Source organism: Vulpes vulpes, chromosome 5, assembly GCF_048418805.1.
Source record: "Vulpes vulpes isolate BD-2025 chromosome 5, VulVul3, whole genome shotgun sequence".
Lineage (NCBI taxonomy): Eukaryota > Metazoa > Chordata > Mammalia > Carnivora > Canidae > Vulpes > Vulpes vulpes.
The window spans coordinates 77,012,912-77,085,000 of record NC_132784.1 but is presented as its reverse complement, the minus strand read 5'-3'; the positions used below and the strand labels follow the sequence as shown (position 1 = coordinate 77,085,000).

General features: G+C 35.1%; 7 protein-coding genes and 1 pseudogene across 7 annotated transcripts; 1 reads left to right on the top strand and 7 right to left on the bottom strand.

Annotated features, from left to right (window-relative positions):
• Positions 1–8,210: 8,210 nt before the first annotated feature.
• Positions 8,211–9,152, bottom strand: LOC112930425 (olfactory receptor 5AL1-like). Its single transcript, XM_026012743.2, has one exon. The coding sequence runs from the start codon at positions 9,150–9,152 to the stop codon at positions 8,211–8,213; it is 942 nt and encodes a 313-aa protein (XP_025868528.2).
• A 5,313-nt stretch (positions 9,153–14,465) lies between these two features.
• On the bottom strand, positions 14,466–15,439 carry LOC112930444 (olfactory receptor 5AL1-like; annotated as a pseudogene).
• A 4,786-nt stretch (positions 15,440–20,225) lies between these two features.
• LOC112930554 (olfactory receptor 8U9) lies at positions 20,226–21,185 on the bottom strand. The gene has a single exon (XM_072757375.1). It carries the CDS (start codon positions 21,183–21,185, stop codon positions 20,226–20,228), a length of 960 nt encoding a protein of 319 aa, XP_072613476.1.
• Positions 21,186–27,901: 6,716 nt separating this feature from the next.
• Positions 27,902–28,849, bottom strand: LOC112930555 (olfactory receptor 8U9). The gene has a single exon (XM_026012900.2). The coding sequence runs from the start codon at positions 28,847–28,849 to the stop codon at positions 27,902–27,904; it is 948 nt and encodes a 315-aa protein (XP_025868685.2).
• An 8,245-nt stretch (positions 28,850–37,094) lies between these two features.
• On the bottom strand, positions 37,095–38,024 carry LOC112930616 (olfactory receptor 8J3-like). Its single transcript, XM_026012958.2, has one exon. It carries the CDS (start codon positions 38,022–38,024, stop codon positions 37,095–37,097), a length of 930 nt encoding a protein of 309 aa, XP_025868743.1.
• A 14,229-nt stretch (positions 38,025–52,253) lies between these two features.
• OR8K1 (olfactory receptor family 8 subfamily K member 1) lies at positions 52,254–53,213 on the bottom strand. Its single transcript, XM_026012916.2, has one exon. The coding sequence runs from the start codon at positions 53,211–53,213 to the stop codon at positions 52,254–52,256; it is 960 nt and encodes a 319-aa protein (XP_025868701.1).
• Positions 53,214–59,505: 6,292 nt separating this feature from the next.
• On the bottom strand, positions 59,506–60,450 carry OR8K5 (olfactory receptor family 8 subfamily K member 5). Its single transcript, XM_026012917.2, has one exon. It carries the CDS (start codon positions 60,445–60,447, stop codon positions 59,506–59,508), a length of 942 nt encoding a protein of 313 aa, XP_025868702.1. The 5' UTR covers positions 60,448–60,450.
• A 10,232-nt stretch (positions 60,451–70,682) lies between these two features.
• LOC112930454 (olfactory receptor 5J3-like) lies at positions 70,683–71,629 on the top strand. Its single transcript, XM_026012777.2, is given in 2 exon segments — positions 70,683–71,429; positions 71,432–71,629. Coding segments are annotated over 2 exon segments (939 nt in total). The 5' UTR covers positions 70,683–70,688.
• Positions 71,630–72,089: the final 460 nt, after the last annotated feature.

The window sequence follows — 72,089 nt, the reverse complement described above, 5'->3', positions numbered from 1 at the left end:
CTCCATGCCCATTGTGGATCCCAGCACCGGACTCGATCTCAGAACCCTGAGATAATGACCTGAACCAAAATCAAGAGTCCCACACTTAACAATCTGAGCCACCTAGGTGCCCCAGGTGGTTATTTGAAGAGTTCTTCCATTGCCTCACAAGCTATGATCTCATATCTTTCTCTCCCAGCTCTTATTCTTTCTAGTATGGATAGTTCTCTGATGTATTGGAGTGTGGGTAGCTCTTACTCTGATATTACAAAACTCTCCCACATCTTCAATCATTTTATTTTCCTTTCCTTAAACCAAAATTTGGGTCCCCCTCGAAAACCTACTTCTTTCCAGGTCACTTCTTCACAGGCCACTCCATCTGAATGAAACTATCCACGTATTTCAAATCTGGCAGGTAAGATAAGGCATTGTTCATGTTTGGAGCAGTGTCCTTATTTATTATTATGTCTTGCACTTGTGTTAACTACCCTGATGCTTCAAGGCTTATACCCATATTTATTGTTATCATATGTATTCGGGTCCGTGTTCGGGTCCCTCCCTCTTACTCCTTGAAGACTCAGGTACTAATATCACTGTACCTCTGCCACAAAGTTGTTGTCTGTGCCAATATTTAAAAATATGGCTTCCCAGATTCTTGATCTTGATATCAGTGCTCTCACCACCATTCTACTTGAGCATCCTACTGTCATGGTTCCATTTTGAAAATTATTTTATCTCGAACTGGATTAATGCTAAACATCCAAAATCAAAACATTATCTTATGATCACAGCTTTCTACCCTTTTTTTTCACATCAGTTATTACACTACAACTTTTCCTTTATGGATACATGTCACCATTTCTTTAACTTTACTCATTATCCTGAATCTATTGGCAACTCCTTTATTTAACTCTTACTCTGTGATGGGTTACTACAATGACTCTTAACTGCATCCAAATTTTCTGTCCCTATTTCCTCCCAGATATACCAAAATTTGGGTATTTTGAAATATTCCTCTCTTTGTGATTGTTCCTGAACTACCAAGAACACCATTTAGGCAAAAGTGAATTATTAAAATGCATTTGTAATACATTTGTACATGTAATACGTGTAAAAAATGTATTACATTTAAAATCAAGTAGTCACTTACTTGACCTGCTCTTTTGCAAAACACTGTTTGTATCTCAGTCTGCCTGCAGTCATTTCACACACTTTGGATGCCTTCACACTCCTGTACCATCCCCTTACTATCAGTAGTTAACAGTTCTGACCTCACAGAGAGACTTATGGCCATAAAATAGAACATTTCTCAACTTCCTGTCACCAGTCATGCAAAACTGCCTTCTTTCACATTTAGCCTTTCCACTATTTGGGGAGTGGGGCTGTTATTCTCTTTCTAAATTTATATTTTTGTTCCCAAACTTTTGTGTCTTCCATTTCTTCTTCCTCTATCAATTCAGTCTTTCCCACCAATCTTAAAATATGCAAAAAGCCTCACCAGTGACTTCTGACTTCTTTTCCTTTATCTTCCATTAAGCTCTTTTCTTTATCCCTGCAGTACTAAACATCCTGGAAAAGTCATTACTTCATCCTTCACGTTGATATATCAGTCAACTGTTTTCTGAAATTTGTTCTTAGCATAATGGCAATGCAACAACTCATTCCAGGTTCAACAATGCTCTTCTTATTCCCAAAGACAGTGAGGACATCTTTTTATGGCATCTCGGTAACATCAGACATCTTTGACATCAGCTTTCTTCATGATAACCATTGGATTTGGTTTGGTTTGGTTTCCAAGTTACTAGAATCTTTGGGTTTTCCTGTCTTTCTGTGTACTTTTATTCCTTGATGGCTCTGCTTCCCTTGTTTATGCTTTAAATAGACTATTACTCTGCAGTTCTTTCCTCAGCCAACTCATGTCATTTTTTCACATTTCTCCTGAGAGTGCTCATCTAATGCTATAGGGAAAATTATCATTTATATGCTGGTGATACAAAAATTGAAGTTTCCAGGTCAGATTTCTTCTCTGAACTCCAAGTATATATATTTAATAGGTTCCCAGACAACTTCATTTAGGTATTCCCAATGCACCTAAATTTAGTATGTTCAAAAGAAAATTCAGCAATCCAAGGCTCACCCTATCCTGCTCATATGCATGTTTTTTCTAACTCAGTGAATGGTGTTGTTTCTTAACCAGTTATCCACATAAGAAACCAAGAAAAAATTATTCATATATCTAACTTCCATCAATAAGCAATGCATTATTGAACACTACTAATTATTTAACTTGTTTAAAAAATCTGTCTAGTTCTAACACCTTCTATATTCTTTTATTGGTTTAGGACTCTCAAAAATTTCCGGATTATTGCCCTCTAACACTTATTTTATCCAGAAGTCTTGCACTCTTTCTGTGCAGCAGTGCCTTGAGTGTAATTTCTGACATGTAATCTCTGTGTTCCAGCCATATAGCAGACTATTCGTTTCTCAGATGTGACTATGGATTTTGTACACAGTTGGGTCAAAGTACTCCTCTGTCCTCTAGTTGGCTATAATCTTTCTATTTATCCTTCAGATCTCAGGTGAAATTTCCCTTTTTTTCTAGATGTGTTTCATTACTTCTCAAGTGTTTAATCCAACAATTAATTCTTCTGTTAATTTGTTTGTAACCTGCTCTAAATGTCAAATTCCTAGAAAACAAAGATAGCTTTACATTTTCCCACTTTTTCCCTCTAATATCTTGTAGGACTCAGCAATTCATAGATGGTCCCAATATAATAGTAGAATAATGGAAAAAATAAACACAAAGTTTGTATTACTTCAGACCCTGTTTTGCTACCTCAATTACCTTGATATTTTTCCCCCACTACATACTTCCTTTTAGTGACCCACAGTATAAACAAAAAGAGTCCAACATACTTGAGGCAAATTCTGTGAATACTTAACATTACTAAAGTACAGGAAGTATATTTTGTATCATTTGTTGATCCCTCTACATTGTAAATACATTTTCTTTGTATTACATCAGTTTAAGCAATTTCTGGAAAAACAAAACAAGGTGATAATGTTTCACAAGCATGAGCAATTATGTTAAGGTTAATCTTTTGGCATACTATTTGCTTAAGAGTCAAGGAACAATCGTTTGAAATTTCATATTACTGTGCTGAGCCCAGTTATAATAAAGAACTAATAACTAACACAAAGATTATTTTAACACATGGGAAAAAAACTCACACAATATTTAAGTATATTTTATTTAGTTTTTTTTCTTTCAGTACGAATTTTACTAAATTTCAAATTTTAGTAATAGGTAACAATATGCATTCAATCAAAGTTCATTAGCTGGTTGTTGAACTTTGCAAGGCTATCAAATATTGATTTAAATTGCACCAAAGATCCAACCCTACATCTGAAAGTTAGTATCTGTTGAGCTGTAGGCAAATGGTAGTTAAACCATGAATTTCTTATCCACCTGGAGGTACATTTAACTTAATCTGATTAATTGTTTGAAAGTTCTGGTCATAGAGGAACATGACTTAAAATGAACTTCATTTTGTTTCCTGAAGCCTTTTGGAAAGCATTTAAGGCAAGCTATCCGCAGAGAAATGAACACTCCTCTTCAAACTCTTTAGCAGACTCTGTTTCTCTCTATTCCACATACACATATATGTATAGAGTGATTCATAGAAAGATACATAGAAAAATCATAGACAATTATATATTTTTATAAAAGAAAAAAATAACATTATTATTATTGCATGTAAATATTTTATCCTAAGAATACTGCTTTATTGAGTTTATATAGCCCATTATACCCAATAGAATTAAAACAGCAACGAAAATCTAAAACATAAATTCTACAGAAGCCACCATACTTTTGCATTTTAATATTCTGCATTTTATTTTTATTTTCTATTTTTTCCAGTTTTTAAAACTAATCTTTAGTAATTATACTCAAGTCTCTCTCTGAAGAAAGAGACTCTTTCTTCAAGTCTCTTTCTTCAGAGACTTGAGAAACATCTATCAGCATGTATACAGCTATGAGCCTCTGAGAATATGTTGATTTCTTGTTTTAGAAAGATATTTTCAACTTTTTCCTTCTGCCAAAATCATAAAATCTACTTTTAGGATTTATACTTAGAACAAATTTATTTTATTATTTTATTTTATTATTATTATTATTATTTTATTTATTTATTATTTATTTATTTTTTGGAGAGGGAGAGGTAGGGGAGGGGCAGATGGAGAAGGAGGGAGAGAATCTTAACAGTTTTCACAACCAATACCAAAGTGGAGCCTGATGCGGGGCTCCATCTCATGACTGTGAAATTGTGATTGAGTTGAAATCAAACAGTTGGCTGCTTAACTGACTGAACCATCCGGGCACCCCAGAACTAATTTAATCTTTAAAAATTTCAATTCTTCCTCTGATTATTATTGTTTCAACTATCTATTGCAATACAAGAAAACACCCCAAACCTTGATGGCCTAAAGAAACCATGATTTGTTATCTTGTGACTCTGTGGGCTAACTAGACAATCCTTCCCCTGTGGTAGCAGTTGGGCAGTAGGATGGATGTATGGCCCAAGATAATTTTGATCACAATTGACACTTGGTGAGGCTGCCAGCTGGAATATTTTCTTTTATGCAAGTGACATTTCCAGGTGTCTAGTTTGGGCTTCCAACAATATGGTGTTTGGGCTCTAAAATTTAGCATTCCCACAGAGAAAGAGCAAGCCTTAGAAACTGCAGTGTAGCATCACTTGTGAGCATTTTTTTTTTTATAAAGGAAGTCAAAGGACCAGAGTCCATAAGAAGGGTAACTATACAAGTGTGTGAATATAGACATAGGGATTTGTGTGGACTATGTGGTAATAATCTACCACAACTATGATTTTCCCAAATCTGCCTCAAAGCACTTAAATAAAATGAACTTACAAAAAATATGGCGCCTTGAATCATTATTAGTCAATGTCTGAGAGTATTAAAACCCATGAATTTTGAACTCAGAAGCATTTGACCCCAAATCCTAACTTTGCCACATACAAGCTATGTGTTCTTGAACAAGTCACTATTATTTTTAAAATTCAGTTGTTTATAAAATGGAGATCATGCACACCACACAAGCTTAATAATTATTTAACTTGAGAATAATGCATATGCTAATATGGATCAATGAAGAATTTCCTACCCTTAGTTTCTCTGCCAAAAAAGAGAAAAAAATAATTATTTACAGCAGACTTCTTCAAGGATATGTAAACTCTTTACTTTCAAAATTTGTTCATGTACCTGGAAGATGTTATGCTAAGTGAAATAAAAACATAAATTCATATTTCTTAAATATATATGACTTTTACTTGTCAATTATACTCAAAAAACATAAAAATGTCCATTTGGGCTTTTATCATATCGATATTTCACAAAGCATAATATAAGTTTATCATTGATAGAATCTTGCTAATCACACCTGGTGAACTGTGAGTGGCAAGATCCCTTGATGCTTTCATAACATATAGGAGTCAAAATTTTGGAGGAAAAACCTGAAAATATTCAGAGTACAGTAGTTTCCTAAGTACATTTTCTTTAAGTTAATATGGAGAAAATTTGGCTCAAAGGAATGATGCACTGATTCATAGACAGTGATAAATACTGTTGGACAGTTGGCAAAGAGACCGTGAGTAACAAATCTCCAAAAATATGGCATTCTAGGGGAAAGGATTTTAGGTGAATTTGTAGGAGTGGGTACAAAACAGGCTGATATAATTTTTTTACTACTAAAAGGTAACTATAGTAAAGGGTTTGCAACAAGGAGGAGGCCTAAAGAACCTATCATATAGAGAGAAGCCACCTACTCTTCCCTCTTGCAATCCCAAGACTATCTGTGACACCAAGCAGAGTAGCCACAATGTTAGGAATGAAGCCTATGAATGCATCCAATAACATGGGCTGCCTTCTACCACTACCAACATTGGGTGTCCAATCTGTTAGAAGCAAGAACCTCTGCTGAGTCCTAAATATGCCATCACTCTTTTGAGAGACAAGTCAGAAACACTGTGGTAAGTCAATTATATCAAACTACCTCAGTATTGAAGGGCACAGCAATTTGTTCATACTGAAATCAGTAGATTGAAGGAAGGAGTACTTCCTTCCCACAGCTTAAAGGATACCTAATTCACTGGAATGGTAAATAACAGAACATTGTTTCAGAAGAAGTGTATTTTACAACAGCAAAAGTTTGATATGACCATGGCATATAATGAATGATCTTAACATGTATCTTGTTACCAACAATCAGCTGGCTTGACAAGAAATCTGAATGGCATATTGACAGCTCAGCTAAGCAGAGCACAGTCCTCCATGATACACTGTAGGTTACAAACCAATGACAATATAGGTTATGGTGTCTTCAATAGCATACAATCATGGGTCTAGGAATGAAAAAGTGGTTTTAGGATTGGCCCTTCTTGCAATTACATTCTGTGACCCAATTTCTGAATTTTTATTTCCTCTTCCTACAATATTAGTCTATTCTGGGTTATAGTTTTGGGGTTTCAGAAGGCAAATATTTCCACCAGGGTCTCAACGACTCTTTTAACAAGCTGCAATCTGTGACAACTTTATGCCAATGGAGCAGCAGGCCAGGAATGAATTGGTGTGCTGGCTAAGGTAGTCAGTTCTAATTAACATAAGAAGATAGGGGTGCCAACACACAATTGGGCCAGGAAAACTATATCTGGAACAGAGGAATTCACAAAGCATCTTTAGAACTTCTATGCCCAGTGATAATGTCAGCGCCAATGGGCAACTGCAAAAAGTACACATTAAGAAGGACAGGGTAATTAGATTCTCAGTAACTAAGTGGCATAAGGCTTGTGTCACTCCATTCAGGAGTAACTAGTGCAGCCAAAGGCCTGGGTGAATGTGAGGGAAATATAGAAGGGGAAATGCTTGAAAAGTCATATTAAAATATTGAGCCAAGAGAATTTGGCATTGCTTACAAAACTAAACACACTATTGCCATATGATCCAGCAGTTGTGTTCATTGATATTAACCAAAGGAGTGCAGAACTTCTATCCACACAGAAATAAGCACACTGATGTTTATAGCAGCTTTATTCCTAATTACCAAAACTTGGAAGCAGTTGTCATTTGGTGGGGGAATGGGTAAATAAAGTATGGTACATTCAGACAGTAGAAGGTTTTCAGTAGTAAAAAAAAAAAAATATATGAACTATCAAGCCATGAAAAGCAAGGAGGAAACACCAATTATCACCAAGTGAAAAAAGGCCCATCTGAAAAGGCTGCATACTATATGATTCTAACTCTATGACATTCTAGAAAAGGCAAAACCGCAGAGACAATAAAAAAGATTAGCAGTTGTCAGGGGTGGGAGCAGTGGAGGACAGATGAATAAATAAAGCTCAGAGGACTTTTAAGGCAATGAAAATACTCTGTATAATAAATATCATAATGATGGATATAAGTCATTGTACATTTGTCCCAACACATACAATGTACAGCACCAAGAGTGAAACCTAAGGTGAACTATGGACTTTGGATGATTATAATATGTCAATATAGTTTCATCCATTGTGACAAATGTACCTTTCTGCTGAAAGATGTCGATAATGGGGGGGGGGGGGTATGTGCAGGTGTGGCACTAGGGATCTGTGAGAAGTTTCTGTATCTTTCTCTCAATTTTGTGGTAAACTTAGAAGTGCTATACAAAAATAAAGTCTTCTAAAAAATGTTTAACCATATCAATAGGGACATTTAAAGTAAAGAGAAAGGTCATTTTTCAGGCATTTTAAAACCAAAACCCTTCAAACAACCATCTTGTTATTTTTTACTCCAGTTCAACTATGGAAGAAAATCGTAGCTGGTATTTTCAATAACATCTGTATAGTTGATGTGTCACAAGACCACCTAAAATTCTAAACATTACAGTGAAATAAGATAAAGTTACAATTTGAAGGTGCTTTGTTCTTTGTCTCTATTGTGAAGGGTCTCATGGAAAAACAGAATGGTTGGTTTTATCTCTTTTTTAGAATTCAATCATTGAATGAGTAATGTGTAAGAAAACCAAGAAAACACCTATTTTTTCAAGGAACTAGAGATCAGAGAACTGAGCTTCAGAGAACAAACATTTCTACATTTACTGGCACTGTACCATGTACAAGCCTTCAATGAAACATTCCTAATATTCAGCATTTTTTAAGGAATAACACAACTCATTATCGATTACTAGAATATACCTTTTCAAATATTTTCTTGAAGGTATTTTTTACCTCCTGATTCCTCAAGCTGTAAATTAACGGGTTTAGCATGGGAATCACCACTGCATAGAATACTGAGGCATATTTGTCTTTATCCAATGAGTGGCTTGACTTGGGGCGCAGGTACATAAAACTGAGGGTCCCATAATACATAGTAATAGAAAACAGGTGAGAAGCACAGGTAGAAAAGGCTTTTTGTCTTCCTGCAGCAGAATGGATCTTTAAGATGGCAAAGACAATGAGCCCATAAGATATAAGAACAATGATAAGAGAGCAGAAGACATTGAATCCAGCAATGATGAGCAACATCAATTCTTTGACTTGAGTGTCAGAGCAGGCCAGAGCAATCAAGGGAACATCATCACAGTAGAACTGGTTGACCACATTGGAGTCACAGAAAGACATGTGAAATGTAACCATTGTTTGTATGAGCCCCACAGTGAATCCATAAATATAAGAACTAGTGACCAACTGGATGCAGAGTTTCCTGGGCATGAGAATGATGTAGAGTAGAGGGCTACAGATGGCCACATACCGGTCATAGGCCATGACAGAGAGCATTAGTAATTCCCAAACTGAAAATGTGATAAAGCAACATACTTGAGTGGCACATGCATAAAATGGCATACTTTTAATTTCACGTAGGGAGTTCACCAGTGTGTTTGGAGTGATGGCAAAGGTACCATAAAAATCAACAAAAGCCAGATGACAGAGGAAAAAATGCATGGGAGTGTGAAGTTGAGGACTAATTTGGATGAGCATAATCAAGCCAAGATTACCCAAGACAGTAACTAAGTATATCAATAGGAATACACAGAAAAGAACTGCCTGAAGCTCTGGATTATCTGTGAGGCCCAAGAGAATAAACTCAGTGACTGCTGAATGATTGCCTTTTGCCATGAAAGATGAGCAATAGACAATAAACAATAAATGACAAATCTACAATGAACTCTTTTAGAGGACACACCCTGAATAATCGTTACTCTGTAAGGAATAAATAATCAATTCAATGTGAGAAGATAGCCCTGGCAAACCAAGGTGTTATGTTAAATTCAGCCAAAGCAGAATATGGATAAGCACTTTGAATTGTGTGTGGATTTCACTTATGCTTTCAACGTGAAAGGATTTGGTCCAGACAGAAGTTCCATGATATAAAATCCACTAGGAAGCTGTAGAAGAGAGTATTTTGATTAAAATTTTATAATCAATACAATAGCAAAGCCTGTGCTGTATTTTTCTTTAAATATAAATAAATAAAAAGGAACATTAAGAATCTAAGTGGCTTTTACAGTGTATCTCAAAATGATTTAAGTTGTAAGTGTATCTCATAAAATTGCAATAATTTCATTATTTTGTCAGAATATTAAAGATTACTGAAACCAAGTGGAGAAAATATAAAAGGGAAGTCAGAATCAAAATATTAGCACTATTTATTTATAGGCATCCTATTTGGTATAATTTTTACAATTTTCTTCTTTTTACTTATCTCTAGTTTCTTTTTTTTTTTTTTCAATACACACATAATATTGATATTAAGGAAAAATAGGACTGCGATTTTTCTGGCTTGTCTTTTGGCAAAAAGCACACCAGGGAATGATTTTCCACATTGTAAAATAGCTTTCAATGATTAGGAGACATTATTTTGCCTTCTTGCTTCAAGTATATAAATGACCCAAAATGACTAGAATAGAAGCAGCGCTTAGAACAACAACATGTTATAGAACATTTCCATAAACCCAGGCTGGATTCTGAATGTATGAAAGCTTGCAGAATTGAAATCATTTCCTTTCCTTTCTTAAGCACAGCAGAGGGTAAGTTAACTTGATTTTCCTTTATCACGACATTGTCTCATATTACTTCAAATGATCAGGACACAGATGGTCAAGACAGATAAAACATAATAAAATATAAAAAATACTTCCTTCACTTAAATTTTGATTAACATCTCCTTGGAAACTTTATCTTACTTACTATTTTATTTTTTCTCTCTCCCCTTTAGCATTTTTAGCTACACATCTTGGAACAGGCATCTACCCCCAATTTCTCAATCATATTTACTACAACTGACCCCTAATTTTATTTTTGCTTCCAGTCTTTCTTAGGTCTTTCTGTTCCTCACATTTTAGCTTATATGAACTTTTATAGACCAGTCTTCATTTTTATGTTCTTGTGATATAATCCTTCAATGTCTTCCTGTAGCTCTCAAGATAGAATTCTAAGGTCTTTAATAAGGCTGACATAACTCTTGAAAATCTAATTCCTTCATCTCAGAACAGGCTGGTTTCTTGTGATTTTCTTCATATAGTATTTATATCACAGGTATTCCAAACTACCATAGTGATTTGAATGTAAGCCACAATTTTATACACATTATTATCTTTGCCCAGAACACTTTCCCTTTGTCTTCCCTTTTTTTTGACTTCTCTTCTACTATACTTCCTGTGGTCTGTTGTACCATTTCATTTTGGAGGCTTTCCTGGCTTCTCATGGCAGATTAAGTGGTCCTCATATATACATTTTTTTGCAGACATTGATTCTTTCAACGTAGCACTTGCTACACTATATGGCAACCAATGGTTAACATGTCTGTAGAACATTCTAAATTTAAACATGTTATTTCTAAGAAATAATATTTGTATTTTATACCCAATTTAATCACCTACCTTTTATAGTATCTAATACCAAGAAGATGGTCAATAACTATCAGTTCAATAATTAAGTGAATAAAGTTATAGATATGTAAGTCCAGATATATTTTCCTTATGATCTGATATCTTTCAATATTCAATACACTGTTATTCAGTTCAACCACAACCCCCTGAGTAGCCTGGTCTAGTGCTCCTGAAAGGGATCTTCATGAATCCAGTAACATTTAAAATTATCTGGGTATTCGGAGACAACTTCATATTGTGTGTGTGGTCCCTCAGGAAAATTTTTTTGGGTATTCCATTATTTTTAACAAACATTGGATAACATATAATTATACATATTCAAAAACATGTTTATGTGTTTGGGGACCAAGTTATTTCCCTTGAAGTGATAGATCACCTGGGCTACTACTTAATGGAAGAATCTAGGGTAGAAGAACATTTTAATGATCTCTTTTGGGAAAACAGTTTGAGTAATTGCTGTTTCTACTTTGATTATTTGCTATATCTGCTTTACCTTTTGTCACATTGGTTTCATATTAAAATTACGAATTTATTTAAAATAAACATTCAGGTCCTGAGCCTTGTATTTAACAGCAGTTTTTGAAAACCATTGAACAAAAATCAATTTCCTGATTAGAAACATTGAAACCTTTTGTCTGAGATTAATGTCTCAAACTGTTTTCATGATTGACGTTACAGTCCAACAGCAAAGATGAATTTAAAAGAATGTTCATTATTCTCTTTGGTCTCTAGGAAACTAATGCATACAAATCATAGGGCAACAAGAACTACCTTGTAGTCAATTCTCAGAAGTGAATGAACCTATCTATCTAAATTTGCTTTCAATGAAAACAAATGGTGTCCATAGCATTGAACTACTGTGGCTGTTTAGCCTCAGCACCATCTATGCAGAATAGAAAACAGATGAGGTCTGAAGTAATATCTCCTTTTGGTTTTGATTTGCATTTTCCTCATGACTAATGATGTTGAACATCTTTTCATATACCTATTGACCTTTCACTCATCTTCCTTGAAAAAATATTTATAAAATGCTTTGTCCATTTGATAAACAAAGAAATACCTGTAAAGGAAATACAGCTGTTATCTTAGGGATGAGAAGGTCATAGCAAAGCAAAAGGAAGAAAAGGAGATGAAGTCTGAGAGTTTACATGAGTGCATCACTCAGAACTTTGCGGGTCAATGTAAAGCCTTTGCCTTTTACTTTGAATAAAATGAGATGCACTAGAAGGTTTCTAAAATAAAGGTCTCCTTTTTTTCTCACTTTCGATTTACTTTTGTTCTTTAATTCCTTAAAATTTCAATATGCCTCTAAAACCAAAATGCATGGCAAAATATTTTCATAATAAGATTGTGTTCCGTATCTGTCAGCACTCACTTCATTCCCTGCCTTCCCTACAGGAAACTGCTTTTGTTCATTTTGACTTGTCCTTTCAATGTAGTTGTTTTTTTTTTTTTTTTAACAAGATGTAATAAAATACATGTACATATCGTTTTTTTTTTTTTTTTTTTTTTTTTTGAGAGAGAGAGAGAAAGAGGCTGGGGAGCGGCAGAGGGAGAGGGAAAGAGACAATCGTAATCTCCATGCTAAGTGTGGAGCCCTACAGGGCGCTTGATTTTATGACCCTGAGATCGTGACCCAGCCAAAGTCAAGACGTAGATGCTTAACTGACTGAGCCACTCAGGTGCTATATATATATATATATATATATATACACACATATATAATATTATATTTTTTATATATAAAAATATAATGATCTCCTTTAATCTTTAGTATTTAATAATCTCCTTTTCTTCTTTCATGTGAAATATACTTTTTTCATTTCATTAATATATTGATATTTCTTTTTATTACTTTTCTGATTTAATAGTATATTCTCATGTTCATCATGTAGCACACCTAGAAATCATCCTCATTTCTGGAATAGCTGTCCTTACCATTGGATATTTGGGTATCAATATGTTGCTAATATAAATAATATCCCAGCAAATAACTTTGCACATGTGTTCTTTTGCATCTTGTACTAGTGTTTATTTGGGAGAGTTTCTTAGTGTTGTGCCGGAGATTGCCAATCCAAGAAAGCACCGAGGAGCCGACACCGATGCAAACACACGAGGGTTTATTTACAAGCTCGAGCCTGGGTCCAAGTGTACCCGACACAGCGGAGCAGGGACTTGGACCCTGAGACTAAGAGGCTGAGCAACTTTATAGGGGCCAGTGGCCAGTGGGATATGCAGAAAGTTGCACAGTCATGCTGGTCCACTCACAGGTGGCCGATTGAATTACATTTTACCCTAAAGTATCCATTTGAACTGGCCTATCACTGAGCCGATTTCCGATTAGGGTGTGCGCTGGGCTTGACTAGGGTGGGGCAGTACCCTAAGCAGGTCGGCACAAGGCGGGGGCAGCACCAAATGGAGTCAGTCCTGCTCTGCTTGTCCAGGGGTAGGGGATTTTTGTTAAATTTCCTGGGTCCCACACTTAGAAGAGGGATTGTTGACTGTAGTAATTTTGCTAGAAATTATAGCATATCTCATATCTATCACATATCTCAGATATCACATATCTCTCCATAGGCATTACATGATTTTTCTATCAGCAGTACATTACAGTATCTATTTCCCCTCACCTAGACAAATTTTTGTTTTGAAATCCTCATGAGAATTGATATCTCTCAATATTTTATATTTAAGTTGAAGGAGACTGTCAGCTAGACGGTATTTCCCCTTTCCCTTTGCATACAAATCTGGATTTTTTGAGATCTAAGCTTCTAAAAGAAAAAGCTTATAAATTATTGGTGAAATGATACTTTTAATAATTTGTGGTTGAATCAATCAATAAAGGATGGATATCAATGAGTTAATTGTCATTTAAAAATAAGAAATGAGATGTCCAGAATTCAGATCATGTAAATAGGATTTGGGGATCAAAATGGACTTTTGGAATATTTCAGCATTTAACAGAATGTCTGACTTATTTCTCCAATTATGTTATTAAAAAATGTTTACAGAATGAGTGTTAAAAATGAAAGGATCATTTCTCAGCCTTTTGGTTAAGATCAAGTGTAAACAAATTAAGGAAATTTGTCAGCTCATTTTTTACATTAATGAGAATTGTGTCTTCTAGCAACAGGTCTTATTGAAAACATTCTTGAATTTTATTTCATCAATGGCTTCCTTCTTTATAGATCACCAGCATGCACTTATAGTAGCTTGATGAACTGTTGGGAAAAATCAGTTCCAGAAGTACATAGTATTGATGATGCCAGCACTGTAGAATCTACCTGCATCTGACAATGAGGTGGCCAGAAATCAGACTGTGGCTTTTGCATGCCAACTCTGAGGATATTCAGTTAGACCATATATCATCTATTTTATAGTAGAAGATACCTTTCCTATAGTCCTTTTTTAAAAGATTTTAATTATTTATTTGACAAAGAGAGAGTACAAGCAGGGGGAGGCACAGACAAAAGAAGAGGGAGAGGCAGGCTCCCCTCTGAGCAGGAAGCCTGATGTGGGGCTCCATCCCAGGACCCTAGGATTACGACCAGAGCCAAAGGCAGATGCTTAACTGACTGAACCACCGAGGCACCCCTTCCATAATTCTTTTCAAAACATTTTTTACTTCCTGGTTCCTCAGGCTGTACATTAAAGGATTTAGCATGGGGATTACCACAATATTAGAAAACAGAAGCTATCTTGTCAGTATCTAGAGAATGGCTTGTTTTTGGCTGCATATACATGAAGATGATTGTGCTATAAAATGTAGTGAAGGAAGTCAGAGGGGAGGCACAAGTAGAAAATGCTTTTTGCCTACCTTCAGATGAATTAATCCTCCAAATGGCAAATAGAATGAATATGTAGGAGATGGAGATAATAATAAGAGAACAAAGGGTATTTAAACAGTAAGTGTGAACAATACTAGTTCTTTGGTATCTTTGTAATAGGTTTTACAGCATGCTGGACCAACCAGGGGAACATCATCACAATAGAAGTGATTTATTATATTTGAATTACAGAAAGATAAGTGGAATGTAAGGACTGCCTGTAGGAAACCCACAGAAAAGCCATACAAATATGAACTAACCACCATTTGAATACAGACCCTTCTGTTAATGATAGTGGTGAAGGGTTGCAAATGGCGACATACCTATCATATGCCACGATGGAGAGCAAATACACTTCACAAACCACAAACATGATAAAGTAACACAAGTGAGTGGCACTAAGCAGGTAAGGATATCTCTTAATTTCTTGGAGACGGTTCACCAGGGTGTTAGGGGAAATAGAATAGGTCTAGCAAAAATCCAGGAAAAAAAGTAGGATGCTGAGGAAAAAATACATAGGTGGGTATTAGCTGAGAATTGATATGAATTAGCATAATTAACCCAAGATTACCTGTGACACTAATTAAGTAGATCAATAGAAAGACCCTGAAAAGAAGGGCTTGAAGCTCTGTTGTGTGAGTCCCAAGAGGTTGAACTCAGTTATTTCTGAATTATTGCCTTTGGCCATGGAAGATATGTAGAAGCATTTCATATTGTTTTCTCTAGAACATCTATGCTATGCTGGATAATCTTCTACTTCTTGGATTAAGAATTTAACTCACACTTATTTTACGGTGACCTTATTGAAAAGATCATCTTCACTGGTCCTATGAGCCATTTTTAGGTTTCAATACTGCCTGCTTTTGTTTTAAAGGAATTGCTCCAGGAAGAAGTTCCAACATGCTCAGTGGTCTGGGGGATTGATGAAGAAGACAGAATGTCTTGAATTAAAATGTGGAATCTCCTATATACAATTAAAAAACCTAGTATTATGTATTAGCAGAAAAATATTTCAGTGATAAAAGAAATGGGAGCACATTTCAGAGTACTATATTAAGATTAAATACTGAACATTTCAACTCAACTGAGAATTAAAACAATCATGAGTCTCACTAAATATTACTCTTAGTGGGCTAGTCAATGCAATAAAGGAAGGGTTAAATATTATTTATAAAGTATATGATATTATATCTGCACCAATACATTCAGTGGAAAAATATTAGATTTGTTACAGTTGTGGAAAACTCTTCTGTCACAAGTCAATATAATGAAAATGATGTTATGGTAAAAATGTAACTTCAAAGAAATGTGAAAATAAAATTTTTAGGATTCCATTTAAGATAATAAATTTAAAACCTAGGGTTTAATTTAATATTTAACTTAGCAAAATGTTGACCCTATATGTTCCTGTTGTTTATGTTTAAGCTGCATAAACTCATAGTTTCATATTATTTCTTAGTGGGATGGTATTTCGGAAAGAAGAAAAATTTATAAGTTTATTCAGATATATAATGAATGCTGGGTAAATCTATACTAAATAAACTTGCAAGAACAGCCTAGACATTTCTTATATTGTAATGGAGATTTATTTATGTTTACAAATAGTAAACTATATTACAAACTACAGAATGTAAAATAAAGTGAGAATCTGTGACAGAACAGACACAGTTAATATACTGTGAACTTTATTAACTGGCTTTCAAAGAAAATGCTTATTTATAGCATCTGTTGATTTTCTGATTTCTATGGTATAAATATTCCCACCACCACTGATTTCAAGCTACAAACTTGAAGCCATGAACATGGAGTTGGGAATAAACACAGATTATACCTTTTTCAAGCTATTAGGAGAAGCACTGATAGTAGTCACACAAAGTAGGTTAGTATTATAAGCAAAATAATATGAAATATTACATTATACCATATGCTAGAGAAAACTTAAAATCAATGATAAGTCTCTCTTCACAATATATTTGTATCTATAATTATAAATATCTCTCCCCAATATACTGATTAATTTCAAAGAGAAAAAGTTCATTTTATAAAATATGAAAGGATCAGCTAACAATAAGTTGTTCATTAGATTGATCAAATTAAAAGAATGATAATGCCCACAATTGGTAAAGGTGTAGGAAAACAAATATAGCCTTACACATCCAACGGAGGTGAGATTTGTCTTCATCTTCCTGGAAGCTGATGTAATAGTAAGCATCAAAATTATTTAAGTTAGTCCTGCTGTTGATACAATGATTTTAATGTGAGGCAATTAGGGAAATAATAAAAGTAGGCAAGTATATGAGTGGTTTCATTTTTACTTACCAAAAAATGAACGTTGTCTAAATATATTTTGATAGTTATTCAGCTATTGTACATCTCAGTACAATATTAAGTAGCTGATCAAAAGCTTAAATATGTTTACAGTTATTAATATTCTAAAATCTTCCCAGTATATCATGTTGAAAAGAGCAGCATGCTAAACAGATTATATATTGTTAAATGATTTCTGTATATGGACATCATATTATGACCTATAAGTTACACCTATGAGGTGCTATTATGGCCCTTCCTCCCTCCCTACTCATTGAAATCATCCTTTATACTTTTGCATTCTACTCAGCTTCAAAACCTCGATTGCAATTTCACATGTACATTTTCATGTTACCATGCATCCATATCTATGAATACTGACAAATTAATTTTTCATATTGGTTATTCCTATATTTTGTGCTTATCTGGTGCCCATATGGTGTTTGAAGTGTTCCTAATCATTTGCCACTAAAAATGACTTCATGTTTCCACATTTTTGGGGGGCAATAGTTCATTGTGATATGTGACAAAAGTGGACTAATTTGTTAACAAATAAAAAACGATTCTCAAAGAGGACAAAACCAATTTTCAAAATCACCAAATCTGAAGCAAAAATCATGACAACCGTTTTTTCTCTTATATTAAAATTATGTAGCAAATCTTCAGTTCTAATCTGAAGTTCTTAAATCTTACTTTGTGTGATTTCCTAAATGTTCAGCATTTAAAATTAAGAGTAAGATACCTAAAAATTGTCAATTTATTTATTTATTTTAAAGATTTTATTTATTCCTTCATGAAAGACACACAGAAAGAGAGGCAGAGACCTAGGCAGAGGGAGAAGCAGGATCCATGCAGGGAGCCTGATGTAGGACTCCATCCAGGGACTCCAGGATTACACCATGAGCTGAAAGCAGACAATTGCTGAGTCACACAGGCGTCCCACAAATTGTCAATTTAAAAAGTCTTTTACTCTGAAATGTGTTTTTTAATCCATTGCCATTTTATTTTTATTTCTTTTTAAGATTTTATTTATTTATTCATAGAGACACACACACACACAGAGGCTTTATTTATTTATTTATTCATAGAGACACACAGAGAGAGAGAGGCAGAGACACAGGCAGAGGGAGAAGCAGGCTCCATGCAGGGAGTCTGACGTGGGCCTCGATCCAGGGTCTCCAGGATCACGCCCTGGGCTGCAGGCAGCGCTAAACCACTGCGCCACCGGGGCTGCCCTCAATTGCCATTTTAAATCCTATGACAATAGATTCATCAGATGATTTTGTTTTCACCTTCTTTTTTGTGTGTGTGTAAATTTATTTTTTATTGGTGTTCAATTTGCCAACATATAGCATAACACCCAATGCTCATCCCATCAAGTGCCCCCCTCAGTGCCCGTCACCCAGTCACCCCCACCCCCCACCAACCTCCCCCTCCACCACCCCTAGTCCCTTTCCCAGACTCCCTTTAGGAGTCTCTCATGTTCTTACTGCTGAGGAAACTGAGGAATAATTTGTAAGTGGAATAAATTGTCTAGGATCTTTGATTCAGTCAAAGTTAGACCCAGATTTTATACTCAGGTTTTTAGACTCCAAGGAATCCATGCTTTTTAATGGTATAGCTGTGGCACAGTGAATGCACCAGCCTGCCCAAACAGGAAATTGTGAATTCAAGGACGTTGATGATAAGCTTTTGGTATATAGCTTCCAGACTCATGATCTGCTGAAGGAGTTTTGTCAGAAAACAGGCCTGAAATGTTCAAATAGTAAGTAAATGTGTTTAAAGGAAAGATATGTTTGAGAATCATAAATCATAGTAGCCAGCCCTGAGTCTCTATGATCTATCAAAGCGTACAGTAAGATAAAGAGAACCCTGACCTGAAGCAAGTTTAAATATGATCTTCTATCTCTGGCTATTAATAGCATCCTAGTCTTTGGTCATTAAGCATTTACAGGACCCCTAGATTGAAAAACAAATTTAATAATATGCATGAGTTGCAAATTCAAAACCATTTTCCGTGTAATTTAAAATTGTAAGATCTTTGCATTTATTTGAAACATATGCATACATATCTATATATCTATATATACCTATATTATATATCACTATATTATATTTCATATAATATCTTCATATAGGGATCATACAATCTATAAATATACATGTATGTATGTTTATTTGTATCACAGTTATCAATTGTGTATGGTAATCTTTATTTATAAGTTGCTCCTCAAGTTCATCAGAACATCTGGGATTAGAACTCAGGTCTTTAGGTTAATTGAAGGAAGGAACCTGATATATGGGTATCCATCATTTCCTATGACCCTTCTCATGTTGTTTCATCTTGAAGAAGGCTCCAAAATGAGTATCATTGTCCTCATTTAATTGAGAAGCTAGTGAAAGCCTATACATAAGCTACATTGTGCAATGGGTTCGTTGTGTTTAAGCTATACCTTGATTAATAAGGTTTGACTTACCCAAGTTTTGCCTAGTATAACTTATGATCCTTCCTACTGGCAAAATGTTCTATGATGTTTCCATTGTTTTGAGTTAATTTGGAATGGATGATCCCCTTGGGATACTAACCCTAAATTACTTTATTTTATTTTTTTAATTTTAGTTAATTGGAAAAACTATATGAGATCTCATAGGCTTACAAAAAGCAGTTTACTTAGCCTTTTGGGACCAAGCCAGACTTCCAGGTCAGTAGAAATTTGTGTTAAGTCAGTCACAGAGTAAAGTTAGGATGTAGCACTATTCTTTTTAATAAAGGTGGTTTGTTAAATTACAATATGGAACAGTTTTATATTGTCATATTTTCCCAAGAAATTAGCATATCAGGAAATGAGTATTTACACTATGCATCTTTGCTTTTCACACGGCATATTGTTAATACAGCTACAGAATTCTGAACTGGAAATTTGGAGAGGCAGAGTCTGAACTTTTGTCCATGTTCTGCCTATAATTAGTTATGTACCAAATTAATGGCTTTTTATGCAATTTTTTTTTAATTTGAGAATTGGGAAACTCAGTAATTTCCTATGGACCAAAAATAAATTGTATGCAGTGAACAAATATAACAGAAATCACATATTAAAAATAGGCATCTGATAGTTTTTTAAGAGGAAAAACCAGACTGTAAAGAAAAGTCTTTATATTTATTCAAGTCACTTCCTTAATTTCATGAACAGAAAAGCCTGGTTTCTACTGATGATAACTTTCTTCAAGGCATCTTTCACCTCCTTATTCCTGAGGCTGTAGATAAGAGGGTTCAACATGGGAATGATCACTGTGTAGAAGACTGAGGCCATTTTGTCTGTGTCTAGGGAATGATTTGAGCTCGGCTGTAAGTACATAAAAATGAGGGTCCCATAGAAGATGGTGACTGCCAGCATGTGAGAGCCACATGTGGAGAAAGCCTTGCGCCTGCCCTCAGCTGAGCGCATCCTCAGGATGGCAGAAATAATGTACGTATAGGAGATGAAGACAATCAAAAGGGAAGAAATGAACATGATCCCAGCACAGGCAAAGATCCACAGCTGTTTGGAGTGAGTGTCTGAACAGGTTAGCCTAAGGAGAGGCATGTCATCACAATAGAAATGATTGATGATATTGGAATGACAATAGGAGAGGCGAAAAGTGAGGATGGCATGAAATAGTGCAACCAGGAAGCTATAGCTGTAGGGAACAGCTACAAGCTGAATGCAGATTCCTGGGGACATTACAACCATGTAGAGGAGAGGGTTACAAATGGCCACGTATCGGTCATAGGCCATGGATGCCAGTAGCAAGCACTCAGCAGTCATGAAGGCCAGGAAACAGCCTAACTGAGCAGCACATGCATTGAAGGAGATAACATTTTGTTTGTACAAGAAATTGCCAAGCATTTTGGGTGTAATGACAGAAGCATAACAGAAATCGACAAAAGCTAGGTTGCTAAGAAAGAAGTACATTGGTGTGTTGAGTCTTGAGTCTGTTCTAATGACTAGGATCAAACCCAGGTTACCTACTACTGTGAAGAGGTAGATAGATAAGAAAACCACAAAGAGGGGCATCTTCAACTCCTGACGATCTGTGAGGCCCACGAGAATAAATTCTGTCACTTGGGTGCAGTTTCTTTGGGCCATGTGTCTTTGGCGTATCTGGATGAAGAGACGAGAATTAGGTCTAGCTTAATTAAATCAAATGTAATGTATAGCTCCCTCTCCTCCCCCACCCAAAACTCTCAGAACCCAGTCTCCTTTATGAAGACTTCATTACGTAGTCCTGACTGGTTTAAGTCATCGGTCATTGGCTGATTCAAAGCCCAGGCCCCCACTCTAGGGTGGAGTCCAAAAATTATGCCTTGTGTATAACAAGACACCTGTTCAACCTTCACCTCTCTGAAGCATTTTCAGAACTGTGAACGAAGACCAAATCTATCTGAAAAATAAATACTTCTTATATAACGAAGACCAAATCTATCTGAAAAATAAATACTTCTTATAAATCATTACATCACAATATTACAAAAATATGAGACTAAAGTTTCAATCATGGCAATGCAATGTACTAGCAATTGTGTCCCTTTTCAAAGCGCTCAAACTTTCTTGGCTTGTTCGATGAAATTCAAAATGTGGGTAATCTTCTGAAGGAGTAAGTGTAAAATTTCCATTGGGACTCATCCAATTTATTACATCTCTGAGAAAGAAAGAAGATGCCCTGGAGCTTCTAGCTCATTTAGCATTTTTATAATGAACAGTTGCTCTTCTAATGACAGATAACTATTGAAAGATGGTATTTTGTTGAGATTTAAGTCAAGAAGAATAATAGAAGAAACTCTTAAAATTGGAGGACCTGTATTAGAATTTGGCTTTGTTAGGGTGCCTGGGTGATTAAGTTGGTGAAGTGGCTGACTCTTGATTTCTGCACCGGTCATGATTGCAGGGTCCTGCAATCTAGCCAGCATGGGGCTCTGTGCTCAGTGGGGGAGTCAACTTCAGGATTCTCTCTCCTTCTATCCACCCCCTAGCCTCTCTCAGATAAATAGATCTTTAAAAAAATAGAATTTGGCTTTTTCACTCTCTAATCACATAAACTTTAGGATGGCAAAAATTCAGTTTGTTCCTTTGTTTCTAATCTATAAATGATGCTATTTTATGTGTAAAAAGACTGTGAATATTAAAAGGAAAGTATTTATCCCCAGGCCAGGGCAGATACAAATGGATTTTATTTTATTATTTTATTTTATTTTTAAAGATTTATTTATTTATTCATGAGAGGCACAGAAAGAGAGGGGCAGAGACATAGGCGGTAGAAGAAACAGGCTCCTTGCAGGGAGCCCAATGTGGGACTTGATTCCAGGTCCTGGGATCACCACCTGAGCCAAAGGCAGATGCTCAACCGCTGAGCCACCCAGAGGCCCCACAAATAAATTTTAAAATAGAAAATATTATGTTAAAAATTCTTCCTCTGATACATAAAAGGTAGATGTACAGAGAAGCAGTGTAATCACTTTGAAAATTCATTGGCAACAGGGTAGACAGTGCTTGTGGGTCAGGCTACAATACCTTCAGGTCTTCAAACTCAGAGGTTATTGAACAAGAAAAACAGAAAATCCTTAACTGTTAGATGGAGACAGCCATAAAATTTTACATGCAATATGTCTTTCAAATTAAAGATGGAAAAGAGTGTCTTAAAATTTTAGATCCTCAAATATAGTCTTAGCAAAGAATAATTAACAAAAGCGAGATATATAGCTTAATTAATATATTTTGCTATGTCAGGAAACAGATGAAAGAATACATCAAGGGAAGGTAAATATTCCTCATAAAGCTAAATACGGAAATCAAAAGTACATTTTAAAATTGTGTGTGTGAATGTTACCACTTGATATGGGGATGAAAATAATCTCTTTGATGATATTGATCAGAGCTGCCAACTACCATTACTTGGGATGAGTAGATCATTAAAGCTTTTAAAAGTCTAACTAGTGATCCTACAAATACTTAAATTCCATTTTGAAGTAATTAAGCAACTATTTCATTAGAAATGTTTTCTAAAAAAAAAAAAGAAATGTTTTCTAATTCCAAGATGCTGAGGAAGGCTTCACTGTTTGGCAGCTATAAGAACTTCAGTATGCATTTCATCTTATCTTGAAAGGAGGGTATACATATCTATGCAAATATCTTTGAAGGCGTATTATATATGATCTGTTACCATGTAACCCATGTTATATTATATTCAAATTCCACTCATATGTCTTCTCTCTGTTACAGGAAGCACATGTAATCTAATCAGAATGATTGGGTTTCAGTTTTCAATTAACAACATCCCCTTATAGTCTTCCTTACTTCCATATGTCCTTTTTCATACATGCTCATATCTACTAGGTGAATGCTGGATAGAGAGCGGGAAGGAAAATTCCTATTTATCCCTCAAGGTCTATCCAAATCCCACTTCTCCTGTAAAGACTTCTCTGATTTCTAATTTCCATGCTGTGTGACCCACCAGTTTTCTTTTTTGTACTCCAGAAACATTTTATATATAACTTATTTGCATATTATCTCCCATTTCTGGCATCTGTCTGTTTTGATATATCTTTTCTATTTTTTTCTATATATCTTTTCTTTTTTTAAAAAAAATATTTATTTATTTATTTATTTATTTATTTATTTATTTATTCAGAGAGAGAGAGAGAGAGGGAGAGACACAGGCAGAGGGAGAAGCAGGCTCCATGCAGGGAGCCCGATGTGGGACTCGATCCCTGGTCTCCAGGATCACACCCCAGGCTGCAAGTGGTGCTAAACCGCTGCACCACCGGGGCTGCCCATCTATATATCTTTTCTTCTTTTTATTTAATAATTTTTTTTATTGGAGTTCAATTTTCCAACATATAGCATAACACCCAGTGCTCATCCCATCAAGTGCCCCCCCCCAGTGCCCGTCACTCAGTCACCCCCACCCCCCGCCCTCCTCCCCTTCCACCACCCCTAGTTTGTTTCCCAGAGTTAGGAGTCTTCATGTTCTGTCTCCCTTTCTGATATTTCCTACCCATTCTTCTCCCTTCCCCTCTATTCCCTTTCACTATTATTTATATTCCCCAAATGAATGAGACCATATAATGTTTGTTCTTCTCCGATTGACTTATTTCACTCAGCATAATACCCTCTAGTTCCATCCACGTCGAAGCAAATGGTGGGTATTGGTCATTTCTAAAGGCTGAGTAATATTCATTGTATACATAGACCACATCTTCTTTATCCATTCATCTTCTGATATCTTTTCTTAATAGATTGAGACTTCATTCACTTTCTAAAATAGTCCTTTCTGAATGCTTGGTAGTGGGTATCAAATGTGAGTTTTTCTAATAATATTTCAATATTTATTTCCCTTTCTTACAATTTATGCTATTTGCTTATATCAAATATATTAAAGAGATATTGATAACTTGATTTTAATGTGCTTACCTCTTATTATGGGTAAAATGAGGAGCTTTCACAAAAAAGGAAAAGGCATTTTTGATATAAGTTAGTCCATTAAGTGCCTAATTTTTCCAAATGTTCTAATAGACATTATTTTGGAGATCTCATCTTTTTAAATTTCAAATTAATAAGAAATACATTTTATATAATGGTACATGTACATAACTGAAATAAAATTAGAAGAGTCTTTACCTTTATTTCAGAAAATACCACCTAAAATATTTTATTCTGAAATTCAGTTCATTCTATTCTAGATCATGTTAAAAATACTAGTTTTGATCTCAATTTTAAAGATAATCTTCAAAACTACCTGGGTAGAGAGTGTTCCTATTTCTTCTCCAGGTGAGTTTGGGCAGCAACAGACTGCAGGGTTTAATCAATGACTCTATCCCAAGGGATCTTACATTAGGAGTATGATGCAAGTAGATTATCAGAAAAATCACAGTCCACACCCCTTAGGAATCCCAAGGATGGAGATGAATAAACAAGATTCTCTAGTTTTATGCTTTATAGGTCTTTCTTCAGTGTGACATTATTTCCCTAAAATTCTCCAATTTTTGAAATTTTTGAAATATTATCTATTTATAGCTGTTTTAAGTGCTTATGTTGTTGCTGTTGCTTAGTGAAAAGGTTTGAACTTATTTTTGAAAGGAAGGTAAGATTTATCCTGTGACCCTTCTTACAACTTATCTTTCAAAGCACTGAATAGCTAATTCTCTCAAAAATTTATTCCTGAATATGGTAACACATGATACTCTTCCTTTGGCTTACTCTTTGAAATACTCACAAAGCATTTCTTTCTTCTTTCAGCTTGTGTCTATCAGTTATTACTTCGTTTTCTTGATGATTTGATCTAAAGAGCACTCTTCTACATTGTTTAATTAGTCCATCCAAGACCATAGCAAGTGTGTGCAGGAGAATATGGTTTTTAATATTCATTGGGGGAAAGATGTATCTGCTGTGGACTAAACTGTATTGCCCTCCACCCTCCATTCCTACACTGAAGCCATAACCTCCAATGTGATAGTACTTGGAGATGGGGCCTTTAGAAGGTAATTAGGGTTAGATAAGATCATGAGTGTGGGGTCTTCACGATGAAATTATTGCCCTTGTATGAAGAGACACCAGAGTACTTCCACATCCCCCTACATGTGCAAAAAAAGGGGGGATTATGTGAACAACTAGTGAGATAATGGCCACCTACAAGCCTGCAAGAAAGTTCCCACCAGGAACCAAACTAATCAGAAGATTGTTCATAGAGTTTACAGTTTCTAGAACTATGAAAAAATAGATTTCTGATGAGTAAGCCATCCAGTTTATCAATTTTCTAATGGAAGCTTGAGGTGACAAAAGTAGCATCTTTGTGGAAACAAAATAATTTTCTTCATTACAAAATGTTTCTTTGGTTGAGGGTGGAAGAGATTTGGGAATTATTGCTCTTTTCCCAAGATAGTGCATTTTCTGCTAACTTGTAAATGTATGATGTAACCACACTGAATTCACGCTTGGTGAATTATAGATCCTCATGAGTGCTACTGCAGCTAATAAAACTGTTTACAATTGGAGATACAAGTGGACATGGTTGTTGCAAGGACTGGAGGAGCTGCAGACAGGGGTTAGGTGCAGCACTGGTTAGAGAGACTTCTATTGGCAAAGTTGAACTTTTGAGATGCCTGTGAGAAAGTGAAAATCAGAGGATTATGGGCTCCAGGGGACTATAGACTATATTTAGACCCAGAGCTTTCAGGCAGTGCTTTAAATAGTACTCTGATTCTGAAGAGATGACTCAAGTGTTGTTGAGTCACCTGAAGGAAGATGTCTGGAAAATGTGTTAAGAAGAACAATAGGGGTGACAGGCACTGAGGGGGGCACTTGATGGGATGAGCATTGGGTGTTATGCTATATGTTGGCAAATTGAACTCCAATAAAAAGAAATTTAAAAAAAAGAAGAAGAAGAAGAAGAACAATAGGTGGCAGCTCCAGTGGCTCAGTGGTTTAGTACCTCCTTCAGCCCAGGTCCTGATCCTGGACCCTGGGATTGAGTCCCACATCAGGCTCCCTGCACGGAGCCTGCTTCTCCCTCTGCTTATGTCTCTGCCTCTCTCTCTCTGTGTCTGTCATGAATAAATAAATAAAATCTTTTAAAAAGAAGAAGAAGAAGAACAGTAAGGCCAATCTTTATGCCTACTATCCTATTCAACCAGAGTAGCTATAAATATTATTGCTGTAATTATTATTAATATTAAGAATTCATTTGTTAGCTAAATAACTCTGTAAAGGAAAACAAATTAAAGCCATATACATAGCACAATCCCATCATTTTATCAATGAGAGGGAAACAACGGATTTCCAAAAATAATTCTACTTGTGGTACTATGAGGAGTCAGGTTCATTGACATCTATTCATTTGTCTTCCTTTTTCTAGGGGAAAAAAGATCCCTGATTTGTGGCTAGGAATAAAATATAACTAGACCTTACTAAACATCCTAAAAATTGTTCAGACTTTTATTTTTTCAAACTTTTATTTTAAACATCTGAGCCTATTTTGTGATAAGAAGTAGTGGAAACAAAACACTCAAGAAAGACTCTGCATGCTGAGAAAGAGTGACAAATATCAAACAGTTTTAATGTCTCAAGATACATTTATTATCAAAGATACATTGTTTTCTGCCAAATTATACAGATGATGTAGTGTATAAACATTACAATACCATCTTAAATTGGGCCCGTCACCCAGTCACCCTATCCCCCTGCCCACCTCCCTTTCCACTACCCCTTGTTCATTTCCCAGAGTTAGGAGTCTCCCATGTTCTGTCTCCCTCACTGATATTTCCCACTCATTTTCTCTCCTTTCCCCTTTAATCCCTTTCACTGTTTTTTATATATTCCCCAAATGAATGAGACCTTTTAATGTTTGTCCTTCTCTGATTCACTTATTTCACTCAGCATAATACCCTCCAGTGGATTGGATCATATTTTTGTGTGTAAGAGGGACTTTTCTGTGCATTGTACGTGATGTAGCAGCATCCCTAGCCTTGAGCTTCTAGGCACAAATGATCTGCCTTTATGCCACCTTGTCATGGTCAAAATCAATGATAGTTCCACACATTGCCAAATGAAAATCAATCCCAGTTGATATCACTGGCTTAGTTTCATTTGAGAAATAACATGATATAAACTCCTCTGGTACTTTCTACATATAAATTTTAATTTTAAGTCATACTTGTTTACAAAGAATTCAGAGTATGATTTTATTTTACAGTGAACAAATGTTTATTGATCACCAACTAAAATCAAGGCACTCTACAAGCTTTTTTAAAAAAGAAAACAATCGTGAAGGAAATTCTAGTTTTATTTATTCAGCTCATGTTTTCAGAATTTCATAAACACAAAGTTTGGTTTCTATTGAGGATGGCTTTTTTCAGGGCATCTTTTACATCCTTATTCCTGAGGCTGTAGATCAAGGGGTTCAACATGGGAATGATCACTGTGTAGAAGACTGAGGCCATTTTGTCTGTGTCTAGGGAATGATTTGAGCTCGGCTGTAAGTACATAAAAATGAGGGTCCCATAGAAGATGGTGACTGCCAGCATGTGAGAGCCACATGTGGAGAAAGCCTTGCGCCTGCCCTCAGCTGAGCGCATCCTCAAGATGGTAGAAATAATGTACATATAGGAGACGAAGACAATCAGAACAGAGGAAATGAATGTGATCCCAGCACAGGCCAAGATCCACAGCTGTTTGGAGTGAGTGTCTGAACAGGTTAGCCTAAGGAGAGGCATGTCATCACAATAGAAATGATTGATGATATTGGAATGACAATAGGAGAGGCGAAAAGTGAGGATGGTATGAAACAGTGCCATCAGAAAGCTATAGCTGTAGGGAACAGCTACAAGCTGAATGCAGATTCCTGGGGACATTACAACCATGTAGAGGAGAGGGTTACAAATGGCCACGTATCGGTCATAGGCCATGGATGCCAGTAGCAAGCACTCAGATACCATGAAAGTGAGGAAACAGCCTAACTGAGCAGCACATGCATTGAAGGAGATAACATTTTGTTTGTACAAGAAATTGCCAAGCATTTTGGGTGTAATGACAGAAGCATAACAGAAATAAACAAAAGCTAGGTTACTAAGAAAGAAGTACATTGGTGTGTTAGTAAGTCTTGAATCTGTTCTAATGACTAGGATCAAACCTAGATTGCCTACTACTGTCAAGAAGTAGATAGATAAGAAAACCACAAAGAAGGGCATCTTCAACTCTTTTCGATCTGTGAGGCCCATGAGAATAAACTCCTGTACATGGGTACAATTTATCTGAGCCATATCTCTTAAAGGCATCTGCACAGGGAAGTAGAGAAAAGAGTTAAATTCAAGTTGTCATTCCTATAAGTAGTATTTTTATACTTTAATATCTTGTAAAGAGGTTTTGTTACTGATATAAAGGTTGTTAGCATTTTGAGTTTCTGGAGATGAGATGGAGAACAGGAAGAGTTGTATGTGGAAACACCCTATTTCTCTTCTCTCAAATCCATTGTATATTTGAAGATAAGACAGTGGAACAGTCCACATGGACTTGGTTTCTGTTCAAAGGTCTTGTGCATTAAGCTATTTAAAACTATAATGTGACTTATTAAAATGTTTAAGCTATTGTTTTTCTGGAAAAAACTTAACATTAGTAACATAAGGGAAGATAAATCTTCTGCAGTGGCATCACCCTGACAGATCTGTCATTGTATCTGTGCAGACATAAATCTGCATTGTCCCAATCCCGGCAAAAACGTTGTATTTTCTATTTTACTTTAATAATTTATCACTAAAAGTCCCTTCTAGGTTGCAGAATAATCTTCATAGTTATGTTTATGATTTATATACTAAAAATGGGTATGAAAGGTATAATGAGGTGTTTATTGGCCTCATTTGATTTCACTAAACCTTTATTGTAAAAACCATCTTATTATGCTCACCTTATAGATGAGGAAGAGGAAATTAAAACAGTTAACACCTGAAACAAAAGCAGACAGATGGTCTGAGTAATTAGTTGGGTTTCATACCCATATTGTTTTGACTCAGGAGTCCTTATCTCATTATTATTTTAAATTTTGCTTGCTATCATTGCACTAACATCTTTATCTCTGTAGCATGACCGAAGAGAATGGACCCTCATAAACTTTATATTATAAAATATATTTAATATAATCCATATTAACATAATATAATGCATTTAATGTATTATATATTGCATGGTATTATATAATAAGTTATATAGTATAAATTATAATATATTATAAATTGATACTTGCTTTCCAATAGTTTTGGAAATTTAAATCTCTTTATAGATCAATTATATTTAACTGGTTTACCTTTTATTAAGGAAATATAGAGTTGAATTATGTTTTATGTATTAATTTTCATTTTCTTGCTTTAAGATAGATCTCTATTTATTTTTCTCATTCATTTTACCTGAATTTCTTTTTTCTTTTTTTGAAGGACTTATAATTAATATGATTTATTACTTTGAAATAGAAAGTGTTATGTGTGTTGCCCATGGAGCTGACCAATTTAGATCTCTCTATGTATATAACCATATAATTCTGCTAATTTTTAATCACTAGATATTTCATCTTTAGTGGTCTATAAAAGGCAGATAATGACATTATCTAAATCAGAGGAACACAACAAATAGTTCTTGGCACTAGCAATTGACTTTAGTAATTGAATTATTGAGTACCTAAATAAAACTTATTGAAATTTATTTTAAGAAAGCATAAAAATTATAGAACCATATTCTTACTATTAATGTCAAATGTCATCTCTCTTCATTTTATCTTTCCCTTTTTTTTATCTCTCTGTCTCTTTCTTTCCCACCCTTAATCCTGAGAAATGAAAACAAATTTTTTTTTGATAACTCCAGAAATTACAATGGGAATAAATATGCAAATAAAATAAAATCTCATGTTTCTTCAAATTTTCTTCAGAATTTACGAATAGCTGTTTCATAGCTCTTACAACTATTATTCAATAGACCCAAAACCACATTTTAGTTATTTTTGTTTGGTTTAGTCAGTATGTTTATTGGGAAACATTGTGTGTTAAGCAATAACTTTCAAGGAATATTTATTTACTTTAATTTTATCCTAAATAAGTTGTATCTTCCCTTCTGAAACTTTAATGTGGATGGAGTTTTAATATATAATTATAGCAACATGGAAATTGAGATAAAAACTTAGCAATTCATTCATTCCAAATATCTAATTCGCGTATTAAAATGAAAATTCGGGCGGCCCCGGTGGCTCAGCGGTTTAGCGCCGCCTACAGCCCAGGGCGTGATCCTGGAGACTGAGGATCCAGTCCCACGTCAGGCTCCCTGCATGGAGCCTGCTTCTCCCTCTGCCTTTGTCTCTCGGCCTGTTTCTTTGTCTCTCGGCCTGTTTCTCTCTCTCTCTCTCTCTCTCTCTGTATTCTCATGAGTAAATAAATAAAATCTTTTTTTAAAAAAAGAAAGTCAATTTGAAGCAAATTTTTTTTTAAAAAAAGGAGAAAGGAAAAACAAATAAAATAAAATTTTTATTTATTGATCTGCTCAGACCAAGACCCTTCTTTAGACTACATGTTTTCAGACTCAAACTTTTTGTCCCACACACCACAGAAATAAATATTTGTTACATTATGGCATGGAGTATATAAATAGATCTAGAATAATACTCTCATTACCCAGCATTCACTTGTCTTTCACACTCTTTTCTGTTCTACAAGAATCTGTTCTAATTAGTCAAAATATTCCTGGTTAAGATTCTAAAAATTAAATCACAATCTAGTCCTAGTTACAACACAGTTTCAAAAAAGTTGCATTCTGACATAACAAACACCATCACCATTTTCACCAACCTCAGTAGATAAGCAACTTACCTACAGACCTAAGCAACATCTCCTACTCTGATCTATAAGTAAGACTGCACTCTCCTTTTCTCCTTCTCTTGAATATGTTCACCGCCACTCCCTCATAAGCCTGTAACAATTCACTCATTCTCTCTTTCAATAATGTATGTTGAAAACCATTGATTTCCAGGCACTGCTGTCTGAAGACAGAGCAGCCAAAGAATAGGAAGTAGAATAGACTGGAAATATAGAAAAGCTTTATCCAAATTTCCTTTTTTTGGTCTCTTTTTTTTCTCAATTGCTTTCGCTCCACTTCCAAAACAAAAACTCTGACATTTGTACATACAAATCATTTTACTTTGTATTAAAAATAAAATGTGGATAATTATATTTAAAACTATATGCAACTTTTTACAGTCTCATCTCTGAATATTTTTATAATCCCAATTCTATTCAATACTCTCTACCATGAATGGATATCCATTGGTCCAGTTAATAGAATTGATATCCACTTGTCAATACCAATATGCCCTTCCATGCTTCTCCATTTTGTTCTTGCTGTTTCTAGTAGTCTTCTCTACAAGCAAAATGGATGATGAAGGGAAATTCATTTATAATTAAAGCCTGTTGAAACAACATCTATTCACTGAAGAGCTACTTTCCATGTCAACATATTTCATTTTTTGCTATAGAATCACATTAGGCATAATTCATTTGTAGCTTTTGCCACATGTATAACAACTGTCTGTTTCCATACCTCTTCCCTTGCTGGGTGTTAGTTAGAAACTTACAGTTGAGCGCCATGCTGTTTTTTTGTCATTTCCTGATGCAGTCCCTTCTAAATATTAGGTAATGAAAAATTAAATAGTAATGTTGGGTTAACTAATTTAAGATTAATATCATAATTATATTTGAATATCTCTTCCCTTTTTTCTTATAATCATTAATTTAGAAAACATTTCTAAGGGCACATTCGTGGCCTTTGTCCAATATGCTCCCTGCTAATCCTAAGTAAGATCTCTAGTTACTGTAAATGCAGAAACACAGGTCTCACAGATTATAATCTGGCAAATCATGCCCTGATTTTTCCAAATTTCCTCAGACATTCTAAACTTGAATTTGTATTTTATTTGATCTAAAGATAAATTATATATGTGAAATAAAATATATATAAGAAATAAATATCTAATCTAAAAGTAATTATGTACATGTAAAAATATATTTTTAAATCTAAAAAGAAATATATAAATATATATAACTAATGTAAAAAAAGAGAAAGCACTGTTCACTTTTCTCTTACAAAATGTACTCCAAACTTTTTTTTTATCTAGTCAATTGTATTATACTCTATTTAATTTTTAAAATTCTTGTCTTGAGCTACTATAGGGATAGTATTACATGTCAATATGTCAAAGTCCACCATTTTGAAATCTCTCCTCACCTACCTGGGTAGAATGTGCTCCTATTTCTCTTCATTACAGCTCTGAATAGCAGCTGACTGCATGTATTTGTTAGTGTCTCTGTCCCAAAGGGTCTTATCTCAGAGCATGATGCAAATAAGATTATCAGAAAAATTACAGTCCATGTTCAACTGGGATCTCTGTTTTTGAAGAACTGCATATGTATAGTTCTGCATTTAGTATAATGCTATTGCTCTATGTTTCTCCTAAATCTTAAAATATTATGATTAGTCAACTTTAAAAAAAAATATTTTGGTTATAGTAGATTAGGGTCAGTCTTTGAAATTGGCTTTTAAAGACAGGTATGAATTACCTTTTTAAAATTCTTATAACTTCCTATGAAATATTTATCTAATTCCTCTAAGGACTTATCCCTTAATACTATATGTACAAGGAATTTGGTAAAAGCGCTGGGCGTTAGCTTGTATCCTGGTCATTCTGACCTAGATGATGTACAAGATATATATTGTCAATTTAATATGTGGGGAAAGAAGCATGGATATGAGTTTTATATACTGGTTATGAATTTAAAATGTTCCCCTTACTTTTCTTCTAATAAAAATTAACTATAACACTGGGCTACAATAGAATGAAGTAAGGGATAGAATCTTTTTTTTTTTTTCATGATGTATAAACAGGACACTTTGAAGGAGAAAATATAGCAATGCTTAAAAATCACAACCTGCTTACATTGTGTAAATGATGCCCAAACTAGGTAAAGATAAAGCTAGGGATCAAGCTAGGGAATTGTGTATGTTTGAATTGTATGTTCTATATATTAAATAATTCTTTTTTGAATATTTACTTGTCTCTTCCCCTCCCCCCTGGATTGAGGAACACATCTGGCACTAATGGCTAGATATCCTGTCTCTGCTTGTGCCTTGTTACAAAATGCCAGGACTTGCAGTTTGGTATCGAAATGTCTGACCATTATGTATAGTACAACACATAACACAAAAACAAACAAAATCCTTAGGAGTACCAGTATTGGTTCTGAAGAAGCCATTCAAACTTAAATTTAATTAAAAAGAAACTCTTACTAATAAATCAGAAATATTTAAAGAGTCCAGAAGTTAAATTTGAAACCTCAACTCTTTTTCATGTTTTATCTTAAAATAATGTATCAGGTTAAATAATTAAATAAAATGTAACCAATAGAAGACATTTTATAGAGGGCCATGGAAAACCAACACTATATTTTGTTTTTTTGTGTTTTATTTTTGTTTTGTTTTGTTTTTCAACACTATATTTTCTATGGGAGTTTATAAACTTTATTCAATGAAGCCTGGATATACTTCACATGATGGTCTTGTTGAATGTCATTTCAATGCTTTCTATTCAGACTTGTAGCAACCACTATAAGCATCTATATATAACTCATGATTTAGTTCCTCCTAAGCATACATTTCCCCCACTCATGTCTCATCATAAACATGATTTATAGAGCATAGTGTCTATGAATACATGTGTAATAAAGATCATGCCCAGTGAGCAGAACTTGGCTGCTCAGACAAATAAATGTAGTACATTAGGGATTTCTGTCTTGTAACATTAGATCAATATATCAATATTTTAACATTGATTAACCATGGTTGTGTACTAAAAGACTACATAATTTTGTTCTTTCTTATTATTTAGTGGATCTTTAAGTTCTCATACCTAAGTTCAGAGTAATAAGAAGATTCCAAAGGACCATGTGGACTCCTTGCTTACATATATATATAATATGTATAGAGACATCTGCTCTAGCTGTCCATTCTAAAACTACGACCATTAGTCAAGAATTTTATAATAAACTAAAAAAAAAGAAAAGAAAAGAAAAGACAATGCAAAGTATCAACTAACAGCTTTGTCACAATATTAGTGCAACTGATAAAAGAAAACATTTCTCTGGGATGTCTCATATTTCTTGTCCCTAAATAGGGGATTTTAGAATTAATTTAACTTAATTAGTAGGGAAATTAGTAAGGGATATTTTAAAAAGGATTTTTGGGAATAATTCTTTTTTTTTAAAGATTTTATTTTATTTATTCATAGAGACAGAGAGAGGCAGAGACACAGGCAGAGGGAGAAGCAGGGACCACACAGAGAGCCTGACGTGGGATCCCGGGTCTCCAGGATCACGCCCTGGGCTGCAGGTGGCACTAAACCGCTGCGCCACCGGGGCTGCCCAATTTTTGGGAATAATTCAGTTGCAATGTTTTCATGTCTATGAATCTAATTTTGTAGTATTATATTTTTTCTTATATCATAATTATTATGACTAAAAGTTTAGTGACTATACTTGAAGGAACTCTTCAACACTGAAATTCATTTATAATTAAAGTGAAGATACCCATAGAATGTTAATTTGATTTTCCGTATTCAGGCATATCTCCAAGATATTGGGACTTAGGTTACAGACGACTGTAATAAAAAAAAAGTTTCACAATAAAGCAAATCAATTGAATTTTTTTTTTTTTTGGTTTCCTAAGTCATATAAATGTTATGTTTACACTATACTGTAATCTACTAAGAGTGCAATAGTAGTATGTCTAAAAATATACATACCTTAATTTTTTAAATGACAACTTTATTGCTAAAATATGTTTTTTTTGTTTTTTTTTTAATTTTTATTTATTTATGATAGTCTCACACACACACACAGAGAGAGAGAGAGGCAGAGACACAAGCAGAGGGAGAAGCAGGCTCCATGCAGGGAGCCCGACGTGGGATTCGATCCCTGGTCTCCAGGATCACGCCCTCGGCCAAAGGCAGGCACTAAACCGCTGCGCCACCCAGGGATCCCTATTGCTAAAATATGTTAACGGTCAACTGAGCTTTCAGATGGTCATTATCACTGATCACAGTTCACCATCAAAAAAGTTTGACAGATGAAAATAGGGGAAGGGAAGGAAAAATAAAGTAAGCAAAAACAGAGAGGAAGGCAAAGAGGAAGAGACTCAACTATAGGGAACAAACAGGGTTGCTGGAGGGATGTGGTAAATGGGTGATAGGCATTAAGAAGGGCACTTGATGTAATGGGTACTGGGTGTTATATGCAAGTGATGAATTAGTAAATTCTACCGCTGAAACTAATACCACAATATATGTTAATTAACTAGAGTTCAAACAAAATCTTGAAAGGAAGGAAAGTTTGAAATATTGTGAGAATGACCAAAATGTGCCAGAGACACAAAATGAGCAAATGCCGTTGGAAAAAGGGTGCCAATAGACTTGCTCAATGCAGGGTTGCCACAAACTTTCTAAAAACTGCAATATCTGCAAAATGTAATAAAGCAAAGTGCAGTGAATTGAGGTATTTTCTTATCTCTTCCAGTGTAGTTCTTTGATTATTTGTCGACTCATTCATAAGGCCAAATGTCAGAATCACCCATAGAGCTAATTAAAATATGGACTTATTGACCTTTATCTGGTGATGCTGAATAGGACTGAGATATAGTCTGGTTACCTCCATTCCCCAAAATTGTACAACAGTTTTTGGTGTACACTCACTGATCAAGAACTATCAGAAGACATAACAAAAATATTTATAAAAACAATTAACATTTCCCTCTAATGACATAGGAATTCTCACAAACATGATTCCTGGAATGTCTAATGATATCATAAGAGTACATATATTCCACACAATACAAAAGGCTGTTATTTAGAGTAAAGAGAAAGAGAAATCTTACAGAACCCAGTATATTTATGAATCAACATGAAAATATCAATGATTAAGAAAGAATTAGGGAGTTTTATTTTAAATATAACTTTCAGTTTAATTTTACTAACTTGGCTGTGAAGAGGATTTTAGCAATCCGTAATTACAGTTCCTCACGATGTAGTGATCCACTATACCTCAACATAACCAGTCAGAAAGTGAAAAAGAAGCCCAAGGATAAGAAAGATCAACTTACTTCTCTCAGCCATATTTTATTGCTCTGTTCAAACTTATTTAATTTTTTAACTTACACATCTTCCAACCAATGGAAATATTTCTTCCAAATTGAGTATCTTTGTACAAAGTTAGTGAATAATGCTTGTTTCTGCATTAACCTTTATTTCCAAGAACTTCAGTTTACCTTTTAATTCAATGCTTCCCAAATTCTAGCTCCTTTTAATTCCTAGAATTACTTGTACACCTATAAGTTTGCTACCTAATGGTTGCCTTCTCTGACATATGGTACCCTAACGTAACCATCTAATCATTTACCTATGGAGCTCTAAAATTACTTTGATTTAAAAGATCAGCATGAGTTTTTCAGAAATCTCTGTAAGGCAGCCTTCACATCCTTATTCCGCAGGCTGTAGATCATGGGATTCAACATGGGGATCACCAGGGTATAAAATACAGAAGCAATTTTATCAGTATCCAATGAGTAGTTAGTTTGAGGCTGCAAATACATGAATAGTAGTGTTCCGTAGAAAACTGTGACTGCCATCATATGTGAAGCACATGTGGAAAAGGCTTTTTTCCTTCCTTCTGATGAATGCATCCTTAGAATGGACAAAACAATGTTGAAATAGGATACTAGAACTATAATCAAGGATAAAACCAAATTTGTAGCTGCAGATATAAATACTATTGTCTCTGGAAGGTAAGTATCTGAGCAGGACAATGTTAACAGAGGGACAATATCACAGAAAAAATGATTGATTACATTGGAAGAGCAAAAAGACAGAGAAAATATACAAGATGAAACTACAAGTGCTGTGGAAAAGCTGTAGAGGTATGTGAGGGACACCAAGGAAAGGCAAATCTGTGGAGATACCACCACCATGTAGAGCAGGGGGTTGCAAATGGCCACATAGTGGTCATAGGCCATCACAGCTAAGGTGAATACCTCAGCTACAATGAAAACCAAGAATCCTCCCAGTTGGGTGGCACATTCATAGTACAAAGTGGTTTTCTCTTTTACTAAAAAATTGAAGAGCATCTTAGGGGAAATGACAGTAGAATCGCCAAGATTGATGATAGCCAAGTGCCTGAGGAAGAAGTACATGGGTGTTTGAAGCTGCGAGTCAACACTGGTGAGGGTGATGATGCCCAAGTTTCCTGCCACGGTCAGCCCATAGATCACCAGGAAAACAAAGAAGAGTGGCATCTGGAGGTCTGGGCGGTCTGAGACTCCCACGAGAACAAACTCAGTGATCTGTGTGAAATTTCCAGGAGCCATCTATGGGTTTGAATAGTCATCTGTTTGGAGAGGAAAAGGAGAAGTGGTTACAAACTTTGAGGAATTATTTTCTGAGAAGGTCACTAGAAGGCATATTCTTTAGGTGAGATTTCCTGGAATCATGTATTAATCCAACTCAGTTATTAAAATCAAGGCATGAGGACTAGCAAATTAAAATTTGTGATCATTTGGAAGAGAGAAAAGGCAAGTATAGCAAAATAAATAGATGATCCAGCATCATGCATTATTTGAGGATTTACTTCCTCACAGTCTTATTAAAATCGTGAGAATCTTATTAGTTTGCAAAAATTTGAAGCCATGATTCATATATTCATATCATGTCTCTTGAGTGTGAGAAAAGCTTGAGGAATTGTATGGCTCCAAATACTCCAATTGTCTCCTTGTGATTTCCTAACCTGGGACTTGTTGCTTTTTTTCTGAAAATTAGATGATTCTATTCTCTATCCTGCCCCATTTTCTTTATCCTATCTTTCTATAACTTTTATTTGATGGAAATTGAATTAATGATTTCTACCATTCATGTCTGTTACCTGCTTTTTCTCATTTTCCATTTTATTAACCCAGACAAAAAAAACATGGAGATATGTCTTTTATTTTTCAGAAGACTAATTTTCTTTCCAGCTTTCAGAAAAATGAGATCTGTGAAATTTACAAACTTTTGTAAAACAACCCACCATGCCTTATTGGATACCACTTTCTTTATCTTCCCTATCATAACTTTTCCTTATTGTCCCATAAGTTACAAGATTCCTACTATTCTTTCTACTATGTTTATTTTTATTTTTTTTAAAAGATGTTATTCACTTATTCCTGAAAGACATATATATGGAGAGGCAGGGACATAAGCATAGGGAGAAGCAGGCTCCCTGCAGGGAGCCCGAGGTGGTGGCCCTGGGATCAAGTCCTGAGCCAAAGGCAGATGCTCAATTGCTGAGCCACCCAGGCATCCCACAATGTTTATTTTTAAAAGTCACTTTAAATTTATAAAATTTGGGGGATCCCTGGGTAGCTCAGCAGTTTAGCGCCACCTTCAGCCCAGGGCGTGATTCTGGAGACCCGGGATCAAGTCCCACATCAGGCTCCCTGCATGGGGCCTGTTTCTCCCTCTGCCTGTCTCTGCCTCTCTCTCTCTCTCTATCCTTCTGTGTGTGTGTCTCTCATGAATAAATAAGTGGAATATTTTTAAAAATTATAAAATTTTATAACCATTTATTAAATGTTAATATATCTAGCCTTCATTTTTAGTTGATCTTTTACTTGGTATATTTTCCCCATTTTAATATTTTTCACTACCGTAATGATAAACTTCCTTACACTATAGAGCTTCTGTGATAATTTCATTGCATATATTTGTCAAAGAATCAGCATGCTATTATAACATGACTGAATATTCTCCTGGATATGTTTGTTTCAAGGATGGTCATATGTTCTTAACTAAGTCTAATTAGAATCCCTTCCTAATCACAACTGATAGTTCCAGTGGTGGGTACCTGGCCCAAAGAAGTCCTATGATGATCTCTTATCTAAAGACCTGGAATTAAATTCTAGAGCATTAAGACTATGTCATTTAACATAACATCTACCCTTTAGCAAACTTTAACTATGCATATACACATCATCATCATCATCATCATTATCATCATCATCATCATCATTATAATCATCATCATAAAAGTGGGTAGGAGGAAACATTTGGAGATGATGGATATATTTATAATACGTTGTGGTGATGATTTCACTGATGTATCTCCAAACTCATCAAATTGTACCCATCAAACATGTATACAGCTTTTTGTATGTCAACCATACCTCAAGTAAGTGTTTTTTTTTTAAGGACTATAGATCATAAATGCCTGAACTGTTAAAGCTTAAGCTGTTGACATTTTCTTTCCTAAAATAGGATGGAATAGAAAAAAAAATCTATTCTGCAGTGAGGAAAAAGAGTGAAGCAACAATAGAGAAAGAATTAAAGGAACAAAACTGAAACAACTTCTAACTATGCTGAGAATTTACTACATCATCATTCCTATCTTGGTTTGAGTCTATCTTCTTCTTCTTCTTCTTTTTTTTTTTTTTGAGTCTATCTTCTTACTTATTTATTTACCAAGTATTTGCTGATTTTCTACTTGTGCCAGAGAATATGTTCAAGCTTCAGATATGTTCTATCTTCAGATTTGCCCCTCAACAATAAGGAAAAGAGAGAAGACTGGTAATGGAACTTACAGATGAGACGATTACAGGTTGTAATGAGAACAATAAATAAATTGAATGAAAAAGATACATTAGGATAAACTGGGATAATTATGTCACATGAGATGTCCCCTTTCTGAAAGGGTCACATTTGAACTCAAACCTAAAGCATGAGAATGAGCTAATTATTTCATAAATCACAGGAAAAATGTTCCTAGATTCTAGGTGGGAATGTATTTCTTGAAGGTGTTGCTCAGGGAAAGAAAAGACTTTAGTTTTTTATTTGTTTTTAAAGAGGAACTTAACAGAGGCTGGGGTACTAAAGGTAATGAGAAAGTGGAGAGGTAGTAGAATCAGATTGTATAGGTTACAATAAATATTTGGGATTTATTCTAAGTGAATTGTAAATCATTGGGAAGTTTTAAGGTAGGTGAATGAGATGATCAACTTTAAATCTGAAAATAAGAACCCTTAGTATTGTGAAGATAATGAGTTACAGATAGGAAGTGAGTTAGACATGAATGGAAGTTTTTTGTTTTTTGTTTTTAATGAGTCAAGCCATTGTTATAGGATTCCTGAGGAAGATAAATAATGTTGACTTGAGTTCAAGGGGAGAAGCTGGAGGTAGAAGGAAGGAAGTAAATTTAAGTTGGGAGCAGAAACAAGATGGTATCTTTAACATAATTCATATTACGTATTGTATGAGAGAAATATAAAGGAATGACAGATGGGGCCAGATCAAGAAACATTTTGTCAGGGCACCTGGGTGGCTGAGTCAGTTAAGTGTCTGCCTTTGACTGAGGTCATGATCCCAGGGTCCTGGGATAAGCCCCACATTGAGCTCCCTGCTCAGTGGGGAATCTGCTGATCCTCCTCCCTCTGCCACTTGCCCTTGTTCAAACTTGCTCTCTTTCTCTCAAGTAAATAAAATATTTAAAAAACTTTTTAAAAAGGAAACATTCTGTGATTTTTTTTGCAATCAGATCAATAGCCATGACATTTTTGAATATTAGAGAATGTGATTAGACAATAGACATTAATATTAAGACAGAGTGATTAGAGTGATATATTTCTTAAAGATTTTATTTATGTATTCATGAGACACAGAGAGAGAGAGAGAGAGGGAGAGAGAGAGAGGCAGAGACACAGGCAGAGGGAGAAGCAGGCTCCATGCAGGGAGCCCGACATGGGACTCTATCCCAGGACTCCAGGATACACCCTGGGCCAAAGGCATACACTAAACCACTGAGCCACCCAGGGATCCCTAGAGTGGTATTTTGAACATAGTGAGCTTTAGGTGCTTTTCAGAAATTTAAATGATCTAACGTTTAAGTCTGGAGCACACTGGTCTGGTTAGTTTTACAGAAATGTCAACCCAGATGATGATAGCATTTTTTTTTCATCCATTTCAAGATTTTTAAAAAATTTGTAACAGAAACTTCTAATATGTTCCTTAATCTTCACCCCTTTCTACTGGGGGACAACACTCTGTTTCACAATTCTAGCTTTCCTTTTATTGCCAAACACTACCCTGTAGGATATTGCTTCTGTGTTTCCCTATCCCCATGTCTATTTCTGATCTTATCTTCTCTGTTTGCAACTTTTAATATTTGGTCTGCATCTTTCAGGCTCTCCATTGTCTTCCTTGCACACTCATCAACTATAAGCAAGAAAGAATGCTTCTAAATTATATCAGCTCCTCTATTTCTGCTAAAATTTGATGTGTTGCTGGTTATATGCTGTATATTAAAGGGCAATAATAAATGCTAAAAAAGCAACCATTTTAGGGGCACCTGAGTGTCTGCCTTTGGCTCAGGATGTGATCCCAGAGTCCCAGGATTAAGTTCTGCATCAGGCTCCTTGCAGGGAGCCTGCTTCTCCCACTTGCCTATGTCTCTGCCTTTCTCTGTGTGTTTTTTACGTATAAATAAATAAAATCTTTTTAAAAAAGATTTTAAAAGACAAACATCCCATTCATCTTCTAATTTTCTCTTTCAATTCAAAATTCCATATGCATTATTGGCCAATTTCCATGCATACTTTCCCAGCCTAAACATTCTTCTCTTCTGCTTCCTTAGGTCAAGCTTTTTTTTTTTTTTTTAAGGTTTTATTTATTTATTCATGAGAGACAGAGAGACAGAAAGAGAGAGAGAGAGAGAGGCAGAGATACAGGCAGAGGGAGAAGCAGGCTCCATGCAGGGAGCCTGACGTTGGTACTTGATCCTGGGTCTCCAGGATTGCTCCCTGGGCTAAAGGTGGTGCTTAACCACTGAGCCACTGGGGCTGCTGAGGTCAAGTTTTCATCAACATCAACATTGACTCTTGCATCCTTCTTGCTTTCCATATCATAATTCTCTCAGATTATCTGGTAGACAAGTGGTGGTCATTAAAGCTTTTTAGTAATTAAGGTATGTAATCTGAGTTATTTTTTAAAGTAATAATTCAAAGATGCTTTAGCCTTATTTTCAGTGCATTACACAATTAGGCCCATACCAACTTTCTGGTCATACCATCCTATCGGCACACAATGAACATAAAATTTTCATCTCTTGTCCTCTGTGTCCTAACTCATGTTGATTCCTCTGAGATTACTCCATTCTTTGCATGTGAGAGGTGACATGATACCTGAATGAAGTTTGCTCATCCTTTGTAGCATGGGCCCCATGTGATCCGAAAGTAAAAATGAATACAGTGTCAAATGAAGCTAACAAACTTGAATTTTAGAATATTTAAGAATGTCATTCCTGATCATACCCTAGACATTTTAAATCTTCTATTGAATACTAAAGAATAACCGGGAGGGTAAAAAATAGGTTCAATATTGATTTCCATTTAAATGAGTACCAATTTATAATGGTTAATGAGTAATAATAACGGTCTTTATGTATACATGGTGATAGTTTCCATGTATTTTGAATTTTCTTGTATTAAAAATTATAACGCAGAATTTTTTAAAAAGTAAATTTATTTGGAAGCACCTGTGTGGTTCAGTTGGTTAATTGTCCAACTTGATTTTAGCGCAGATCATAATCTCAGGGTCATGAGATGGAGCCCCAGGTCCAGCAAGACACTCAGTGGGGTGTCTGCTTGGGATGTTTTCCCTTTGCCTCTACCTCTGCTCTCTCTGTCTCTCATAATAAATAAATCTTTAAAAAAAGTAAATTTATTTTAGAATGTCTTATTTTGGGTCATGTGAATTAAGGGCTACTCAGCAAATGAACATTTTCATCCTGTGTTTTATTTTCTCCTTGAGAATGCTATAGAGGTTCTGTCCTATTAAACCAGGAATGTTGGGTTTGCAGTTTCTTAGCATCTGGCTCCTTGTTTGCAGCATCTTTATGCAAATAGGATTTTTTTTTTTGAGATCTTCTCAGCTAATATGTTGGCAGATTTATTTTACTGTAAGATAAATGGCTTATCTAAATATGTTCTATTATTACACTGATTACATATTATGCTTCTATATGTATTTTTGCCTTTGTATTATCAGATTTAATGGACATTTTCTTGAGAAAATTTGTTATATCCTCAAAAAGGAACACCATTTGGAGTTTGGGTAGTTGTGTATCTAGTCTTTTTTTTTTCACAGATAGTCCTATGAAACATACAGTTTTCACTTTAGTTAATATTGCAGAAATAAAAACTGACGTAAATAAACAGCAAAAATTCATTGTTTTGGTAGTGATATAATTTAAGTACATAAGCCATAATGATTCCAGTTCTGATTTGGAAACACAAATAGCTGGATTATATTTAACAGCACATATTCCTTCCCAAAGTTACAAATCTTGGAAAAAGATTAAGTATTGTACTATCTGATTATATGTAGTGTGGAGTGCCTTCTAAAATAAAAATGAAACATCTCAGTTTGAGGAATTATCTTTGATCTTTCAAAGGTCATTACTCAAAAATAAGACAAATATTTTCCACCCACCTCTAATGCAGAATCTGCTTCAGGCTTTTAGTGAGAATCTGTAAATGGGGCTCAATAAAATACCCAACTCTGAAGCACAGGTGATTCTAGGATTGACAAATTGCCTTTGGCATCCTTGGAGAAGATACCATTTGGGAATGGCTCATTATCAGGATCTCCGCCTAGGAATTCAACAAGATGCCTCTTGAGTCTTTTTTGAATTGAAGCAAGTCCAATTCCCTGACCTCTTAGGGACATGGTGATTAAGATATATCTGCAAAAGTAACTCATCTGCATTTAGGAATTCATTATTGCAAAAATGCAATATTAAAGAGGTAGAAACCAATGGTCTAGCAGTGAAGTTAAAACAAACTCTATCTAGAAATGGTATTTTTATTATGCCATCGTTTTTCTTTTTCCTTTGCTTTTGCTTCAAAGAATACAATTAGCATAATCATTATTTCAGGGAATAGGGTGAAGTGGATGTTAAAAGGAGGATGTGTTCTCCAAAAACAATCCCCAGGCAATAAGATTATTATTTTTTAATAAGATTATTATTTTAATCTTTTCTTAATTGTATTTCAGGTGAGAAAGGTAGAATAAAACTACTAGAGAAGAGTCAAACATAGTATTTAAAAGGAAGCCCCTGAGTCGTGTCCATAAGTTTCCTGTTGCCCCCATAAATATTTTAAATACTGAATATTTTATATACATATGTATATATATAATGTATAAACATATTTATAATATAAATGTGTATAATATAAATATATATAATATTTAGTGTTTAAATATCTATATTTAGTGTGTGTATATATGTATATATATACATATATATATTTATATATATATATACACAAAATATCAATGACTAATGACTAACAGGATTGTATAGAAAGGAAACTGTCCTGGGAGAACAAAAGAAAAACACTCACATTAAATACATCAGGATGATTACTTGGTGGTGGTAGAGGGAACTGAATAAAGAAATAAAGATGAACAATGTAGAGTTTGCTAGAGCTGCATAACAAAATACCACAGACCAGGTGGCTTAAACAATAGAAATATATCTTCTCAATTCTGGAGCCTAAATGCCCAAGATCACTGAGTGGGCAGGCTTAGTTTCTTCTGAGGATTCTCCTGGCTTGGGGATGGCCACCTTCTTGCTATGTCTTCACATGGTAGTTGTTGGGTCTAGATACATGCCTGGTTCTCTGGGTGTCCTAATATCCTCATCTTATAAGGACACCAGTTATATTGGATCAGGGCCCATCTTAATAAGCTGTTTTAACTGAATTACCTCTTTAAAGGTTCTATCTCCAAATATAGTCATATTCTGATATACTGAGCATTAAGCCTTCAACATATGAATTTTGGTGTGACACAATTCATCTCATAAAAAATTGGCATGAAAAATGAAAAATTCACTTAAGAAAAGTGTAAGTCTTTGCCTTGCCCAATGATGATAAAGTATCATGAACTGAGGAACATAATTATTCTAAACTTCTTGTCTTAGGTCCAAAAAAGTTGCAAACATGCAAAACTTCAGTAGGTAGAAAACTTCCATCTAAAAACCTGTTCTATAAAAGTAATTCAAGTTATTAAAATATATAAAAATCTTCATGAGTATGTTATTAGTATGATAAATACTAGAAACTAAATAGTTTGAAAACGTATTAAACATATTATAAAAATACATACTTATGATGTAATTTTAATGTAATAAAATGTATTATATAATTTTACATATAGTCTTTTTATTACATATAGTCTTTAAAACTTTATATAGGTTGTATAGAAATTCAAAAGCTGCTGAGAAACAAATAAAAAATAATATTTTAAAAACCATATCAGGGTTGCCTGGGTGGCTCAGTTGGTAAAGCTCTGACTCATGATTTCAGCTCAGGCCATGATCTTTGGGTTGTGGGATCAAGCCCTGCATTGAGCTGTGCATTCAGAGGGAAGTCTCCTTGGGATTCTCTTTCTCTACCCCCTTCCTCACCTACATTCTCTCAAATAAATAAAGAAATCTTTTTTTTTTTTTTAGGCCATCATAGAGCAGTATAGAGGTATCTCAAAAGTTAAAAATAGAACTACCAAAAAAAAAAATAGAACTACCCTATGATCCAGCAATTGCAATACTAAGTATTTACTTAAAGGATACAGGGGGATCCCTGGATGGCTCAGCAGTTAAGCACCTACTTTTGGACCAGAGCATGATCTTGGAGTCCAGGGATCGAGTTCCACATCAGGCTCCCTGCATGGAGCTGGCTTGTCTCTCTGCCTGTGTCTCTCTGCCTGTGTCTTTGCCTCTCTCTATATGTCTCTCATGAATGAATGAATAAAATCTTAAAAAAAAAAAAGGATGCAAAAATACTAATTTGAAGGCAGATATGCACCCTAACCTTTATAGCAGTATTATCAATAATAGCCAATTTATAGAAAGAGCCTAAATGTTCACTGACTGATGAATGGATAAAGAAGGTATGGTATATATAATTGAATATTTTTTTTAAGATTTTACTGATTTAGTTGAGAGAGAGAGAGAGAGAGAGAGAGAGTGTGTGTGTGTGTGTGTGTGTGTGAGAAAGAGCATAAGTGGAGGGGAGGGGTAGAGGGAGAGGGAGAAGCAGACTCCCTGATCAGCATGGGGCTTGATCCCAGGACCCTGGGATTATGACCTGAGCTAAGACAGATGCTTAACCGACTGAGCCACCCAAACGCTCCTATATAATAGGATATTACTCAGCCATCAAAAAAGATGAAATTTTGCCATTTGCAACAACATGGATGGAACTAGAGGTTATTGAACTAAATGAAATAAGTCAGTCAGAGAAAGATAAATACCATATAATTTCACTTGTATGTGGAATTTAAGAATTAAAACAAAGAATATGGGGAGAATGAGAGAGACAAACCAAGAAACACATTTTCTTTTTTTTTTTTTTTCACATTTTCTTTTTAAAGAATGTATTTACTTATTCATGAGACACAGACAGAGAGAGAAAGAGAGAGAGGCAGAGACACAGGCAGAGGGAGAAGCAGACTCCATGCAGGGAGCCCAGCGCGGGACTTGATCCGGGTCTCCGGGATCACGCCCTGGGCTGAAGGCAGCACTAAACTGCTGAGCCACTGGGGCTGCCCAAGAAACACATTCTTAACTATAGAGAACATACTGATGGTTACCAGAGGGTAGATATTGGGGAGATAGGTTAAATAGGTGATGGGAATTAAGGGGGGCACTTGCTGAGATGGGCACTGTATGTCATATGTAAATGATGAATCATGAAATTTTATACCTGAAGCTAATACTACGTTGCAGTTAACTGAGTGGAATTTAAATAAAAACTTTTAAAAAAGAAAAAAGGCCATATTACAACTGCTTTTTTAAACAATATATTTTTAAAAATAAAATATAAATATAAATGAATTAAGGGACGCCTGGGTGGCTCAGTGGTTGAGCATAGACTTTGGCTCAGGGCATGATCCTGGGATCCTGGGATCGAGTTCCGCAAGGGCTCCCCTCCAGGAGCCTTCTTCTCCCTTTGCCTGTGTCTCTGCCTCTCTCTCTGTGTCTCTCATGAATAAATAAATAAAATCTCAAAAATATATATTTTTAAATTGTAACTCAGATAAAATAAAATGCCAAGTATGTACGGGCAACATGTGAAAAATAACATCTCCAGAGTTACTACCAATAAGAATATATTTCAGTACTGTAAAATGTTCTTCTGTGTGTCTTTGCAGCAAATTGTCTCACTCTATATCTTAAGCCACAATTGTTATGATTTTCCATAGATTCATTTTTCTTGTTTTGGAACTTCATGTAAATGGAATAAGACAGTATATTTGTGTCTGGTTTGTTTTGTTGAATTTAATGCTATTGAAATTTATTCACTCTGTTGAATTTATGGACAACTTAGACCATTTTACTGGTGAGTCAGACCCCATTCTATGTATTTACTACAATTGTTTTTTTATCTATTGATGGACAGCTGAAGCATTTCCATTTTGTGCTGTCATAACTAAAGTAATCGGTGGCATTAATATACACACATATATTTTTCTGGACATCTTTTCATTTCTCTTGGGTAAACATTCAGGAGGGCAATTCTTGGGACATATGGTAGTGACATATTTAAACTTTACTTAAAACTGCCAGACTGTTTTCCAAAGTGAAGTTCCTCTGTACACTCCAATCAGCAATGTGTGATGACTTCAGGAACTGAACATAGCAGATGATATGATTCTTTGCCCTTGGCAATCTAGTATTTTAAATTTTATCCATGCTAATGGGTGACAAGTGGTAGCTCATAGTTATTTAATTTCATTTCCTGGGTGACTAACGATGTTGGTCTTTTGACATGTGTATTGACCTTTCATACATCTTCTGCACACTGTTTTTTCTGATCCTTTTCTCCATTTTTATTAGGTTATTTGACTCTTGTTATTAATTTGTGGAAGATATATATAAATCTTATTAAATTTCTTTAGCTTCTTAGCTGATCATTGAACATACATATGTCCATGTGTTTGGGGTTCTCTATTCTCTAGATCTAGGTTTATAGTTGTCTTTTCTTAAAAAAAAAAAAGATTTTATTTATTCATGAGAAACACACAGAGAGAGGCAGAGACATAGGCAGGGTGAGAGGCAGTCTCCCCAGTCTCTCCTCAGATCACAACCTGATCCAAACGCTCAACAACTGAGTCACCCAAGTGTCCCTATAGTTGGTCATTCAGTCAATATTGTATGTTCCCAATTTGTTCCTTTTAAAAAATTGTTTTAGCTATTCTGGATCTATTCTGTGCTGTATAGAAGCAGACTTAAAGCCAGACATGAGGTACCTAATTTGTATATCATGAGGTTAGGCTTAGAACTTTCTACTCTGAAAAGAGTCACATTTGGTAGCAGTTATTAAACTATTTTCATATTAAAATCTGATCCCTACCTTAACACTGTGTCCTGTTAGAAGATGTACTTTGGTCTCAACCCTATGATGTACTTTGGTCTCAACCCTATGATGGTAAGTTAAAAGATGAACCAATTGGATGCTTAGGATGACATATTAAGAGAGGTATTTTTTTTTTTTTAAGAGAAAGAGGGAGAGAGAGCATAGAGAGAGGGACAGAGGGAGAGAGAGAGAGAATCTTAGGTAGGCTCCACACTTAATACAGAGCCTGATGCAGGACTTGATCCCATTACCCTGAATCACAACCTCAGCTGAAATCAAGATTCAGGCATGTAACTTATGAGCCACCTAGGTGCCCCACATTCTTCTTTTTCCATCAACTCTCTCCAGCTTGTTAAAGCTAGAATTAATGGCTTTCTGTTCCACTGAGAAATCTGAAGTGTTTGAGAAAATCTCTTCAAGAAATGGTATATTGTGCTGTTTTTTGAAAACAAAAGTAATAGGAAAGGAATTCAAAAAATCAATGCACAGTCCATGTAGGAAATCAATCTCAAGGACTTTTCAAAATAATTGGAGGGTGAGTTTTTCAATTGATTCATTAGGGCCTTGTAATTATTGTCATTTAATAATTGATTTAAATATATCCCAAGCTAAAATCTTGAATGCATGAAACCATTAATTAGATATGCACTGAAAATACCTTGAGGAAAACTAAAAGTTCTAACTCTGGGAAAAGGTTTGAGAGTATACAAATACTAAAGGATTTTAATGTAGGTTGATAGCATTATTTCTAAACTATTTATCATTATAATGATGATGAGAATATGTACTTCATGGTGATTAAGGACAATGGCTCTATCCAATGAAGTCAAGAACATGATAAGTTTCTTGTAGAAAAGACAGTAATATTTTAGAACCATTCATGTTGCATCTAAACTTTCAAATAGCTCATGATATCATCATCTGCTTATAATAATCACTTGATTATCAGCTGATGCCTATAATCATCTATTGTTGACATTTTGCAACTTCATCATTATACAATTGCACAATGAAAATGATATGTCACTAAATATTAATTTAATGTCCCTTCTTAAGAAATAATAGAATAAAAATACTACTTGGGAAAAAATTACAATGCATAACACTTTTCTTCTGTATTTTCTTTTTTATTTCAAATATTTATGCATGTTTATAAAACATCTACCCAATATATCATTGGAATGTGAAAGAACTCTTACATTTATTTCAGAAATAAAAAGCAAGAGTATGTATGTCATAAGTATAAAGCTTTTTATTATGTTCTTATTTTAATAATGGTGAAAGAAATAAAAAGCTGTAAGCAATCAAGCGCCCATTAATCAAGGGATGGCACATACAGAGTGATTGATGGATACCCCACAGAAATAAAAAGAGGCAAACAATTAAGTGTCTATCTATCAAGGGATGGCAAACATAGTGATTGATGGATACCACATATTTGTAGGCTTATGTTAAAAATGATATCTAATGTTTATTGACCAACAATGATGCTAATGATAAATTCTCAAGTAAGAAAAATAAGTTGCAGGGGTATGGTGCATTATTATTTCTGTAAAGCCCTTTTATAATGGATGATATAGAAGAATGCTATTAATATTATTTGACTTTACTTTTGGTTTGTGGATAGCAACGGAAATAATAGAATTTGGGAAAGAAAAACATATATGACTAAAAAGGACTGTGTAGTATAATATAAGAGGTTATTCTAGAAAATAAAATTTATTCATAATAACATATGCTTAAGACAGGATCCAAAACCAACATGGTAAACAAAATTGATATGATCAGAGAATACAACTTTCTATTTCTTTTATTATGTTTCATTTATCTTTTATTGTAGTCATGTTTAATTTTGACTTTTAAAAATAAAAAAAAGCTTTATTGAGGTTACAATTGCTAAATAAAAATGGATATAATTAAAGGGTACAACAATGATATATGTGTATGTTACAAAATTATCATTATGAAATGATTACCACAATCAGGGTAATTAACATATCTATCACTTTACATAGTTAATTTTTCTATTTGCGGTGAGAACAGTTAAGATCAACTCTGTTAATATACTACAATACAAGAAGGGAAAAAATAAATAATATACATGAATTTGGGACATGGAGGCCACAGTTTATATTTGACTTAATTCCCCATTTTCAACTTTGAATTTCTAAGGAAATTGAAACATACACTATTGAGGTAGTGTATATATTTTTAAAATTTAAAAAATGCCCATTAAACAACAAGGAGGAGACTAAGATATTGAGAATCCATTCATTTGCTGAGTGAGTGCACAATGTGAATGAAGCCTTGTGTTAGCAATAGTCCATGCAAAATATTGTCACTGTATATACAGTCTGATGGAGGAGAAGAAATAGACATTAATGTCTCATTTATCTTTAATCTCTGCTAACTGCTATAGATTTTTCAAAATGTTGATGTCATTTTGATAGATGACCAATAATTCCTTTATCTTGAGTTTGGCAATCCTAAATCAGCTTATCATCAGGCTGTCATAAATCAAAGTTAGCTATATAGTTTGAGGATCTCTCCAGAGGGATGCATAATCAGTCAATATTTTTCTCATACTCCTAATGAAAAAATCTTCCCAAATGACCACTGTATCCTTGAGGTAGAAAATATAAACTCAATCCAATTGAACATTTCATTCTGAGGTAATATACTTTATTTCCCATTTAGCCTAGATTCTTGAAACAATTTGTTCAAGTTCTGTTATAATCACACATTTACTTACTTACTTGCCTCCTGGCTAGCCTACACATTCTCCATGATACAATCTTATTTATTGTTAATATGAAGTGACTACTATAAAATATACATTATTCTAATTAATTCTATTCAATTTTGACTAAGGTTTTTTTCTTTTTAACCTCTACAAGCCCAAATTCAATATGATTTGCTTATAGGCTCCAATATGACCTTTAATATCACTTGAGAGTTAAACTATCTGTCTACAATATTTATTCATTTATTCAACTGACGTGGAGAAGAGTACAGGGAGATATAAGAGGAACTATTTTATCCAGAAAACGAAGGAAACACTCAGGTAAAACATTGCTACCTTTTGATGCTATAGTTGGACTAATGGAGTATTAAAGAAATATTTTTGGACCTTTGCAACTGAAAAGTTAGAGACTAAGTGGGGATTTTGCACCCATTGGTTAAAGTTCTCTTCAGAGCACCTTTTACTTCTTTGTTCCTTAAGCTGTAGATCAATGGATTCAGCATAGGGATCACCAGAGTATAAAACACAGAAGCCATTTTATCAATATCAAAAGTATGGTTGGATTTGGGTTGCAGGTAAATAAAGAGTAATGTCCCATAGAACACAGTCACCACTGTCAGATGGGAGCTACAGGTGGAGAAGGCTTTGTATCTCCCTTCAGTTGAGTTCATTCTGAGAATGGCCACAAGAATAAACATATAGGATACAAGAACAATCAAGAGAGAAGAGAGCAAATTACAGCCTGAAAAAATTAAAATGATCAATTCTAACTCATGTGTGTCAGAACAGAGCAGGGATATGAGAGGAAGGCAGTCACAGTAAAAATAACTGATAATGTTAGATCCACAGAAGGACAGTTTAAATAACTTAATTGTGAGAAAAAGAGACACAAATACGCTGTAGAGATAGGGAACAAGGACCAGCGCCCAACGTACCTTCTCTGCCATGATGACCACATACAAGAGAGGTTTGCAGATGGCTACATAGCGATCATAGGCCATTGCTGAAAGAATAAACAGTTCAGTGATGATGAAAATCTCAAAGACTGCCAGCTGGGTGGCACACCAATGGTAGGAGATTGTATTTTTGTGCACCACAAAATTTACCATCATTTTTGGGCCAATGACAGTGGAGTAACCAAGATCAGTAATTGACAAATGTTTAAGGAAAAAGTACATCGGAGTATGTAGCCTGGAGTCCAAATGGGTCAAGATAATTATGCCCAGATTGCCTGTCACCGTGACCAAGTATATGATGAAGAAGATTCCAAAGAGGGGTGCTTGAAGACGAGGGTTTTTGGTGATTCCCATGAGAATAAATTCAGTCACCTCACTCACTGCAGTATAATTCTGTTTATCCATATGGTTCATCTTGGTAAGCTGTATAAGGTATAAAAGCACTATATTATATTGGGGATGCTACCTTCTAAGAGAATTTAAAATATTATGCATGAAATACAAATATGCTTTTTTTTAGAATTTATTTATTTATTTATTTTTAAGGGAGGAGAGAGAGAGAGAGAGAATCTAAAGCAGACTTTGTGCACTGAATGTGGATCCCCATGCTGGGCTCAATCCCAGGACCCTGAGATCATGATTTGAGCCAAAATTAAGCATCAAACACTTAGCTGACTGAGCCACCCTGGCACCCAGATACAGATATACTTTATCATAAAATGTAAATGGAGACTCCTCGTACCATTAGGCTCAAACTACAAATATCTACACTCACACTGCAGTGTAAATGCCTGACAATCAGCTTTTTTGATTGTAATATAAATCCCTGAGATTAAGCTTTTCATTGCCAATGCATCAATTTCTAAAACATCCATCTCAAATAAGCATATTGCTAGCTACACAATTAGGTAAAGAGTCAGGCCACCCTGCCCATGAGGTCTCTGTATATTTTGGAAAGCCCTGGGTGACCTAGAGGGCCGACTTTTGAAGAGACCCTGCATTTCTCTTCCCAAGCTTTAATTCCTGCTCCTATGTTTAAAATGCACCAATAAAGAGCAAACTCACGAAACTCTAGACCTTTCACCCTTGACCCCAATAAAGGCAGAAATCCAGGTCCTCCAAGCCCTCTGAGACCAAGAGTAGCATGGGCCCACTAACATTCCTAGCTGATGACACCCCTGTGATAGAATGAGACCTACACACAGCATGCAGTGATGGAAACTTTGCTCAAGTATTCTTCAAAGTGGAAAAATACTTTTAAGTGATTGTTTTGATACAGTGACCTGATTTTTGGACCCAGAGATGTTTTAAGTATAACAAAAGATGTATTATAGGTCAGCTTTTTAAAATTTTGAAGCAAAGAGAACAAATTTCTACACTGAAACCATAAACCTTACCTTATTGACAATGATCATACCTGTTTAATGTGGGAAGATATAAAAAAAAAACTTTCTAATGGTTGGTGGAGTAATGCACAAGGTGGTATTCAGGAAAACTCTGACTTTAAATATATACTTCAATATTCTCACCGTAATGTTGCTTAGTTCATTTACCCAGTAAAAAAACTAGTGGTGTGATTTGTTAATCTTAGAAATTTGTTATTAATATTTTGTACACATTTGCCATATTGGTATTTTTGCCTATTGAATCACATTTTATTTTCTTTTTAAAGATTTTATTAATTTATTTGAGAGAGACAGAGACAGAGATAGTGACAGAGAGCAGGAGCAGCAGGAGAGGGAGATGCAGGTTTCCTGCTCAGCAGGAAGCCCAATACAGGGCTCAGTCCTAGGACCCCTAAGATCATGACCTGAGCCAAAGGCAGACAGTTAACCAACTGAGCCACTCAGATGCCCCTGAATCAATTTTTCTAATGATCTTCCAAACATACATTGCTCTTGTACTAAAAGGATTTGGCCATTCCAATTTTTTATTAATTCTCCATGGAAATTAATCTAAAGAGGCCTAGTGAGAAGAAGAATTTGGATAAATATGAAGCGTTGATAGAGAATTCACTATGTGCTGGACACTTATCTGAGCAATTTACATATATTAACTCATATGATGCACACAATACCTCTAGGAAGTATAGAGTATGAAAGTAAAAAAAGAAAAAATGACTTAACCAAGGTTACTCAGTAAGTAGTGGAGTCAAAATTCAAAAAAGTTATTCTGTCTTCAGAATATATTCTCATATAGATAATAACAGTCTTTCTCTCTATTAAGGTCACCCTGAGTCAATAGGAAATGAAGAGTGGAACAAGAAAAAAATAAGGTAAATAAGGATACACAAAGATTCCTGTTAAAATAGAGAACAGAGGCAGTAAGTTATATGAAAACAAAGGTGGTCTAAGAAACACAGCTCAGAGTACCAGAGAGTACAGAACAGGTCTCTCCTATACATGAATCCTATTACTGACAGAAAAGTCTATTGCAAAGGAAGAAAGTTTTGCAGAGCATAGTGCCCATCGAGACTTTGACGATAACCAGCTTAAGCTATATACTGACATTTTCAAAGGCCAGTGTTTTCTACTTACCTTACTAGAGAATCTACTATGACTTTTGTTTTAATCCTCACTGGTTGCTGCAGGATGTATTTAAACACTTTCCTACCCCCTTGAGACTCATTTTGTTAAAATTTTAATCTGACCCCAGAATAAAAAAAAATGCATATAATTACTTGAGGAAGAGTATCATGAGTCTGTTAATTCTTAGAAGGTCTCATTGAGAAAAATTAAAAAGTATTTTGTGCCTGTGTCTAACTGAATAAATAAATTGTACAGTATCACTAGAACCTGGAAATCATAAATATGCTTCGGTTAGCATCTTAGTTATACAATATCATGCACATATTGGGTATATTTCTCTCACATACACAAACACACACATACACACATACACACAAAATCCATGAGTAAATGAAAGAATGACTTTCTAGAAAAAGATAATGCAATTTTGGTTATACAGCATCCATTATCCAAAGATACTTTTATTGGACAATAAATTGATATAAGACAATGTTTTATGATTTGTATTGTTGCTGCCAGTATATCAGTGGTAAATCTTTTCTTTTTTTTTTTTTTTATTATAGTCACAGAGAGAGAGAGAGGCAGAGAAATAGGCAGAGGGAGAGAAGCAGGCTCCATGCACCGGGAGCCCGACGTGGGATTCGATCCCGGTTCTCCAGGATCGCGCCCTGGGCCAAAGGCAGGCGCCAAACCGCTGCGCCACCCAGGGATCCCAGTGGTAAATCTTTTCTTTATCTGTTCACAAAATATCTTTCATCTCTCTCTTTTTTAAAAAGATTTTATCCATTAATTAATTCATGAGAGACAGAAAGAGAGAGAGAGACAGAGAGAGAGGCAGAAACACAGGCCGAGGGAGAAGCAGGCTCCATGCAGGAAGCCCGCCCAGGACTCAATCACAGGACCCCAGGATCACGCCCTGGGCCGAAGGCAGAGCTAAACCTCTGAGCTGCCGGGGCTGACAATCTCTATCTCTTTTTATTTATTTATTTTTAATTATGATTAAAATTATCTCTACACAGAGAGAGAGAGAGGCAGAGACACAGGCAGAGGGAGAAGCAGGCTCCATGCACCGGGAGCCCGACGTGGGATTCAATCCCAGGTCTCCAGGATCGCGCCCTGGGCCAAAGGCAGGCGCCAAACCGCTCTGCCACCCAGGGATCCCCCCTCTATCTCTTTTTAAAGATTTCTCTATCATTGGTTTATCAAGGATTTCTCTATCATTGGTTTAAGGATTTCTCTGTCAAATTTGAATGTGATGTTGGTATAATTTCCTGTTTACCCTGCTTAGAATAATTTTAGCTTTTTAAATCATATATGTGTGTGTATACGTACATATATATGTATATAAATATATACTTATACATAAACATATACATATCATTGTTGTTTTTAAATTAATTTGGAAAAAAATTGCAGCCAACATTTCTTGTAGTGGGGTTTCTGCTTCACATACTCTTTTTTTTTTTTCCTACTTGGACCTACATTTAAATATATAGTGTGCAGCTTGTTACTGTTCTACAGATCACTTTGACTATTTTCATAGTATTTATCCAACTTTTGTTTTCTCTATGGCTTCATTGGGATAGCCTCTATTGTGAATTATTTAAGTGCAGTTGTCACTTAACCACTGGGGTGTCAGCTGATGCTGGTCCTGGTGATATCTCCTAGGTGCAGTACCTTAACTGCTTGCATCATTGCTTGACACAGGCCCTTGCTTGACAAAGGCCCCTGCTTGACATGAAAGAGTCCATTTTGCTCTCTACACTCATATTTGTTGGGGGAACTGGGAATAGAAGATAGGATGACAGAATTAAGAGAAGACACAATCAATGGGACAAGTGGAGCCAGTCATCATACTCTTCAACTGTAGTCCATGTAATGCTGAGATACCATGTTGGAGTGAGGGAGCTCCCTGTCCCTTGATATGAGGGTAAACCCATCAGGCTCCTACTAGAGTTGGAGGCTGGACTGGCACTGACCCTCCTGTGCTCCCATTACCCTAATTGTGATCTGTCATTCTCAATAAATCATTTAATTCCACTCTTACTAGGTAGGTTCACCTGAAATGTTTGTATTCATTCTCTTCATTTTCATACATATAGAATTTCCACTCACAGAATGCTAATCTAGAAAGAGGCTCTTTTCAGTATAGTAGCTATTAGCCATATGTAACTAGTGCTTCTGAGGACCTGATATATTATTTTCTTTTAATTACTTTAAACTTAAAAAGTAATAATTTCCTCAGTAATTGAGAAAAATTTTAGTATGTTCAAAGCATCTTAGGTATGTGAATCTCCTTTTCAACTATAAATTTTGTTATTTATTTATTTTTAAAGATTTATTTATTTATTTGGGAGAGAAAGAGCAGGCATGTGAGTGGGGGAGGTGCAGAGGGGAGGGAGAGAGAGAGAATCTCGAGCAGACTCTCTGCTGAGTGCAGAGCCCAAAGTGGGGTTTGAACTCATGATCCTGAGATCACAACCTGAGCCAAAATCAAGAATTGGACACTTAACAAACTGAGCCACCCAGGTGCTCCTCAACTATAAATTTTATAAGATCAAAATACAGATTAAGGATTTCCCCTGAAAACTAAATGTTCCTGTGAAAACTGGAATGTTTTCTAAGTGTAAAGTATTCAATTTTGAAAACTTAGCACAAAAAGAAAGAAAATGGAAACTATTTTGTGAACATTTTCCATTCAATTATATATTGAAATTGTATTTTGGATATATAGGGTTAAATAAAATATATTATTAAAGTAAAAAAAAGGGATCCCTTGGTGGTGCAGCAGTTTGGTGCCTGCCTTTGGCCCAGGGCACGATCCTGGAGACCCAGGATTGAATCCCACATCCGGCTCCCGGTGCATGGAGCCTGCTTCTCCCTCTGCCTGTGTCTCTGCCTCTCTCTCTCTCTATCTGTGACTATCATAAATAAATAAAAATTTTAAAAAATTTATTAAAAAAATAAAGTAAAAAAAAGTGTAGTTGTCATTTTTTTTTCAGCTCCTGTTACTCTCATCCAATATATATTTGTTTGCATCTAATATTATATTTTTATTTATAGAAGTTCCATTTGGTCATTTAAACATTTTTTATTTGTGTCCTCAAAATGTGAGTGCTTTTATTCAATCTTTCAGTATATTGGACATATTTATAATATGTTTTAAATCCTTGCCTAATAATTCTATCATCACTGTCATTTCAGGACCTATTTAAATCATCTCCTGGTGGGGTCATTTGTTTCTGCCTTCATATATGTGCAGTATTTGTGATTGAATACTGAATATTGTGAATTTTATATTAATGAGTAATATAATTTTTTTGTCTTCCTAAGATATTATTAAGTTATTAACCATGTTAAACAATGTTAATAATGTTGTAAACAAGATTACCTGACTTTTTTGAGACTTATTTTCAAACTATGTGAATAGGAATCTAAAGCAGCTTTTGCCTCTGAGACTTCTATTGGATGCTTGCGTGTTAAACATGGGCTCTACACTCTAGTTTTCTCATGTCTTCATGCCCTGTGTGAACTCTGGAATTGTTCAGTTTACAATTCCATGCTTCTTCTTTTAACCACCTTGTGGTTTTTCACTGTAGGCATGCCCAAGTTAGTGTTGAGCCACAGACTCAAGAAGACCTTGTAATGTAATTACTTTAAATGTAAATAAGTTAAATTATCCAAAGGTAGGGATTGACAGAATAGATTAAAATATTATGATACCACTATACATTATCTGCAGGAGACTCACTTTGTTTATACCTTGTTGTGGGTTCAGAAAATGCGGTGAAAACAAGATTCAGAAGATACCTACATCTCCCCAACCAAAAAATAAAAATAAATACAACAACAACAACAACAACAACAAAGCTGACAGAAACAAATACATACTTGGTTTACTGATGCTGTATTTAATAAAGATTTTCAGTGGGACAAATGTGAGGTCCAGTGGGATAACTAAAAGAAACTTTGAACCAAAGGCAAGGAATGTTTTGGGTAAGTTCATTTAATTAAGATCCAAACTAAATATATGTAAATATATTGGCTAAATCTAAGAGAAACAATTTGCACATTGTCTTTGTTCTGGAGCCACAAAGTGTGTAATTATATTGATTAGATAGATTATTAAGTGACATTTGCCTTTATCATAGTTTATTAGAACAATATTCCATAGAATATTAGATACAAAGTTTGCATTGATTATTAAAGAACCTGCGGGAAGCATTTTTTACCTCTTTGTTCCTTAGGCTATAGATTAAGGGGTTAAGCATGGGGATCACTAAAGTGTAAAATACGGAGGCCATTTTGTCAGTTTCAAAAGAATGGGCAGATTTGGGTTGCATGTACATAAATAGCAGAGACCCATAGAATACAACTACCACTGTCAGATGAGAACCACATGTGGAGAAAGCTTTTTTCCTGCTCTCTGTAGAATGGATTTGAAATATGCATGTCAGAATTAGTATGTAGGACACTAGGACTACCAGCAGGGAAGAGATCAAATTCAATGCTGAAAATAGTATGATCAACAATCCTATTTCTTGTGCATTTGAGCAGAGTATAAGTAACAAGGGAACATCATCACAATAGAAATGATTGATAACATTAGATCCACAGAAGGTCAGTGTGAAAATCTTAATAGTGAACATTAGAGCCTGAAAGGTACTGTAGAGGTATGGAATGCCCACCAGCATGTGGCAAAGTCTCTGGGACATAATAACGTTGTAGAGCAAAGGGTTACAGATGGCCAAATAGCGGTCATAGGCCATAGCTGACAAGATGAAAAATTCACTGATAATGAACATAAGGAAGAAAGCCAACTGTGTGGCACATGCATAATAAGAAATTATATTTTGGTCCACAACAAAATTTACCAGCATCTTGGGACAGATGACAGTAGAATTACCAAGGTCAATGAAAGCCAGGTGTTTGATAAAAAAATACATAGGTGTATGGAGGCGGGAGTCCACCTGGATCAAGGTGATCATGCCCAAATTTCCCACCACTGTGATCATGTAGATGATGAGGAAGACCCCAAAAAGGGGAAGTTGAAGCCCAGGCTGCCGTGTGACTCCCATCAGAATGAACTCAGTCACTGACGTTAGGTTCTGTTGACCCATTGAGTCCAGTTAGCTATTCTGGGAAGAAACAGGTTGCTATCAGCTTTCATGTAGTATCATTTAAACAAATTATAATATTTGTAGACAGAATGTAGATTTATCTTTGTAATAGGGATAGAAAAATAAATCCCACATCTGATTTTGAACTAAAATAAATGATAGAATCTTTTACTTCTCAGCAGGAAGGATCCATATGAAACCCATGCACTGATATGGATGATTAAACTCTAAATAGAGTCAGCATACCCACCGATTTTATTTATTTATTTATTTATTTATTTATTTATATTTTTAGACCCACCAATTTTAAAATAACATTGATATAGATTTATTTGACTATTTCATCTATGCAATTATATCACAATTTTTCTTTAGTACACTTCCAATTTTGTATGAGAATTCCAGTGACATTTTGATATTCTTAAAGAAAGAAGCAGAAGTAATATGGAGCTAATGAAGTTTGAGATTTAAGTTTCCTCATTAGCATTTTCCCCTGGGTGGGGACTTAACAATGACTAATAAAGTGATATACCTTTATAAAAGTTAAAAATGTAAAATATTTTTGCCTTGGTCAATTAAGCCCACTTTCTCTCTCCATTCCAACCTCAGCTACATCATACTTCAGCTAATATCAAGTTGCTTTGGCATGTCTGCAGGAATTTGTGGGATCCATTTATGGGGAGATTGAGTAAATAATACTTTATTTGATGGTTAGTGAATATATCTATATGTTTCAAAAATCAACGATATTTATCACAGAATAGTGTTATCCATTCTGGTGTAAGAACAGCTTCTAAGAACACCTCTACCACCCAAAAGACTGAGATATATATAGAATTTCATTAATAAAAGCATATTGATAGATTTTTATGATGTTTTTGACTATTAATTTGTTTACAACTAAACTTTTAAGATTACTTTTCCACTCTAAGTAAATATTTACATTTATATTACAACTTACATGTATCATTTTTATTTCCTCTTTTTTAAAAAAATAAAACTCTCAAATTACTATAAGCTTCAAAATGCACAAGATTTGGATCCATTCCTGGGGTGCCCAGTGGTGAATTTGACTAAGCATCTGACTCTCAGTTTTGGTTTAGGTTGTCATCTCGGGGTCATGAAATCTGGCCCAGTGTCAGGCTCTGGGCTCAGCAGGGGTCTGCTTAAGACTCTCTCTCCTTCTTCCTCTGCTCATCCCCCCTCGTCAAATAAAATAAATAAGTCTTTTTAATTTTATTCTTTTTTATTTTTTAAAGATTTATTTGTTTGTTTATTCATGAGAGACACAGAGAGGCAGAGACATAGGCAGAAGGAGAAGCAGGCTCCATGCAGGGACCCGATGTGGGACTCCATCCCACAACTCTGGGATCACACCCTGAGCTGAAGGCAGGCACTCAACTGCTGAGCCACCCAGGCATCCCAAATGAGTTTTTTTTTTAATTATTTTATCTATTTATTTGACTGAGATAGAGTGAACACACATATGTGCATGAGTGGGGCAAGGGGCAGAAGAAGAGAGAGAAGCATGCTCCTCTCTGAGCAGGGAGCCAGGAGGTGGGGCTCTATCCCAGGACCCTGGGATCATGATTGGGATCATGACCTGAGCCAAAGGCAAACATTTAACTGCCTGAGCCACCCAGGCACTCCAATAAATAAACCTTAAAAAAAAACAAACAAACAGACTGGGATCCCTTCCTGTTAAAATATACAGTTTATATCAACATTCAGGAATTTTGAATATTGAATTTTATATACTATATTTCCTCTACTATGATTATTTATATGCATAGATTAATCCTTCCACTGTGGATATGATGAAGCATTTAACATATTTATTTGAGCACTTATTATATTAGCTTATTTCTTGAACTGTAAAATGGTACAGTGTGAGTATAGCACTGTGATTTGCAAAACTTTCAGTGATAAGTCTTTCCTTTATCATTTCATAAAATTTACTCAGGAAGTCAATAAAACAAAGTGATTGAAGACAGTGAAACTGCTTTAGCTTAACCCACCTGGATTCCTTCCTTTCACACTCAGTTTCTCAGTGAACACATGGAACTCTGTAAGCATGACTTTCCACTAGAGAAATAATTGGAGTTGAACAGATAAAAAGAATAGAATTACTATAATGTAACAAGATGTCTAGCTTTAGCCTGCACAACGGTCAGTCCGAATGAGTCAATGTACACAGTTCTGCCAATCAAAGGGAACTCCCGGGAGCCTACCACAAGGTCAGCTAGAGCCTGAAGCTACTTGGTGGCAGTTGTCAGAACTCTCAGAATCTGCTAGTTTTTAGTGTCAAGTGATCCAATTTGATCCCAGGAATGGGGATGAAGGAGTGAGGGAATACTGGAGATTGGTGAGCCACTTCTACCCCATTTTGACAGATACTGTCTGCTGTTTTTCCATTGGGTCCCACCCTCCTTTCAGGGCATTTCGTAAATTAGCACCAAGTGTTGCAAATAAGCACCAAGTGTTGCAGGAGATGCTAGGATGGATATTCCTGCAGAATGAAAAATGCACTGAGCTAACAAAGGGATTCAGAATCCCAGTACTAGTCCTAACACTTTGAAGTCTTTAATGTATTGCTAATAATTATTCTAGTGTTTGTTGATTTCATTTCCCTTTTCGGTATCAGTTATTACCTCCCTCTGAAGACTTCTGGATTCTTTTACCCTGCCTATTCTTTTTTTCATATTGATTTTTATTTTATTATGGTAAGAATATTTCACAAGAGATCTACCTCATTAAAAGGTGTTTAAATGTACAGTAGAGTATTGCTAACTATAGGCACAATGTTGTATAACACATCTCTACATCTTATTCATCTTGTGTTAACTGGAACTTTATACCTGTTGATTAGTAATTCCCCATGTGATCTAGGAACCCTACTTCTGAGTATTTATCAAAAGAATTACTATCAAGATTTTAAATAGATATGAATACCCTGTCCATTCTTCTTATTTTGAAATGGATTTCTGACGAGTTTTGAACATCATGATGTAAATGTTTTAAATACTTCCATTAGAGAAGGCAGTATATAAAATGTATGCAAAGGGATGACTTTTCAATCTTTAGACATGTAATATTAGTAAGGAGTTATATGAGGTTCTGAGCTTTCTCCATAACTCTTAGAAGTCATTCTATATTTTGCCAGGGTACTCAATCAGTTTGTAAGCCCATTCTGCACAAATGAACGAGTAGTAAGCATCTAGTTGAGAAAACAAATGAACAACTTAAAATATCTACAAGCTCATGACTGTGAGTCCTTATATTAAAATTATATGTAGTTTATAAAATACTGCATGGGAAATATATATCTTAAAATATTCTTTTTCAAATATTTCACTGGATATATTTATCTGAAACAGTATTATTAAACATCACATAAGACATATACTAAAAATTATTTGTTGTTTATCTGAAAGTCATTTGTAACTTGGCATTCTGTATTTTACTTAGAAATCCTAACCTTAATAGTTTCTAATTGATGAGACCAGTGATGCTTTTTTTCAGATAACGTCCTCCTCACTTCTAATATCCAAATTCCACTGTTGATTCTCACAAAGCAAATGGATCTATGACATCTAGTCAATTCATATAATTTTTTAAAAAACATTTTGTTTATTTATTCATGAGAGACACAGAGAGAGGCAAAGACATAGGCAGAGGGAGAAGCAGGTTCCCTGTGGGGAGCCTGATGCAGCACTCTATCCCAGGACCTCAGGATCATGACCTGAGCCAAAGGCAGATGCTCAATCTCTGAGCCACCCAGGTGTTCCAATTCATAGAATTTAGAGCCCCCAAAAGACCATTCCATTTCAGGAAAACTCCAATTAAAAAAATATAATGAATTTTTGTGGTGTAGTAAGAAGAATCAGCTGTCACAGACCATAATAGCATCCATTGTCAGAAGCCAGGAATCATGGGAAATTACCAACACCCAGGTGATAATCAAAATGAACAAGTCCTATCCACTCACTGTTCAACAATTGGGTTTTCTTCTTCTAGATTACTTTTATTTTTTCTTTGGGTTGGGAGAATTTATGCTTCTCTTCTCCTTATGATGCTCCCTGAGAAAGCCGTAAAAAAAATTGCTTTGTGTTTCCTACTAATTATCCAGGACATCCTACATATTCCCTAGTGAAAAACCATAAGGGACGATTTAAGGAAAGGAACGAAACAACATAAATGCTCTGTACAGTTCCACAGAGACTTACGTGATATAAATGCACTCATTCGCACAGTCAATGATTACAGTAACAATGGAAAATACTTTGACATGGCTTTATCCCAGTAAAATTGGAATAGTTCCAAAAATCATGGATAAATTTGAAAATAGTATCATAATCAGAAAGTATTTTTCTTTGAATTTATTATTCACATACAAATATATTAGTGGCCACTGGGTTAAAATATATCATTTAACTTCAGTAAGTTAAGTATTACTATTCTTGTATTCAGAGGATACCAAGCTTAGATGATTTGCTCAAAGTCGCACAGTTGACAAGTAGAAGATTTGATATTAAAACCCTCATCTTTAAATGACTGATAGACATGCCTTGTCCTTTCATATGGCAAATCTGTAACAATTATTGTAATGCAATGAGTTACTATAATGATTGGCTCAACTACAGTGTTTCTTGAGCTCAGATCCAATCAACCTTGGATGTTTCCACCAACCTTAGATGTTTAGTGCAACCTCATTAAGAGTAAAATCTATTGTCCTGTTTTCAAATTCACTAGTTCTTTTACTGCAGTGTTTAGTCTGCTGTTAAAAAAGTGAACACAAAATATTCATGTCTAATAGTACCTCCTGCCCGTAGAAACTCATTCAGGCTCTCTATCATAATTCCTGTTTCTCTTTTTAATGTACATATTTGCATTTAAATTCTTGCAAATATTTGCAACTGTTTTGAAGTCCTTTTCTGCTAATTCTGCTATATCTGTTATTCCTAGGTCTGGTACTGATGATTTGTTTTTTCCTGGGATTATGAATATCATTTTCCTACTTCTTCAACCTGCTGAGAAATAGAACTTTGGATGCTAAACACTACAAACATTCTACAGTTGAGTGGGAAATTTTTAAATCTTTCTTTAAACAGTGTTGTTTTATTTTGGCAGGGAGTTTATTTACTTTTATTTACTTGCAAATCTACTTAATTGTTTTGAGACTTAATATTGAGCTCTGTTAGAAGTATAGGGAATCCTTTCCTCTGGGGCAAGTTCTCTCTTTTGCTGTCTTCACTGGAAGCCTGAGATATTCAGCTTCCTCACTAAGGCTTGACAGAATTTGAATGTATCCCACCCTGGGTGAATCACTAGTTTTCATCATACAGATCCCTGGTAGTTGCTCCTGATCTGGGCTTATGGAGTCTTACCTTAATATGTATACTTTAGAAGTCATTCAAAGTCTCAAATTCCATGCTAACATCTTAATCACTTTTCTTAGGTCTTCGCACTCAGTACTGAGCCTCAGTACTCAGCTTGCACATTCTGGGCACCTCAGTCCTTCCTGATCTGATTTTGTGCTTTCACTTCAACTTGACTAATGTGTCCTCCCTGTGCCCCAATCACTGCCCCATGTCAGAAATTAGTAAACTTGCCCTTTCTGTCTCAGATCATAGTCCTGAACTGCCATTCGTCAAATATCTGAAAATATTTGTTACATATGTGTTGTCCTATTTGCCAGTTGTTTTCAGGAGCAGAGTTATTAAAATCCAAGATTCCAGTTACACAGAGTGACAAGAGCCCTCAGGGAACACATGCTAGCAATTATCCCTTATCAATCTGATTTTTAACATCCTTCTCATTATCCTCCATGATCATTATCCACTTTTTTCCCAGATTTTCCAGATTTCTATATATTCTGATGCAAGTGTCTTTGGGATGGTATTTATTCTCCAAACTTTCTAAAAATGAGTATTCCATTATTTTTTTATAACCCCTTATTTCTACTGTGTAGTGTAATGCCTAGAATATATCATCCAACAGTAAATAAGTGATGTGGGAAGCAAAGGCAAAAGAAACAAAATTTCCTTACTACCTATAGTTCATTGACAAACTCTTGAAACAAATAGAGTAACCTTCCTCTGGGAGCTCAGCTGCCTTGATGTTAATACTTTGCTAAGGGCAAAAGGTAGTCTTAGTTTAACCTTATCCCAATGCCCCATGATCCCATAAGTCTACTTTAACATAAAAAGATTCCTCTGGAAACTTCCTTTGTCTCTACTCCCCCAAGATATATGTTAGCAATCATCTTCTAAGGATATAACCAACTGATCTACCTCTGAAAGGTCTCAGGACTGAGTTTTTACTAACCGATAATAAATGATCTTTTCCTAACAATAGCTAGCCCTCTCAAGGTCCTGAAAACATTGTTTCCAAAACACCGGTCCTTAACCCCCTCCCAACTAGAAAATATAATCAGCCAATCCTCATGATCTCAGTACAGCTCTTCCTGTCCAAGGGTCCTGTTTTAATAAAACCACCTCTTTGCACCAAAAACATCTTAAGAATTATTTCTTAACTGTTGGCTCTGATCACCAACATCCTCCCTACATCATAAGCACTAACTCTAAACTGGATTTCTAGCAAGATTTTTCCCAACCCATTATGCATGTTAGACTGAAAATAGAGATAGGTGTTCCATCACCTTCAGAATTTGCTTGTTTGGTGTGTGTATGTGTTGCTTTTAAAGTAGTAACATTTGTCAGTTTCCTCATCTTAAATACAGTTTGTATTTATAAAGTTTGTAACAAGTCTAGAAACATCTATTTATCATTTAGTTAATTCACTTTTCTGTTGAACAGTTTATATTCATTATTGTTCCTGTTATATTTTACTGATTTTCAAAAATCTCCTCATCTTTTGTTTGATATTTCCTTAAGTTCTATATAGCATTTTAGCTAATTATGCACGTTAGGGAGATATATGAATCATGGGAAAATGTAAAGTCCCTTGAGAAACCGTGTTTCCTAAGGTTTCATCAGCTATAATGTGGAAGCAATACTAGAGCTCCTTAGAGGCCCATGTAAAGTGTATATATACATATATTCACACTTGTATCCAAAGTTGTCCTCTTAGAGGAAAAGAATGAAATATGTTAAAACTATTTATTAGTTTGTTATTTTGTTTGTTGTTCATTAATAGATAAGATTTGATTTCGATTACTTTACTTGGGGTTATCTTCAGATACATACTATTAATGTAATAGCTCTGTATATCATATAATCATTAACTTAAATTGTTTTTGACTAAAGAAAGAGTGGAAAGCCAGGGAAAAGGAATGAAGTTTTAAAGCTAAAGGTTTAAAATATTTTTTTTTTTGGTAAGTTGAATTTATTTTGTAATTTTTTTCTTTTTTATTTAAATTTCCTCATATTGAGCTGATTAGTCAGAAAATTTGTCTTAAATCTAATAGAATCATATGAGTGTTAAAAATGTTAGACGTCATTTCATCTAACTCCACATCCTATCATCCCATTCTACTTTAATATCACCTTAAATTTTGCAGAGGATGGCATCCCTGAAAACATGATATAATTGAATTTCTAAATTCCATTTGGAAATGCCCTTTCTATGTTTTCAACAAAACCTGTGTACAATACATAATCCTTCCTTGAGGAAATGTTTTTCAACTGGTGTTCTGAAAAGATGAGTCGGATAGTTACATGAGAACTCTAACCAATACAACTTTCTGCAGTGATGGACATTTCTATAATTTGTTCTGTCCAGGATAATGATTACTAGTCACATAGAGATATTGAGCATTTGAATGGGGAATAGATCACAGAATTGAAATTTTGTTCAATTTCCGTTTCTATGCAAATAGTCACATGAATAGCCACTGCATAAGATAGTTCAGAATATGATGGACAAATGTTATATTCAGTTTTGAAAAGTCTGGGGTTAACACTATTTGCATGTATTTGGTAAGTGTTTTGGTAGTTTCTAATTAGCATATGAGAAATTGTGAAAATTTATGGGGTAGTAATTTATCAAAGGAAATGTTAAACCATTCAATTGCATTTACATTTAAATACCATTTTAACTTTTATTTATTTTTTATTTTACTATAGTCACAGAGAGAGAGAGAGGCAGAGACATAGGCAGAGGGAGAAGCAGGCTCCATGCACCAGGAGCCCGATGTGGGATTCGATCCTGGGTCTCCAGGATCGCACCTGGGCCAAAGGCAGGCGCCAAACCGCTGTGCCACCCAGGGATCCCTAAATACCATTTTAAATAAAATAAGCAAGATATTTAAAATTGGGGAAAGGTAAATTGGTTGACTAAAGTACTTTTTTTCATGATTTATATTCATCCACATCTTCCTTTAAAAAATATCACATGGCGATTGCCCATCAATATATCTCTTATCTACTTACTTATCTATCACCTATTACCTATCCATGCATCTATCTCTATCATCTATCTTTCTATTATATCTTACTATCTTATCTATAATTTGAGTACTTATACGCCTAAAATATTTAGCATTTTGCTTGTAATATCTCTTATTTTTTTCAGTAATCATGTGATATAGGTGTAATTGTATACAGTCTGAAAGAAGATAAATGAGTTTGCCCAAGTCAGTAAGTCAGTATGTGATAGCAACATATTTAAATCATTGGGTTAATGTTAACCACTTCTCTTTTGTACTACCTAAAATATATTAATTAAAATAAGTCAATAGAATATAGATAAGCCAAATTTTATTATTTTACTTCTAAAAATACACTCTTAAGTCTTTTTTTTAAAGATTTTATTTATTTATTTGTGAGACACACAGAGAGAGAGGCAGAGACACAGGCTGAGAGAGAAGCAGGCTCCTCACAAGGAGCCTGATGTGGGACTGGATCCCAGGACCAGGATCACGCCCTGGGCTGAAGGCAGACACTCAACGCTGAGCCAACCAGGCATCCCACACTCTTAACTATTAAATGTAGAATATGGGAGAGAGTTCTATTCTATTACAGATATATTAATTCTTACAGAAACACAATACAAGCTGAATAAAATGTATGTATAACCAAACTAATGGAAATTGGATTTAGAAAACCATAATGTTCATATACATTTATCATTATATAGAGGAAATGAAAAAAGTGCTCTAGAGAGTGATAGATGATCATGGCTACATACATTTTACATTTATCCTTTCTCTATATATTGTGTACGAGAACTTATATAAAATTAGACCTATATTTATATATACATGTATATAGCAAGTAATTAAGTATATTGAATATTACACACATTATCTGTAGGTAAGCATTTGTATAATGACAAGTTAATAACAGAAATAACATAATTTATTCATTTGGGCCTTAGATAACTTATGAAATCTTCTAACTGTTCTATTTAGGCAAGATGTAGTTTTCAGTGCTCTGGATCTCAGAGAAGATGATTCCACTAAGGGTGTTCTGTGCTGTTCATCAAGAGGCATCAGAATAGGCCAGAGATCCCATTTAGGAGATCCAGAGATGCAATTTAAGAGCATCATCTTGAAGGTCAAGAGCATGGCATCATCTTGAAGGTAAACCCCTGCCTTATAATCTTTGCCAGTTCTCTGGTTATATCATAGTGCTGGTGTGGGTTAACTAAATAGTTAACAGGACAACTGATTTTAGAACTTCTTGTAATTTACTCCTTTTATATCTAAAAATGAAGAGTTGAAAACAGAGCTTAAATTGAACTTTGCAAATTCCTTTCACTTACCATTATCGTTCCTCATGCTGGTATCAACTTCTTATAGAGGTATGATGAAGACAACTGAAAGTTTTGAGAGCATCGGTGCTTTTTCACATATTTCCTTGTGGGATAGAATCATATGTAGCCCTGAAATAAAGTCAAGAATCTAATCAAGCTTCTACTATTATAAATGAGGAGACTTTGAGGTGCATGGGTGACTCAGTTGGTTAAGCATCTGCCTTGGGCTCAGGTCATGATATCTGGGTTCTGGGATAGAACCCCACATCAGGCTCCCTGCTTAGCGGGAAGTCTGCTTGTCCCTTTCCCTCTGACCCTTGCCCCTGCTCATGCTCACTCTCTCTCAAATAAATAAAATATTTAAAAATAAATAAATGAGGTGACTTAGGTTCAGCAAAATAATGATTTATTCAAGGACACAACTCTATATATGTTTGTATTTGTCTTTAATAAATACCAGAATGTCCTGTCCCTTCTAATCTCCTTATTTTTCCATCTCAGATTTCAAGACAAGGAATTACCAAATGGCCAAAGAGAATTTCACAGCTGTTACTGAATTTATTCTTTTGGGACTGACAGACCACCCTGACCTGAAAATTATACTTTTTGTGTTGTTCTTGGTGATTTATGCCATTACCTTGCTGGGGAATCTGGGTATGATCTTCATAATCCAAATAACTCCCAAGCTCCACACACCCATGTACTTTTTCCTCAGCTGCCTTTCATTTGTGGATGCCTGCTATTCATCTGTTATTGCACCGAAAATGCTGATCAGCTTCTTGGTTGTGAAAGAAACCATCTCATTCTCTGCCTGCAGTGTGCAACATTTGTTTTTTGGGGTGTTTATCACCACAGAAGGCTTCTTGTTGTCAGTGATGGCATACGACCGTTATGTGGCCATTGTCAACCCTTTGCTTTACAGTGTAGCCATGTCTAAGAGAACATGTGTAGGGCTGGTCATTGGGTCATTCATAGGTGGAATGATTAACTCATTGACACACACAGTAAGTATAGGCAGACTGTCCTTCTGTGGGTCCAATGTTGTCAGCCACTTCTTCTGTGATGTTCCCCCACTGTTAAAACTGTCATGCTCTGATACTACCATGAATGAATTGCTGCTCTTAACTTTCTCTGGAGTCATTGCCATGGCCACCTTCTTGATTGTGATCATTTCCTACGTGTTTATTGCTGTTGCTATTCTGAGGATCCGCTCAGCAGCAGGCAGACAGAAAGCCTTCTCCACCTGTGCCTCCCACCTGACTGCTGTGTGACCATATTCTATGGTACTTTAAGCTTTAGCTACATACAGCCAAGTTCCCAGTATTCTGTGGAGCAGGAGAAGGTGGTGTCTGTGTTCTATACACTAGTGATTCCCATGTTAAACCCACTTATTTACAGTCTGAGGAACAAAGAGGTAAAGGATGCTGTGAAAAGGGCCATCGAAATGACACATTTCCCTTGTTAATTTCAAGTCCCTGCTAACCCTACAACAGTGTCTGCCAGTCAGTTCTTACTTCTGTCAATTTCATGAATGTTAAAGCTTTTAAAGATTGTATAGATCTTTTCATTCTACACACTTATTTGTCATATATGGAGGTAAGCGGAAAAGGCAAGCTATTTAATTCATATAGTTGCATCACAAAGACAGTAACCTATCATATAGATCCTCTATTCTAGGATGTAAATCATTGAATCAATGCAAAATACAGTATTATATTTCTATTTTTCCATGGTTTAGAGAAAATAATTGTATAATAACACTTGCAATTAAGAACATAAAAATAGGGTAGTTACTAAAAAATAATTTTTTCTCAAAATTCCCAGGATATAGATATAATTGTATAGCTGAATCTTGCCTTTGTTGGCTTATATTTTAATCTAAAGAGTGATTGTGATATGTGACTTGTAATAAAAAATATATATTT

Coding starts and splice junctions, on each gene's coding strand:
- OR8K1 (XM_026012916.2), bottom strand. CDS start 53,213: ATGAACCATATGGATAAACAGAATTATACTGCAGTGAGTGAGGTGACT.
- LOC112930425 (XM_026012743.2), bottom strand. CDS start 9,152: ATGGCAAAAGGCAATCATTCAGCAGTCACTGAGTTTATTCTCTTGGGC.
- LOC112930555 (XM_026012900.2), bottom strand. CDS start 28,849: ATGGCTCAGATAAATTGTACCCATGTACAGGAGTTTATTCTCATGGGC.
- OR8K5 (XM_026012917.2), bottom strand. CDS start 60,447: ATGGGTCAACAGAACCTAACGTCAGTGACTGAGTTCATTCTGATGGGA.
- LOC112930554 (XM_072757375.1), bottom strand. CDS start 21,185: ATGGCCCAAAGAAACTGCACCCAAGTGACAGAATTTATTCTCGTGGGC.
- LOC112930616 (XM_026012958.2), bottom strand. CDS start 38,024: ATGGCTCCTGGAAATTTCACACAGATCACTGAGTTTGTTCTCGTGGGA.